Source organism: Heterocephalus glaber, unplaced genomic scaffold, assembly GCF_053883595.1.
Source record: "Heterocephalus glaber isolate CG9 unplaced genomic scaffold, H.glaber_assembly_v1.0 deba00001613, whole genome shotgun sequence".
NCBI classification, from domain to species: domain Eukaryota; kingdom Metazoa; phylum Chordata; class Mammalia; order Rodentia; family Bathyergidae; genus Heterocephalus; species Heterocephalus glaber.
The window spans coordinates 35,307,590-35,379,678 of NW_028258384.1; the positions used below are offsets into that span (position 1 = coordinate 35,307,590).

Sequence of the window (72,089 nt, forward strand, 5' to 3'; positions counted from 1 at the left end):
CACTAGCACAGGAAGTAATATAAAAGACTAAAAATGGAACTACATCAAATTCAAAAGCTTCTGCACGTCAAAGGAAACAACAAAGTGAAAAGACAACCTACAGAATGGGAAAAAATTGCCTGGTACTCTTCTTATAGAAGACTAATATCTAGAACTCAAAAAAAAAATTTCCCCCAATGGCTCAATCAAAAAATAGACAATTGAACTGAATAGACACGTCTCAAAAGAGAAAGCACAAATGGCCAATAAGTATATGAAAAAAGAGTTCACCATTTTGAGCCATTAGGAAAATGCAAGTCAAACAATTCTTTACCTCAGAATGTCTATCATCAAGAATACAGAAAACAAGAAATGCTGGTGAGGATGTGGGAGAAAAGGAACACTTCTATATTGTTGGTGGGAATGTAAACTAGTGTAACCACTATGGAAATCAGTATGAAGACGTCCCAAAACACTGAAAATAAACTGGACATGTTAGCACATACCTGTAATCTCAGCACTACAGTAGACTGAGGCCAGAGGATGACAAATTCAAGCCCACCCTGGGCAACTTAGAGACTTAAGGTGACCCTGTCTCAAAATTATAAAAAAGTTTAGAAATGTCTGGGGATAAAGCTCAGTATGTAGGCCCTGGTATCAATCCCTAGTACCAAGAGGGAATAAAACTAAAAATAGAAATTCCATTTGATCCAGATATACCTCTTCTGGGTATATTCTTGAAAGAAAGATATCATACTATAGTTACACATGCATGCTTATATTTATTGCAGCCTAATTGACAATAGCTAAGTTCTGGAAATAGCTTAGATGCTCATCAACAGATTATGGGTAAAGAAAATGTGATATATATATATATATAATATATATATATATTAGCCATTCAGAAGGAAATTATATCATTTACAGGAAAATGGATAGAACTTGAGACATAATGTTAAATGGAATCAACAGAACATTAAATATCACATGGTTTCTCTTACATGAGAAACCTAAAACATAAATATGTAAATGAGTAAAAGAAAGGAGAGATGGTAAGAAACAAAAACACAGACTTTTTGGAGATGGGGGAGGAGATTGGGGGGGAAAGAAGTAAGGGAGAAGAGGGTAAAGGGATTGCAAATGATCCAAATATCTTTGCACGGAAAATAATTCATAATTTATTTGCCTATAGATAATGAAAGTATGGGAAAATAAAAGGGAAATGATAAAAACAATTGAGTTACAAGCTGTTTTCTTAACATTTAAGAAAAAATGAGGCCTATAAAATGTAAATGTTATTCAAAAAGGCAAGATATGGAAAATAGAAAAAAATAAGACAAAAGAGATGGGTGAGATTTCACATTTTATGTGATAGAAATTTTGAAAAAAAAAGGCATAAGAAGTAAAAATGTGATATACCTTCATGTTATTTTCAATATATGTTTGTATTGTGATTTTTAAATAAAATGCATTTTTAAAAAACAACCATACATGTATGGATTTATTTCTAGATGCTCAATTATATTCTATTGATCTACATTTCTGTCTTTATTTCAATGCCTCATAGTCTTTTTGTTTTTCAGTAATGGGGATTGAACCCAGGACTTTCTCGCTGATCTCCATCTTCAGCCCTTTCTTTTTTTTTTCTTTTGGTACCGGGGATCGAACTCAGGTCCTTGTGCTTGCGAAGCAGGCGGCGGAGCCACTGAACTATATCCCTGGCCCCAGCCCTTTCTTTCTTCCTTCCCTTCTCTTCCCTTTCCTTCCTTCCCTTCCTTTCCTTTTCTTCTCTTTCCTCTTAGCAGGGTCTTGCTAAGTTGCTCAGGCTGGGCTAAACCCTCCCAATCTTTCTGCCTCCTCCCCCTAGAGTGCTGGGATTACAAATGTGTGCCACCACACTCAGCCCACACAATCTTGGTTACTACAACTTGTTAATAAGTTTTGAAATAATCAAGTGTAAGTTTTACAAATTTGGTCTTATTTTTCAAGATTGTATTGACTGTTCAGCCTCACAATTCCATATTGTCAATTAGTGGAGGAAAAAAAGGAAACAAACTGGGATTCTCATTTATTGTATTGAATGTGTACATCACCTTGGAGAACATTGTATTCCAAGAGTATTAAATCTTGTGATCCATGAACACGTTTTTCCACATATATAGGTCTTCTTTAATTTCTGTTAATGATGTCTTAGTCTTGTACTATTACTCAATTTGTTCCTAAGAATATCATTCTTTTTGATGTTACTGTAAATGGAATGGTTCTTATATTTTCAGGTTGTCCATTCCCAGTACACAGGAATACAATTGTTTTGATTCTGGTTTTGAGGGTTTTTTTGTTTTATTTTGTTTTTCAGTGCTGAGGATCAAAACCAGAGCCTTGGGCATACTAGGAAAATGCTGTACCACCGAGCTATATCTTCAGTCTAATTTGTTTCTCTTTCTTTTTCTTCCTTCCTTTTTGTTCTTTCTTTCCTTCCTTCCTTCCTCTCTTTCTTTCCTTCTTTCAATTCTCTTGTATCTTGCAATTTTTCTGAATTCATTTCTTACCTCTAATAGCATTTTACTGGATTCCTTGGGATTTTTCTCAATATAAGGTTATATCATTTGCAAATAAATATCCTGTATCTTTATTTCTTGTTTTCCAATCTTTTTTTTTTTTTTTGTACCTGGGATTGAACTGAGGACCTTGCACTTGTGGGGCAGGCGGCAGAACCACTGAGCTAAATCCCTGGCCCTTGTTTTCCAATCTTTGTGTAGTTTATTTTATCAAGTTAGAAACTTGAAACTCTAGTATACTATTAAATGGAAATAATAATGAAACTCTAGTATACTATGGATCTTCGTATCTTAAATACATCTCTGCCATGCAGCATATGCTGGGATCATACTTTTTACACATGATCTGCTAATCTGTGTCTTTTGGATGGTTCAAGCCATTCACACTTAATGCAATTACTGAAAGTCTAAATGTAAAGTTTGTGATTATCATTCTGCTTTCTAAATTCAAGAATTCTGCTTGTGATCTCCTACGGTGCCCATGACCTGAAATATCTCTCAGTGCAGTCAGTACACCAAGACAATTGCAAGGCTCATCAACTTTCTCATTTCTCAGGGATCCTACTCCTTTATTGCCTGATGCTAGTACTCTAGGAGCCCTTGTTTCACATTTTGAAAAATTTTTTGGGTTGTTCAGGTGGGAGGACAAATCTAGTCCATCTTAGCCAGAAAGGGGAGACTATCTAAAGCTTTTTCTTATTAAAAAGATTCACTACAATATTAGCTCAAAATCATTCTAGAAGATATTATGGCACATTTGGTTTTCAATATAAGATCGTTTGGTATGTCCCTTGAATATTTGTATTTGGATGGCCTAGTCTTTTGTCTCAGATAAGACTTTGTAATTGGAGTTTCAGTTCTTTTTCTCATTATCACTAGCAAGATAGTTTTATATTCTTTTTATTAAATGGGAAAAGTGGGAAAATTAGTTTTAAAATCTCTGAATTCAAAAAGAAAAATATTGTGAGCAGGTATAACAAAGATATTGCGGGGGGCACCGGGAAGGGAACTCAGGACCTTGCACTTGCCAAGCAGGTGCGGCGCTATTGAGCTAAATCCCCAGCCCATGAAGACATTTCTTGATGAGGGTAGTGAATGTCAAAACAAGGAGGGAGAAGAGAAAAACCTCATATATGCCAAGCTCTCATTTTCTATGGACAACCTGAACTTTTTTTTCAGTGGCGCTGGAAGTTGAACTCATGGCTTCATGCATGCTAGGAAAGCACACTACCATTGAGCTACATTCCCAGCCCTCTTCTATGGACTTTTATGAATCATAAAACTCTAGACTAAGAAGAAATCTTTCCAATCATTTCACCCTATTTTTTTGTTAAACCTTTTATCATGATTTGAATAGCTAAAAAAGATGATTAAAACAACTTTTCCAAAGAAGAGAAGTAGATGAAGAAAGAAGTAGTTGAAAGGCTGGTAGGGTTTATTTTATACCTTATCTAAGATTCCTTGAAGTTCTAAATCTAATTCTAGAATATTCTCTTCACAGAGTCAACTATCATTTTCTAAAGTGTTAAAGAAGCAAGCTAGACCCTTTGAAGATGGAATATTGGCCTAATATTATTGTCATGCTCCCACAAAAAGATGTGGCTGTCTTACAAAACAAGACTTTTTTCATGTGTTTATCTCACGTGGGTTATATCTACAGTAACTAATATATTTAGCTATAATTCTAAGAATTAAGCAATGTGACCATTACCTCTGGCCCTTCTGGAATGAGAATTATGTTAACATAATGTGGAAAAATAATTAAAAAGTCATGTCAGACAGATGGTTTCTAAGCTACTTCTGAAAAAGTTAAAACAATAACAAAAGTCTGAGCAGGAATACATTTTAAATGGCCTACATACATTAATTTCTTCAAAATGGTGCAGAAAAAGGCATGAATATTGAAAATCTTCTTGAGGGTTACAAATGTAGAAATAGAGTGAACCATACGTTTCATATTTTCCTGTAGACACTAAAGAATCTGCTTTCCACTTCAATATTTCCTTGCTACTTTTGCTATTGAAATGCTAATTCAGATTACTACCAGTGAAATAGAAGACTCTCTAATAGATATTCTAAGGTTGAAAATTCAAGGAGGGGATTGCTTCTGGTTCAGTTCTATGGATACAAATATTTAATATTAAGTATAATCAGTGGTCTCATCCTAAATTCTCAGGACTTTATCCTTAATGTTTCTCCCATTGACACAGCACAGCACCGATGTTGCTACAAATTCCAAAGTATCATGCAACAGTAGTTTCTAATTGCTTTAGCATTTATCATGCACAAGAGACAGGAGGGAAGTTGTCTCATTTTGTACAGCGTGGTTGCATTTCTTATCTCTGAAATATACTTAATCAGCAAACCAGGACTTTAGGTAGCTGTCTGAAAACCATCATACATTAACATGTCTATCTCAGAAGAAAAATGAATTAGATTTTTGAATGCAGAATACAGTTTGACCCTATTCTGTGCATTAATTTTTAGTTTCTCTTTTGCACATTTTATAAAGTAGGCGCTTCAGACATTTATAGCTAAATAGATAGACCTTGAGACCATACTCTTAAGTGAAATAAATCGGACAAACATGTTTAAAAATCCTATTGTTTCTCTGGTGTGAGAAACTGAATGTGGAAATAAGGACTGAGATGTACAATGGATGTTGGGAAATGGGAAGAAAGTGTTCAAATGGGAAGGGGAGCAAGGGAGGAGGGAGGGAGAAAGGAAGGAAAGGACAAGAAAAAAGTGAAAATAGAAGAAAAAATGGAAACAAAGTTTTTGTACTTGAAGGAAGGGGGCTTGAGGGGGAGAATGGGATAAAATAAAATAGAATTTATTAAAAAAATAAATTAGGAGCCATGATCTGTCTTACCCATACATATTCTCATGCTCACATTTTCCAAGTTATGCTTTTTGTCAGTTTTGTTTTTCAAAACGTTTCTTAAAAAAGCATTTTGGTACATTTCCAAGATGCTCTCTGGGGCTATTTAGCGTCTAGTAGCGTCTTTCTGAGCAGTCATTGGAGGTACTTAACACAATGTATACTTAGGTCTTTTAAACCTGACAACTCTCTTGAACCAGTTTTCAAAGAAATAGTACCCTTCAAATTCTACAGAGAACATTTGGTTACCATGTATGGGATTAAGAGAGTGAGGAAGATGAATTGTTTATGTACTCTTGAATATAGATCCTTCCTACTAGTGAGTTCTGCTGATTGTTGAAGCAGCCAGTCTGTGCCTGCTGTTCCAGGAATTCAAATCTTGTTAAGATATGGTGAACTCTCAAGGGCCAGGGATTTAGCTCAGTGGTTCTGCTGCCTGCCTCACAAGCTCAAGGTCCCGAGTTCGATCCCCAGTACCAAAAAAAAGGAAAATATGAACCCTCAAATGGCATAGAAAGAACAGATATGTTTGTCTTTGAGAGGCTGTGGGGGAATGAATAAAATAAATTTTGGGCTTTTGTTTCTGACAAAGCTGACATGGTTTCTAACAAATTCTTCATATTCAATCCATCCTTCCTTCCATATTCTATCAATGCAAAAATGCTCTGTACACTGATACAACTTCCATGTATTCATATTTCCTAGTGGTTAAACATAATGAAATGAACAGTGAGTCATTTAAAGGGCAAGACTAAGTAGCAAGGGACAGAGATGAAAGAAAATTATAAATAATCACCTCAACCTCCTTAAGTAGGCACTTAAATAGAGGGTTCACACATCATCATAGTCCATGCAGAAACTTAAGTGAGTCATTTTATAAACTGTTTTACACTAGTATCACCTCCACATTTGGGGAATCGATAGTTAATTTTATTAACTATTGAAAACTTCATCTTTTTAGGCAAAGTAACTTTAACACAAACCTTAAATTACCCCAATTTCTTCCTTTTGAAAACTGTGATCAATTCTACCAGAGAAGGAATATGTATATAACAGGGTAGAGATACAGGTATTATGAAAAAAATGAATCTTCACATAAATAATTTATGAACACATTTATTGCAAGTAGCTCTATGGAAAATCAAGTCAGATATATATAATATAAACACTATACAGAGTTGCAAGTTTGTGTCATCTGCAAACAAGACGGTTACGAGGAATACAAGAGTATTTACAAAGGAAGACAAAGCCAAAGCAACTCAAAGCAGAACTGTGAAGTAGAAATAGCAAATGTAATGAGCTGTTGCAACTGTAAAGTTTTAGTTTATACCAACCTAGTGACTATGTATGACACCAAATTAATGTAGAGGTCACAAAAAAATCATTCCATCATAAGTTTTTCTTAACAGCAACATAAACTGATAACTGGAAGGTAAGTGATATGTTAGTACATATCCTTCCAGCACAATACTGAATAAATTCTATCTGTAAACTAAGGAGTAATGTCAAAGAGATTATATATTTGCAATGCTGTACCTGCAACTTTTGTACCTGTTACTATTTGTATGTGTATAAGGTTTCCATTTGTTTATTCAGCAAGTGTTACCTCTGTGATATACCCTCTGTACCCTGTCTGCTGGCAGTCCCTAAACCTAATCTGTAAATAGTGTTTTCCTCCAAATAGTCTTATCTTCCCAACATTCTGAATAATTATGACTTAACTTACTTGAATATAAAATGGTGACAAAAGGTTTGAAAGAGGCTGCCTAAAGAGCACACTGTTATCATATTGAACAAAAGCCACATTGCATTATTTGATTAGGATGGGGAAAGAGAGGAGTCTGAAGGAACTGAAGAAGTTGATGCCTTAGCAATGACCAATAACTGTAGCAGTGACTAGTCCTGTAGCCACATCCCCTCTTCAGTTTCACTCACAAGAGGAAGTAAAGATACCTCCATCCCTTTGGTTGGTAGGCAAGGAAAAATAGAAATCCACTCAGTTCTTCAGAAAACTTAGCTTAGCAACATGTATTAGAAGCCTGCCCAAAGATAGAAGTACATGTTCAAAGACAACAAGTGGTGAAAAACTTTAGATAAATATTACATTACTTCAAAGTTGCACATTAAATGCGAAGCAATTTTTTGACAGTTACACACAACAGTTACACCTACAATCACATGTTCACAGGTACACAAAGTATGCATACACACCACTATATGCATACACACACTAACACTCACACATTTACACATTCAAACACATCCATCTATGATGTGATGAGGTTTGCCAGTGATGGTACAACAAGCAGAGATGTGTGTGCCACCACGTAACAAAGCTCTAAGCAAGCTTCAAGACCTTTGTACCTATCCTCTGTGGTCACCACCTGTTGGTGTCATGTATTCAAAGGTCCAGGTTCCTAAAATCTTAATTCAGTTTCCATCAGAGACAAGCAAAAATGGGAAGGGAGGGAGCTTGCTCTGATTATTTTTTAATTTGGTACATCTTGTATCAGTTTATTGTCCAGAAGGAAACAAAGCCTTATAAGAGATTCCTTTTGGTTTAAGTTGTAATCTGAATGTCGACTGATAAGTATATACTAAATTTTTTTTATATAGGAAACTGATTTCTTTATAGGAGTCCTGGGCATAAGAGGGAGTGTGTGTGTCCAGGAGAGGGCCAAAAAGAGAGGAAGGATGTCGTGTGAGAGAGGGAAGGCTCAGAGAAACAGAGAAGGATCTTATGAGGAGGCTTTTGAAAAATGTTGTTTCTTTTAGGAGGAAAATGTAGGTTTCAAAATAAAATAATTGGTTTGGAAATGCTAAATTGATTTGTAGGCAGAGGACTAGTGTGTTATATATGAAAAAGTAGATAACCTGCTCCTCAGGTGTGCCTTTAAAATATTGGAAATGCTCAATCAAGATATCAGTTTAGTTGACATTCAATGTGAAATGATGTAGTTTTGTTAATGAGCAAAAACTGAGATTATCTGGTCTCTAGTCCTGCCTTTAAAATATTGAAAATTCCCCATCAAGATATCAGTTCAGTTGATATTTCATTTCTTGATGAAGAAATGTTTTGCATATGTTCTAATCAAAAGATTCCAGATCATACCTATCTTCTCATTTGTATAAGTTTTTTATCTCCTGTTATTTAAAGGTTTTGTAACTTCAAAATGAAACCAAATATTATACATCAGTAAGACTGGTATGCTCTACATTTACTTAGATTGGAAGAAAAGGAAAGAGTTTTAGGAGGAAAAGGAAAGAGTTATAGATGCTAACTTTTATAGTATTTGTTTTCTTTCAAAGACACAGATGGGGGGGCACTAGAAAATAAAGCACAGTGCAAGCATTCTTAATCAGAAAATCACTGGATCCATAGGACAGCAGAAAGAGTGATCTTATTGAGTTGCGATCCTTCAACTGCCAGAATCCACTTGTAGGTTTTTAGAAGTTAGGTTGCTTTCTATTCAGAAGCTTCTGAATTTTCTTTCTTTTAGGCAGATCTGGAGTAGATGAAGATGAAATCTTTTAAGTGTCACTTTTCTTCTAAAATGTGTTTTTGTGGCAATTTAATCACTCTGCAAAGAAAGATGATAAAACCAAAATTAGAACTAGTATGAAGAGCTTTCATCCCCAGCTTGCTCTAAAACAAAACAAAATCTAGGGCCGGGGATTTAGCTCAGTGGTTTCACCGCCTGCTGCGCAAGCGCAAGGACCCGACTTCGATCCCCGGTACCAAAAAAAACGAAAAACAAAAAACAAAACCAAAATCTACCTAGAAGTTTTGGAGATAAATATGGAGGAAACTGCCTGCACATGCAGGTGGTTAATAAACTCTGCAGGCTGCCTATGAAGAACAAGTGCAAGCTGGGCAAAGACTCAAGGGCAGTTACTCCTTTTGCCCCCACGCTGCCACTGACATTTCTGAGGGACAGTAGCTTTGCACATGCTTGCGCTTTGCGCTATTCTACTTCCTTCCAGAGGAGCCAGACATTAGGCTCCTTCAAGTGAGCCAAGTTTCTGGCAGACAAAGATTGTTTTTCCTTGTCCCACATGCTTGATTATGCCTTTAACCTGTTATATGGCACCATTCAAAAGATTTAAGCATGAACTTAGTCTCAGTCTTCTGACCTAATCACTAAATTTCTTCTGAAAGAACAAAATCAGGACTGCAAAGGAAAGCTGATTGAAATTCTCACCTAATAAAAAGAGGTGGCAGTTATTACTCTCTTGGCTTTCTACTTGAGATAGTGCATAATGGGGTGTTGGGGGTGGTCAGATATACAGAAAGTACTGGACTCCAGAAGGATAGGGATAAATGCTAAGAAAACTAACTATATATGCCAGTGTTATTTTAAGATGGGGTCACATGAAAGTACCAAGTATTCTTTTTTCATTTGGCACAACCTAAAAAACCCATGGAAAGCATTCTCCAGAGGAGGCTTCAAGTATAAGATCTTGAGTTAAACTGAAGTATAGATTTTAATTGTTCATTTTTTTCACCAGATGTTTGGGCATATAACAAACTTTTAGCTGGACGAAGTATTGAATGTTTCCATCCCATGTACTGTGGCTATTAGTCAGGATTCATTGAAGAGGTCCTTTCCTCATGTTGAAAAGTTAGAAAAATAAGTATCCTCGATTAAGAAAAAACATTAAATCTTCCTGTCAGTAGTAGGCATAGGAAATTTTAGATTCTATGTATCTTATTAACACAGGATGAAAAAGGTACCCCTGAGAGCCATAGATTAACTGAAAGTACATATTTGCAATTTGTTTATTTTCTATGAAGTTAGGTTAGATAATTATCATGGAATTTTTTCAGATATCAGCTACATGCTTTTAAATGAAATTTGAGGTTAGAAAGATTATCTCATATAATTTAGTTTACTGTTTTAAATATAAAAATATCATCCTATGTTCACACAACGGCATACTGTATATGCTTTAAAGGAGGTTTCTTATTACCTTAGATGATATACTACATTGTTAACATTTATTTTTCAAGAAATACACAAATTTATATCTAAAAACAACTTCATTGTCATTACACTAAGCCTGAAATTTGGAGCATTTGTTGCCATCGGAGTATGTTTTCTTTCTTCTTTCTTTTTACAAATGATAGTCTCCAGTAAAAATTTGATTCATATCTCCATTTCTTTCCTATAACACACCAGCATTGGGTGAATGTTTGATAATTACTAAGACCTGGCAAATAGTATAATTTCAAGTTTACAAAATATGTTTGTCAATTCCTGTTTAACTATGCTAAAAAATAATGCTTTCAAAATAAGATAATCCCAAAATAATTTAACTTGCTTTTGAAATGCATTGTGGGAACTTGAGCCACAGATTTGCCTTCATAATCCTGTTTCACTTAGGCCAATATTGAAATGAGTTTACATTCCCTGAGCACATTCCAAAGAATAGCAAAAGGAAGTGACTCAGAAGCTTGCTGGGTGGCAAAGGAAAGCAATTCAGGATTAAAATTCAATCTTAAACAGTCTACAAAATAAATATTAAAGGATAGACAATCATACCTTAGATTCATAGCCTGCTTATTTTTATATCATTTTCACCACCAGAAAAGTAAATAGCGATGCTTTTAATAATGTGGTCTGCTTTTGATGTATTATTCCCATTTGATACTGACAGGTTACAATTACCTTATTGTGTATTCTTACTTTCCAATTAATCAAAGATCTTTTTAATGACAAGTTAATCCCACCTCTTTTAATTGGTGGTATTCTTTTCAAGTAATTTTTCTCTGCAAGAGAGAAAAACCTTAATGGACTCTCATGGATGAAAACATTTCCCTTCTACTTTCTCCAAAGCCTGGCAGGAAGCATTTTCTTATCAAAAACAAATGAAGTAAACTTTTCTGTTTTAATTTGTATAATTATATAAACTGAACATTAATCTTTAATATAGTAATAAAGCACACATGACTTCAATATCCCTGGAAATCTGTAGAGTGAGCCAAGAAGGGAGTTCCTCCAGGGTATTCCAGACCTCTTTATATCAGTCATAAACATGCCTCTATTACAATTTAAAATCCAAAACAATCCAAATTCTCTGCCCAGAAAAGGTGAAGCTATAGCAATATATCCAGTTATTCTCTTACTCTCTTCTTATACTCCCCAATCTTATTGTCAATTATCCTTTTAACTCCATTTTTTCCTAGATCACAATTTTTTTTTTTCAAATTCTATTGAAAATCCTCAATTTGTTCATTAGTCAACATGCTATTCCCACAATCAACTAGTGGTTACATAAGCAGAAGCAACCAAATAAAACATCCATGGCAAGAAAAAAAAAAAGCAAATGGAAACATACACCCTAAAGTTTAATAGATAATAATGAAATTAAATTTTTTGGTTTAGCTTAGCATGATTTTTGGATTATATGTAGTTTTTTTTTTAATTCAATAAGAGAAGTCACCACATATTTCTGTGCCCTATGAATGTATACAAAGATAATTCTCTAGGACTTGATAAAAATGAAGTGCTATTCTTAGGGGTAAAAACTGGCAATAATTGCTACTGGTCTTTACAATACCAATTGCATTGTCTTCTTCACACATCAGATGATAAAATAGGCTTATCCCCATAGTAGCAAAAGTTTGTGATAGAATAATCAAAAGAATTTGTGAGGGAAATGGATAACACTTGTAAACCTCTATATCCTCAAAGGTCAGATCAGTTGTTTCACACTTGTCTTTCCCTAGAAGGGCCTGGAGCGCTTATGCCTGTTTACTCCAATCTGGATTATGTGGATACAATTGTCTGGGGGATCAGATAAGAGATTTTCATTCTAAGTCAGTTTCTCCACTACCTCCCAACAACACACTGTTGAGCCACTTCACTCTTCTGCCTAGTTACTGTTGACTTAAAGAATGCAAGTTACTAGAATTCTAATATAAACAGTCTCCAATTTACAAGAGACATATTCCAAGCTTCATCGTTCAGTTGAAACTCAGAATAAATTATCTCATAGAAACACTATCATAAGGGCTGGGGATTTAGCTCAGTGGCACTGCTCCTGCCTCGCAAACACAAGGTCCTGAGTTCAATTCCCAGTACCAAAAAAAAGAAACACTGTCATAAATAAATGGTGGATAGGTTGATAGTATCATCTACACATCCCTATATTTAACCTATGAAGGTCCTGAACTAGCAGGGACTATTTTAACTACATCCAACTATAATTTCTGTGAGATGTATTTGAAATTTCAATTTAGGACTCCAGGGAAATACACCCTCTAGCCATGGCAATAGAAATAGTGTCCACTCAAACTCCAAAGGCTGGAAGAGTTAGGGACAGGTAGAAGGAGAAGGAAGAGTATGGTATGAGCTAGAGTGATAATAAGGACTCCTTCAAAGGGGAAACTCGGTGGGTGAGGACATCATTCATATGCCTTGAAGAGGCATAACATTTTGAAGCAGAAGTTAAAACTCACATTTGCTGGTCAGACATTCAAGGGCACTATTGGGTACACATGTGAAGATGTAAGATGTAAGATGAATTTAGAGATAGAAGCTTGATTGATATTCTATGTTTCAAGGCTACATATATGTAGGAATTTATTAATCATAGAGAGTTAAATTATATTACTGTGAAAACTAGTTAAGGACACTACAATTTATGGGAAACTTTCATAGTCCCTGCTCGATTTGCAATGTCCCTTACCTTTTTAGTCAGAGAGAGACCAGGAAAGGACATGTTTTTCTGAAGTTAAGGACACAAGTCTGGCAAGGGGCACATGAGGGTAAAACTCATAGAATACAACCCAATGAAACCAATAAGGAAAGGGTTATCTGGAAGGTAGGAACAAAGATAGCAATAATTTTCTCCTTTCACTAAATATTTAAGTACATATTTTCTCTTCTGAAAGGAATAACTCCTCAGCCAGAAGTTGAAAGATACTCTGAAAAAGAAAGCAAAACCTAAACAGTATACATGTCCACATTAAGAAAAAAATCCTTAAAAATTCTTTTTTCTTCGATCATTGAGCCTACCTTTGCAAAAGATAAAAATGTGAGATTTGTAACTTTACAATGCAGAACTAACTGATAGAGAACATACTTTCACTTCACATGGCAAGCACATTATCTTTACAATTTTATCAATACCTTTAAAATTAGCAGCCAAATGCTTGTGCTAAAAAGTGTGTTGTAATGTATTCATTTTATCATTCTAAAAATTAGTTTTAAAGATCTCTCATTTTTCACTCGGGACCAAGCAATGTTTGCCAGCAAGTGATCCTCCTCACCATCTAAGAGCCCAGCAGCACTTCTTACACAAAACATACTACAGACTTTTAAGTATTTTACAAACGCTATTTTCCAATAGTGCCAATAAAATGTCTGGGTATTTTTATATCACCTTAAAGACTTTAGAAAGGTAATAAACAAAATGAATTAAATTTTAAACAAGGATTTTTATGTTCCAAGGAGAGGATTTGATTTTCAAGGTTCTTAAATCTACTGGTCTGACTGCTAAAATCAAGTTTACTTTTTAAACAAATGAAGAACATCTATTTCTATAGTACTTTTTTTTCCACCTGTCTTACTGTAGCCTGTTCTACCCACTGTGACAATTTAGACTAGAATATCAGATTTTACACAGAAAGAAATTAAAAGACTTTTTGCTGTAAACTGGCAAGTGTCATTGGTTTATTAGGAAAACTATAGAAATCTAACTTTAGTTGAGGAAGTGACCATTAATGGAAGGTTACCAGATGCACACTCAACTCAATTTCATTCTTTTCAACATTTCTGTGAGATCCAAATGGATATATGCACTATCTGTATTTAGGAAGTAAAGATTAGCTAACTCCTCCCTAGATTAGATTTAAAACATTTGATTCCAGCACATGTCAGATTCTTTTAAGAGCCACAGCAAACAGTTCAATGTGATGAAAATTACCCAAGTCCTGTCAGATAGATGACAGTTTTAACATTCTGAATGTATTACAAACAAATTTGCTACTGTCAAATTCATATGAACCTATAATTTTTCCCAATCCTTCCCTTTATAATAATCTTTCATCAATATAAAAAATAATGGATTAAACACCTGATTAAAGGGAAGTGTGATATACTAGGTGGAGTCATGGATTTTAAATGAGATGTATAACTTATATTTGCAGCTTTGCCACTTACCTTTTTGACCACAGAAAAATTCTTAACACAGGCTTCATTTCCAGTACTTACCATCTATCAGTAAAATAAAGAATGTGAAGGTGCTTTGAAAACTATAAAGCAATCTGCAACTAGAAAGCATTGCCTCAACCAATAAATTGATAATTTGACAACAGTACATTTTTTTGTTTGTTTCTGAGACAGGGTTTTACTGTGTAGTTTAGGCTGGCCTTGAACTCACTATGTAGCCCAGGCTGGCCTAGAACTGGCAGTGATTCTCTTGCCTCAGCCTTCTCAGTACTGGGATTGCAGACTTGTGCCACCACACCCAGATCTACAATAGTACATTTTATTTTATTTTGTTTTTGTTTGTATCGGGGATCGAACTCTGGTCCTTGTGCTTGCGGGGCAGGCCGCAGAACCACTGAACTAAATCCCTGGCCCACAACAGTACATTTTAAATCATGCACAGTATTTCTTACTTTTAACTTGCACTAGCCAGCCACATGTGTTCCAACATGAAATGTTTTAGAAGCTGGAGTTTGTTCCCAAAACAGTTCTCTGCCAATGACTCGGAAGTATTTTGGTTCATTTGCCAATTAGGGACAGGAAAAGAAAACTAGAGATCCTGTTTGAGTTTTTACGCATGTGTCATATTCTCGTGTGCCCATAGTCTTGGCCCTTGTTTAAAGTAGATATTATGCTAGTGGCCAAAATTTTTATGCTGCAAGCATCACTCAAACACAGAATAAATGCAATGAATTATTGCCAACAACTTTAACTAACTTTAATTGAGTAAGGTCCTCTTTAATTTTTATAGGTCAAACACCTCATTACTCCAAAGGATTACTCAAATCTGGAGGATTGAATGTTGCCTAAAATAAGTGACCCATCAAAGATGGCTAGAAGATCTCTCCTACGTGAAGATTTTTCTAGTAATTTATAATAAATAAGTTAAAACTATAAAAAATGTGCTCATAGCACCTATAATTTATAGCAACATAATTTGGCAGCAGTACACCTGAAACAAACATAGGTTTCCTATATGGAGATTTCAGTGCCAAATATTTCAAAAGTTGATTTTTTTTCTTTTCAATACCAAGTGCTTTCATAACATAACTGATTTGGCTATCTCATACTTTTTAGAACTGCCTTTTTCATCCTCTTATCTCTTGAAAAAAAGTCAGGTAATTTTTCTCCTCACATCATTTCAAACTATCAATTTTACATCAGGTAAAGAAGTGAAAGAAGAGAAAAGTCCCACATGGGCTAAGAGTCAGACTAAACCACTTAAGGAATTATGTTCTCCTCCTAAATGTTAGTGTCTAAAACTCACATGTTTAAAATGTGAAGATTCCATCTTCGGGGAAGGCTTTAAAAAGTATTTCTTTTATTAAAAAAAAAAAAGTCATGTCCAAGTTATATTTCTGTTGACTTGAACAAATGCCCTTATATACAGATAAATGAGATTATATACTAATTTTCTGTTACATGAAAATGCTGTCTCAGTAACATAATCTTACTTAAAGTAACTATAAAGATTCTGACTGAACAAACATGTGGAGTATTTTAATACAGTAACTGAAACATGGGATTTGAGGATAGAGAATTTTAATTTAGCTTTGTGCTTCTAAATGTAATAACAACAAAACAACAATGACAGTAACTACATAATAATTCATGTATAACACTTACTTATGTGCTAAGCAGTTCTAAGAACTTTCCATGAATTAAAATTCCTTTTTGAAATACATAACTCTTAATATTTTGCCTCTGTTCTTGTCAAGCATTTTTTGTTTCTTTAATATGATCTTTTTATATTATAAATGTTAAATAGGAAAATGAGGAAAGACTGAAATAGGTAAAAGCTATTAACTTCACACTTCATAGACAACATTCTACTCTATTAATTCACATTAAAATGCTAACCAAAGTCATTTCCTGCAGTGGGTTATTTCACCACATCCCTCCCCTGCCATTCCTTCCATACATCTCAGAAACTATATGCAAGAATCACTCTCAGCACCAAAAATTTTGTAAGAAACTAAATCATTAGTTTAAATGGTTGAAATTTCATTTCAGTATTAATACAATGACACAATAAAAATATGTAACAGGTGAAAAGTGCTTTCACATTCCAAAGTGCATTCATTCTCTTATTTCAATTTAAGCATATACCTTCCTCTGAGATATAGCCTTCTTACTGTAATCAATCAAACAGCTAGGAATTTCCTCAATAAACGATGCACTTAAAGAATGTCAAATCTCCAAAATACCCAGAAAGTCACAAATCAGTAATATATGTGAACATGGTTACTGGATCTTAATCCTTGGGAAGTCGGGGTTTATGAAGAACAGCCAGATTTCACTATTTTAAATCTTTGCTTAAACAATGATTAGAGTATTGGAAAGTATAGGCAAAACTATAAAAAGGCATGCTTTACAAAGTACTGCAGGAACCAAGCAGATAGTTTAATGCAGCATCTATCTCAATGTGTAATTTTAAATCAAAGTTGTAAAGCTTGTCTATTAGCAGTTAAGATTCCAATAGCTTGATACTAATTTTCAGGTGTACTTTACAGAATAAAACAAACCTGTTCCTGAAAAACTAGTTATGAATTAAGTTTTGGAAAATGGAATTACAAATTTTAAATGCAGGATTAAGGGAGTAATGGAGATTGTGTGCAAGTAGGGGTAGGTGGGGGGGGTGTTGGGGAGGAGGCTCACAATTTAATGGACATCTGAATTGAATCCTTTGGCAAGCCAAAGCATCCTTTTGTCCTTTTAATGATCACTCTTTGAGTGTGTCTGTGCTGCAAATGTGAGTTTTTGTATGGCAAGTTTTCTACAGCAGGGGGAGAAAGAGGAGGTGGGGGGGAGCTACACCTGCACTAAATAGGGAACTTGTTAGGTGACTGTTGTGATCAGTCTCCGAATTGTTCTGCCTGATCCAGCACAGTGGGCGGAGATCCAATCACAAAAGCATTCCACAAAGCAAGCAAAGCAAAAATCTTCACTGAACAGACTACTGGAATGAAAACTGCTGGGGTCCATCCCTTTCCTTATTTAAAGAGGGAAAGCAGTTGAGACTATGGAGACATCATCTCCTGCAGTCATCTTTTGAGAATGATTCAAGACAACATTCTGTCATGTTGTACACAGACAGCTCCTACACTTCTTTAGGAAAATTAGCCTTTTAAAACCTCCCACTGTTCCAGGTTAGGTTGCCCCTGGGGTCAGGTTTTCCTCCAGTCTTGCTATTGGACATTCATTGATTTTTCCGAAGGCACACTAAGTAGATGTTCTAAATGCTTTTTAAACTTTTGAAACAATATTCATATCCATTATCAAGTTGTCACTAAATCCTCTTTGGCAAGGGTGGCAGGTTAAAAGAAGAAAATGAGGCAGAGCAAATGCGACTAGTCTGTTCCTACCAGTGACAGAGAAAAGGGACACTCACAATTTCAGTTTCTCACAATTTATCCTGTGTAAAAACAAAATAAAAATGATCAACATAAAAACACAATCCAGAGCCAAATAACATCTTTTAAAAATCATCTTCTGTTTTGAATTATTTATGTTTTGTCCTCTCCCACAGCTCTCTGTTCATTCAGGATAACAATTGAAATTTAACCTTTTTGGTAAATCACAGCAAACTAGCATAACAATGACTGCTTTTTAAAAAGTAACACTAAGAGTTAATTGTTACTGCTTAATATTCTATGCTCTTATTCAACTCCAGCACTTAAATACAGTATAGGCATCTGTAGAAAAGCAGTTTTTACTTATGGATTTGGAAATGGTTGATGGAACTTAATTTTGGACCTCTTGCTTTGCATTATCACTTAGTGATGGGAAAGATGTTTGAAAGAATCTTCATGTTTAATGTCCTTTAGTTTTAATTATTCCCCCAAAGTAGAGCAAATGTCTAAATGATAATCGGTTTTGTCAGGGTAAATTTATGGTTGAATAAAAGCTTAGGTTTTTGCAAAGATCAAAAAGGTAATGTGTGAATAATTAAAATTGATTTCCAGCACTAAGTAAGTAAATACTCCTTCTTTTATCCCTAACAATGTACACTCCGCAACGACCCTTATGAAACAATGACTTTAGGGAAATTAATTCTAAAACTACTAACCTCTTTTCGGAGAGTGGAACTTCTTGTTGTCAGGTCTGGCAAAGTCCATTCTCACGTAAGTTTCGTCTTCGTCTTCAGACTCTTCTCTCTCCGGGGGTCTCGGCACCCAGCGGTGGCGCGGGGGTGGTGGGGGACCCTCAGCTGCGGCGGCAGCCCCGCCAGCTGCGTTCTCACCTCTGGCAAGGTCTGCAGGTGGGTTCGGGGTTCTAGGATTCGCGCCACCCGCATTGTCCAGGGCCTCCCTAACTGCCTCTGTACCAGCAGCATCAGCAACAGGTTGAAACCCGCGGGGAGAGGCGGAGTCAAACCCAGCCGCAGCCTCTAAGCCCGCGGCGGCTGCGCCTAAGCCCGGGGCTACAGCGAGCGCTGATGCCGCAGCTAACCCCCGGCCCACCGCTAAGGTTGGCGCCTCTGCTGGTGCTGCAGCTGAGGAGGGGGCAGCAGAAATCGCTCTCTGGTGGCCATCAGTCAGGAAAGCCGAAACAGCTGCTCTGACAGCTGCAAAGAAACTTTGTGAACGGCTTTGAGAGCATCTGGTATCTTGCTCTTCCTGCAGCAGCCTAGCTACAGGTGGTGGTTCAGAGCGTCTGCTAGGGGAGAGAGAAATGTCCATACAGAGCTCAGAAAATGGGTTGACCACATAGATTCGACCTGTTTCAGCATCATAGCGAATGGCACTGTCAGCAAAAGGCACGGCCGGTGTCATTGCTGGGTTGAAAATTACTTCAATGTAGTCACCCTCTTCGACATTAGAATTGCTACCTGCAGCCCTGGGAGGAAGAGGAAGAAGTGGCCACCCAGCACCCTCCAGAAATAAGGGATTGGAACCTGGGATAGCTCTTAAAAGATCTGAGAGGTGACTTGCTGGATTTGGAAATTGCACTCTGAATTCAACATTCATGTAATTAGAAAAGGCTGACTGTCTAGGGTCAGCAATTATGCCCAATGAATGTGACAGTCCTCGAGCAGAGGGGGCTGGCATACTGCTATCTCTTTTAGTGAAGTCAATGTTGACATAACCACTAAAGCTGTCAGCTTCTCTCTGCTTTTGTGTGGGCTTTTGTGGTTTGGGCTTGATTTTATTTCCTTTTGTAATAAAAGACAGCTGGTTAGGTCTTTTAGCCTTATTCTTTGGGGGTTCATCATCTGAAGGCTTTGAAGGTGATCCACCATCTCCAGCCTTTGAGAATGACCCCTCAAGTGAAGGCTTTGAAGCTCCATCTTTGAGGCCCCAGTTTGAGGAACCTTCTTTATCCAGGGCCCTCCCCAGGAATTTTCCAGGTAACATTGGTACATACTCACTGTGGTCACTCTGTCCCAAGGGTGAGCTCTGAAAAGAGTTAGGCAGCAAGAAGTAGGAACTCCAACTTTTGGAGGAAGAGCCACCTTGAGGATTTCTCGGGCTTTTTGGAATTGCACCAGCTCCTGGAGCCATAAACATGTAGTCACCATCACTATCGTTATCCTTTGAGTCATCCTCTTTATTAGGATCAGGTCCTTTTGGAGTACTTTGGGCAGATGATGGGCTCACTCGGGGAAACATCATCATATATCCTCGTGAATCTTCAAATGGTGATCGAGAGTGGCGCTGTTTTGAAGCAGAAACATTTTGAGGAGCCATTGGCATATAATCACTGGAGCTTGCAAGAGGGGCAGCCACCCCTGGCCTCATTGGCACATATGGGTCATCCTCATCTTCATCAAAAGCTCTGGCTCTGTGGGAACCCCGAGCTACACCTTCTGGGGTCTCCGTATCTCTCATCTCTTTGGTGTCTTTGCGTTCTTTTGTGGGTCCTCTGTCAGCACAAAAATAAAGTCGGAATCGCCCTCCAGACTTCCCTTTTCCATTAGTTGCTCCAGCTGGTGGGGGTGGTGGTGGTGGAGGAGGTGCCATTTGCGGTTGTTTGCCTGGAGTAAATTTACCAAAATAAGATCTTTTCTTCAGAGATTTTGCATGGTCACCATCACCATCAGTACTTTTCTCACTTCCTGAACCCTTGCTCCCTCCTGAGTTCTTGCCACCACCTGAGCCATGGCCATCTCTGGGTCTCTGGCTACCACCTGAGCCATGGCCACTTCCAGGTCCCTGGCCATTGCCTGAGCCATGGCTACCTGTGGTGTTATGGCCATCTCCTGGGGACTGGTTTCCTCTAGCGCCCTGACCTCCTGAGCGCTGACCTCCTGATCCTTGGCCACCATTTGAGCCCTGGCCACTTCCAGATCCTTGCCTCCCGCTGGAGCACTGGTTTCGTCCTGAGCTCTGGCTACTGGAACCTTGGCCACTGGAGCCCTGGCCACCTCCCGAGTCCCGGCCATTTCCTGAGCCCCAGTTGTTCATGGGCATGTAGTCACCTCCGTTTCCTTCCTGACCCTCTTTGCCTTTCCCCCTAGAATTTCCACGGCCTGAGGCCAAGGCTTCACAAGCTCTGTCCTTGGAGGCTTCTTCAGGGTTCGGGGAATGTACCGGGCTAGGCGCTAAGCGTCGAAAAAAGCTGGCTGGCACTGAAATCGCTCTCCTGGACCTGCGTGGTCTGGGCACCTGCAGCCTTCCACGTCTGGAGGGAGGCACGGGTTCGCTGGGTGCTATGAAGCGCCTGGCGAAGAGCATCTCGTCGTCCCTGTCACCAATGGCCCTGAAGTGGCAAAACTGCTCGAAGCGGGACCTTCGGAGCCAGCCGCCGGGCTCTAGCGGCAGCAAGCCTAGGTGCCTCCTAGCGGACAGCAGGGTTAACAGGTGGGCGCCAATGTTGACGCTGTAGCTGCGGCAGCGGGCTCTGTATTCGTCTGCACACAAGGCTCTCATCTTCTCCAGAAACAACTCGTGCATGTTTTGGGCAACTACACAATCATCGACCTGCATCCACAGCTCCCCTGGACCGATAACAGTAGACCTGCCGACTTCCAAGAAGAAATATTGCTCTGAGTGCCCGCAGCGACGGATGCTCAGGAGCTGGACGACTACGCTGGCCACTTCGGTGTTCAGCCTCACAAACACGACCTCTTCGTCGGTAAGACACAGCCGGAACACACCGCTCAGCTCTTTTCTGTGCCCCAGCCCCCTCGGTTTGATTACTACCTGCCACACATCTTTATAGAAGGGTGGCTCCGCCGCCGCTGCCGCCGCCAGCGCAGCCGGCTCTCCGTCCGGCTGCGCGCCCAGCATGCCGCAGCGGCGGCGCTTGCTCTCGAGGATGAGGCGGCTGAGCAGCAAGTACCAGCTTTCTTGCTCTGTCTCGTTCTCGGCCACCATCGCGAAGTACTCGTTCTGGGTGAAAAGGGCAATGAGGTGTCGGTACCTTGCATCAGCTCGCTGGCTCACGGAGAAACATTGATACAGGGTGATCACCCGCCGCGGCGGGATGAGCGCGGGCACGGGGGTACCAGAGGTGGCCGCCGCTGCAGCGGCCGCCGCAGCGCGGACACTGTGCCGGAACTTTCTAGCATTTTCGTAGTATTCCAGACGAGCTGGAGCGTCAGCGGTCTCGAGTTTGAGCACGAAGTAACGCCTGTGCCCATGCTTCTGTTTCCGCAGGTAGCCGCGTTTGCAGACTTCGTCCCCGACGGGGAGGTCCTCTTCCTCGGACTCTGAATCTGACCGGGAGCCAGTGGCGGTGGAGAGCCACATGGCTCCCGGACAAGACAACCTGGTCCCAATGAGTGCGGTCGAGGTTCCTGAGGAAAGAAGAGGGTTGGTTGCCACCGCTGCTAGAGCTGCTGCCGCCGCCGCTACTGCAGCTCTCAGTGTCCTTGTCGCTTGGTCGCGAGCGAAGGAACAACTCGCCATGGTGATGCACGGTGGTTTTAAGGTGAGCGAAGGGGAGGGGTCACTCAGGGAAGGGAGGGTTGGGGAAGAGGCAGACTACTCCCGTCTGCCCGCCCCAATCTCCTCCCGCCTCAGCCCGCGCCCCCGCCCAATTTACTCTGCGCCCAGGCAGCGGTCAAAACAACACGTGACCGCCTCCTCACGCGGTGGCAGCTGCGGATCCAGCTATCAGAACATAGGAGGGGTGCAAGCGGCCAACAGAAGAGGTGGAGGAGCGCCCGGGAAGGGGGAGGGGCACCTCCAGTTCGGTAGAGACCCTCAAGACCTGTAAGCCAAGGGAGAATGGATGGGAGGAGGCGGGGCTCTCTGGCCAGGAGGATCCTAACCGGGAGCCCAGGAAGGCAGGAGGGGGCGGAGGAGAGAGTGGCCAGAGTTCAGGGCTTGGCTCGGGGGCCACTGTCAGAGCTCCATTGGCTAGAGGGGACAAGAGCTGAGGGGGTGGGGACCCCGTAGCCCCGGGGAGCAGAGCTGGCCCCTTAGCGGGACGTTTTGTTTGTTTATTTGGGAAGCGGGAGCCAGGTGAAACTGTTACAAGGCTCCGATTGGTTCGGATAGGGGCCAATGGGAGGGTCCGGCAGGAAGGCGGCCCCAAATTCATTAGTGGGGGGGGGGTGAAACTGAAGGGGGCGTGGCTGGAGTCTGGGAGTGGGGTTCGCTGTCTGCCTGATTGTTGGGAGCTCAGGCTGTAAACAACCTAGCTGTTAATGGTGGTGATAAACTAGTGCAAATCCCGGAGCCACTGTGACCTGGGGACCCAGTTCAGCACCCTGTCTTTCTCCTTGTTGTTCACATACTTTATTCCTGTCACAGTCTGGTCCATTCCCTTCTGCCGCGCGGGGGGACGAGCTTCTGGGGAGAATGTGTCCGAAACCCCTGAAAAAGTGTTAACGATCAGGGGACCCAGACCTGCCGCCCTCGGTACCTGCACTCCAGAAGCCGCTCCACCCTTGACAAAAGCCAGCGACTCTTAAGACACGTGAATAACAGCGATGCCTGCAAAATGAACGCAGATTTTAAACACAGCACATTTCCAGCCCACAAAATATAGGTTGGCTAAAGATGATGTTTCTGGCTATTTGATTAATGATGACTATGAAAGCACAAATTGGGGGCCTGAAAAGTATACAGCCATGATGAAAAATCGGAGTGGATTCTTATTGAATTACACGAGTGTTGAGCTGTGGTGATACTTTCTCGTGGGAGATGATTTGAAAAAGGTGCCTTTATAAAATCTCGAAATATTCAATTTCTCAGCTCTTGAACGAAACTGAAAAACTTTTTTAAAAAAGAAAAGAAAAACTCGTACCTAGAACAAAGGACCATACCGAATATATATCCACGAATATATTTAACATCTTTTGTGTCAAGAAGTTCTTTGCTGCATTTCAGTCTACAAGTTGACATCACAAAAATATAAACTACTGCCTTCCTTGTTTCAGGAAAAACTGCTGGAGCGTAAGTGCAACCTCCTGAGTAGTCTCAGTCTGTCTCTGTCTCAGTCTCTGTCTTCTCCCCCAACTCCCTCCTTCCTTTCCTCTCTTCCTCCCTCCCACCATCTCACCTCCCTCCGCTCCTGGCTTGGCCTGCTGAGCTTTGCTCTCCTCTCTCTTCCATTCCCCTCCCTTCTCCCCTCCCCTCCCTTTTTCTCTCCTCCCCTCACCTCCGCTCCCCTCCCCTGGCTCTCCCTGTCTTTGCCTAGGATTTCATATTCTTAACAGTGGAGATGGGTCGAAATTACATTGAAGTCTCCAAGGAATGATCACATTTGCAAAAAGGGATGGAGGGGCATATGGCATTTCTCTCAAAAAATAGAATGTCAGTTCACCCTTATCCTCGGATAAATTCTACAAAGGATATTATTTATAAAGTCTAACCGTAAATGAGGTAATGTATACACCATAAAAATAGACTCATGTCTGTCCTTTTAAGAATTTACTCTCTGTTAGAAACAAAACAAAGATATTTGAATAGATGGCACCCTTTTGATACTCTGAGTTAGAGGAAAAAAGAAATTTGTTTTGGTTGCCCCCTCAGTATTAGGCAACAATTGTTACCATTTCCTTTGCTGATAGTAGTTTATAAGTACAGAGTATTCACAGGTAGGAGAAGCAAATGTGGTTTCTGAAGGCAGAATGAGTGTGGGTAGACTGGAACTGCTACCTATATGTTTCAACTTCCTAGTCACACATGTACAAGACTTGATATAATTATAACCAAAATTTTATATTGTTTTCATTTGAGCTTTTTATAGTAGGCATTATAATATTTTATCTTTCCAAGCATAAGATTTTCTTTAGATAAAAATGCAAAAACAAAGCAATTAATTTGAAAGTCCTTTGAGTAATAACATGAAATTTCAAAAATATATTCAAAAGAATGAATAAAATTGGAGAGTACTGGAGAGATTTAAAAATCCTCATTTCTTTCCCCCTATATAGAGTTTTTGAAGAAAGCAGTAGGTTTATATTGTAGTGTATATGATTTTGCTTCAGGTTTTTTTCACTTACCATTACATGAGAACATGTCTTCGTATTATTATGGGTCAGTCTAAGCATCATTTAAAATGCAGGATAATATCCCACACAGCTGAAATTTCAGAATATCTTTTCAATTCTAATTTCAGAATATCTTTTCAATTCTAATGTATATTAATTTACTTAATCATTGGTTTGCTTTGGAATTATTTAGGGGTCTTTACAATTGTTTTCAGTATTATAAATAAGGTTGAAATGAATACTTTATACTTATGGCTTTTTAAAATGTTTGAATTATTCCTTTAGGGTGGAAACCAAGGTCTAGAATTACTGAGTTAAAAAGCTTGAATACTTGATGCATTATTTTTCAAAAATATTGTAACAGTTTACCCTTTACACCAATTGCCAGCATTGGATGTTTAAAAAAATTACTGATAAGATGAGTAAAATATTATTCTTCCATTTTAATTTGCATTTTTTGTTTACTAGTAAGGTAAAACATTTTATATCTATTTACTGACATTGTATTGTCTTCTATAAAATGTCTTTTTATGTTCTTTGCCTTATTTATTAGATTTTTAGTGTTTTCTCATCTGATTTGTTTAAATAATAAAGATATTGAAACTTTGTGATATTTGTTGTAATTTTCCCCATGTATTGATTTTTCAAAATTACATTGAAACCTGATATTTTTCTATTTTGAAAGATGAATAAAGGTGGCTCAATGTGGTTTGTAGCACAGTTTAAAAGGGAGCTATTGATACACACAAATGTCATCATGATCACTTCTAATTTTCTTTTTAAAAAATCTCATATATCTAAACATATGCTTAAAGGGAGAATATTTGGTTTTTTTTGTTGTTTGTTTGTTTTTGGTCAACAAACTAAGAGAACATCTGAACTAGTTAAATTTTATGTGTCACACTTAATGCTTTATGATATTATTCTCTACTTTGGGAGAGAGAAAGCCTAGGACTAATCAACGTGTTTTTAAAAAGTGTGGCAATTATTTTTGAATAATCATAGGGCTGATCACTTTGTCCCCAAGGTATATTATTTGCTTACACCAAAGTGGAATTAGAGATTGAGTGAGATCTTTCATAGAGGAATTTTACTTTGTGTGTTTCTGACAATGAGAGAGGATCTGGCAAATGTGAGTTCTGGTAAATAGGGAGAATGTCTGACTAGAAGAATGGTATTTTTCTCCCCATAGGTTAACCTAACCTTTTTGGTTAGAAAGTTGTCCCAACACTGACACTCTTAGAGCAGATTATCATTACTGAATTGCACCAGATGCTGCAGCTTGTCAGACATATATTTAAACTTTCATCTTCCTGGACAACTTAATAATGTAGAATAGTTGTTTAGTTTAGTTCAGGTTTCCATAGGCAAAATAAAGCAGAAGGGTGGTAGAGTTCTCAATAGTTCAAGCAAAAAGTGACTTTGTTTTGTCTCATCTCACCAGATGGTAGTGTTATTGTTCTTCTCTCCCTTAGTTAAGTTTTTATTTTTATTTTTATTTTATGATTTATTTTAAATTTACCCCAGACAGCTAAAGTTTCTTTGCATATCCTGTTATAATGCCTGTAAAATTTGGACTCTGAACCAAGAGTCTCAAACAAGTATTAAGAAAAATCAGATAAGAAGTAATAAAACCTACACTTTAAAAAAAATTTGATTTGCTGTTTTAACTGAGGCGAAAAACCCCCAAGCATTGTGGCTGGTAATTTATATCTACAAACTAAGATAAATAGATAGATAAACAGTCATGGTACCTCTAAAATATATTTCATCTAATGAAGAAATATACCTCTAACGGGGTTTGCTTTTAAAAGGAATTTCCTTTGAATCCTATTTTAAGAAAATATTTGTTTGACTGAACTGAATAGTCAGTGATCATAAAAACTGATGTTTCTTTATTTATATGATAATTATTCTAAACTCAAATTGGATAAGTAAAACGTGGATTTACCTAGCTTAAAAATTAAACTGTTACAGTAAATATGAATTTTATTTAAAAAATAAAACCCAAAAGGAAAACTAATCAATATAAAAGAACTGCTATTATCCTTGCCCAATGTATAAATTAGTCTCCATAGTCTTTATGAGGTAACGTCCAATTATGTGGATCAAAATGTGCATGGTTCTACTTTTGATATTCAAAAATTATGCTAGCAATGGTGATTGCTATCCGTGTTCTATGAATGATGCTTTCTACACTGTGCAGAAATACGGGCTGCTGAGTGATTTGTAGCTGCAGCCACCATTTGCAGATGATGGCTGTGCTTCTCAGCTTTTTACTTTTGTGCTACTCAAAACCTCTGCTGGAGAAGACAACGGTCAAATGCCTGACTGCTACACAGAGAACAGGTCTGCTGGCTGCTTTTGTTTCCTAGCTGTCTGCAACTAAAGTAATTAGAGCAAATGCATGGTTTAATTAGGCTCCTAAAGCTTCCCTGTTATCTTCAGAGTCAACTGAAAATTAACTCTGTTAAAAATTAAGCATTCTTTCCCACTCCAAATGATTAAAGTTTCATTTGCAAATGATTTTAAGTAAGTTAAACCCCAGAACAATGAAATCTGCTAGATTTCATATAAATTGCAATGATTTCACATCATACACATTGTATACACTGATACAAATGAACAATAGAAAATGTAGCTTGATGCTATTCATTCTAAGTATCATGTAGCGGCAGTGTTCTGAGTGTCCGAAGATGATCGATTCATGCCACCTGGTCTTTACAAGTTAAAAATCTTTATTTTTTAAGTAAGTAGGATCATTATATGGTTAAATTTACTGTTTAGTTTTATTTTATTTTTTGAGACAGAGTCTCACTGTGTTGCTGAGGCTGGAGCTAAACTCCTGCCTCAGCCTTCTGACTAGCTGAGACCACAAGTATGTATCACCACACCTAGCTCAAATGTACTATTTTAAAGGAGTTAGTGTATTATAGACTTGTATTTTCCTTTGAATGTTCAGCAAACCAGGTATCATATTAATATACATTACGCTTACTGTTGATTCCTCTCATGGCACTGCAATACCTGTCAGGGTGAACCTTTCTTTTTACTTCCCTAGTCCCCATTTTGATGCATGCCACAGTCAGGTTTACATGAACTGCTGAGGTAGCATGTTACACTGACTTTTTCCTCCTTCAGTGTCTTCATATAGCCAGAAGAATATTTTCCTGCCTGTGACACTTTCATCATATTATTCCCTGCTCAAGGATATACCGAAGCTTTTCCCCTTTCTGCCCACTGTCAGACCTACACTTGTAATCCTAATATGTTTCTCTTTTTCCACTGGCAGCACAGCCAATCCTTTTTTTCACCCTTTTGCTGCATATAACTTATTCCAAATTTGTCCCTCATTTTATTGTAATACATTTTTACTGACCACACTTTCAATTAGGTTGATTTGTGGCATTCTGTATGTCATCTATCAATTTCCCCCTTTACTTGAGCTTTTTCCCATGTCTAAAATGTCAACCCTTTCTCATTATCAACTGATGCAATCATCTTTGTCAGGACTCAGATCCAGACTCAGAAGAGCTTCCCTCACACACATAATCTTAAGCATTAGATGTAAGGAGAGCTAAGGATTTAATTGGTATTCATTGATATAGGTATATCATTGTTAAATGATGAATATTTTTCTACCACTTGTTAAATAGTTAAAACTGCCTCATCCTCAAGTCCTCTTGATTACCTAGTTGTCCTGGCTACTCTAGCTCCTCTCTCAGGACCTCCTGCCTTGCCATTACCCAACAACTACAAGGTAAACTTCTGCCATTATATAGGGCTTCCATGCAGGTCCTGATTGGTTGGTTTGTGCTACACAGGTTGTTCAACAGCTAAAATGACCACACCTGGATATAAACAAATCCCTGAGTTGAGAACGTTGTTCGAGATAATAAACTTAAGAAGATTATGTTGTATTTATCTAATACTTAGTATAATGCTTGACAATTATCAATTGATAGTTTGCCTCAAAGAAGGAAGAAAAGAAAGGGAGAAAGGAAAGTGGGGAGCAAAGGGAAGAGGGGAAAATAAAGATGGCTCCTTTCTCTTTCCTACATTGACCATTTAGACCTTTCTTGAACGTTTCTTTTTTTTTTCTCTTTCCTTTTCCTTCCCTTTCTTCCTCCTTTATCTTCTTCCTTTTTTCCCCTTCCTTTTGCTCTCCCTTGAGCTCTCCATGACTGATAGCAAAGCTTCTTGATTTCAGCTTAATTCGTTTCTTCCTCCTCAGGGAAATCCTTGTTTTTTCCTCTCACTTATCATAGATCAGTGGACCCTTTTCTTACACATATTCCTTTCCCACACTGCAATTGTCAGAAACCTCAGGGAATGTCCGCATCCATCTATATTCTATTCCCTTCCTAAATTCCATTGGAAAACAAAGAGAAATTCCAACCTCGATCATTTTTTGGGTGATAAATAAATAAATACTGGTCATAGAGTAAAAGTGATGATAAACACTTAGGAAAAACACTTAATTCTTGCTTTTTGTTCTCATTCCCACACTACAATATAAACTTCTTGTATTCTCATATATTTTCTGTGTATGTTCACTGTGGATTTCCAGTGCCTGATACATAGTAGATACCCTCAATAAATACTGGTTGAGTGAGTCAATGAAGAAGAAAAATATATGTTTTCAAGTTAAAAGAGATACTTCAAGGACCACAAATTCTTTGGAAGGGATCCCTTTCAGAAATTAAACAGAAATATTCAACTATATGCTTTAATTAAATACAGTATGATCTTTCTCAAGCATCAGCACGAAAAATATGTCCAGTTATATTTTCTAAGCCTATTTCACAATCATGTTTACTTTTCCAATTTTTGCCTAATTGTTTACTTTCTACATTCTCATAGCAAACAGAGTTTTCATATATTGTCAGTTACATGAATTTCTTTGACAAACCTATTTCTCCTACTAGTATTTACTTATAATGTTTCTGATGGTAAACTGTATTCTAATTTAGAGGCAATAATCTCACAAGCTGCTTTTGAAATACAATAATTTGAAATATCTGGAGCTTCATTGAGGCTGTCCTTTATATCAGAGGATTGGTTATAGAGTGTAAGTACTTTCAGTGTCTTCCGGAGTGTATGTTTTTCTTCCCAAGGGTTTTGTAAGCCTTGAGGACAGGCATTCTATTTCTCTATTCTTGTTATCTCCTTTATGGTGTTTAGTATTTCATTGAATTCAGTGGCTATTGGTGAATGAAATATTTTATCCAAGTGCAGAAAAATACTACCTAAGGCGATGAGCCCAGAAGACAATGTATTTTTTTTTTCAAAAGATGAAATATCAGTCAATTAATATACTGTTCAGTATTTAGGGCCACTGTAGTGGAGAGTCATTGTTAGAGATCACATTTTGTTTAAACTACTTAATCACTCTTCCTTGTCAAAAATTTTCACATGAGGTTTGTTTAAAAGAGCAATTACACAGGTCAATAAATCATGATTTAAAAAATATCAACAGCATGCCGGGGATTTAGCTCAGTGGTTTCAATGCCTGCTATGCAAGGTTAAGGACCCGAGTTCGATCCCCGGTACCAAAAAAAAAAATATATCAACAGCATAGGTTTAAATATTTTATTCTTCATTAATTGTATTTTCCCTCTTCCCCTTAAATACATCATCAGGGAGTATCATGAATGTTATATAAAGAATGTAATTTGAGTTAAGGAATTAGGAAGTGAAACGTTTACACTTATTTATTGCAGAGACTTTTTCCAAATTTGAGACTAAGGAGTGAAAAGAGAAATAAAAAAGAAAAATTTTCATTTTTTATCTGGGAACAAGGAAATTTACATTCTTATAATAAACTGCTTCCTTCCTTCTGTGATGATGTTTTAAAAATACCAACGATCATATTTTAACCTGAATGATAGTCACGTGGGCATTCAGTTTGTAATTATATAAACTGTACATATGTATTTCATAGTTTTCTGTATATATGATATATTTTACAACAAAAACAGCAACAGGAGATATCTTAGGAAAAAATCTTACCTAAAAAGAGAAGCATATCAATATTTCACACCGGATTAAAATTAAGAAATAAGTATAAAATTAAGTATGTTGGCACATGTCCACTATCCCAGCTACTCAGGAGACTGAGGCAAGAGGCTTGCAAGTTTGAGGCCATTTGACAGTTTAGCAAGATAGTGTTTCAAATTTAGGAAAGGGCTAGATGTGTAGTTCAGTGCAAGGCCTAGGGTTCAATACCCAATACTATCCAAAATAAGAAAGCCAAGAATATAAACTATACATTCATTTGGCTAATTAACATTCATAAAGGAATAAGTTAACATTTGCACGCAGTATTTAAAAATGAGTTAAAGTTTGCACCAACAATGAAGTGTCTCTTGGAAAATTAAATTGCCACTTTCAGTATCAAAAAATAAAAAACAAAACAAAATGATTCGCCTACGCCAAAAGATATTTTGAAGATTGCTTCAAGGTCCACCTAAACCCTTTTGTCACATGGTTCAACACTTCCCTGGAATCTTTGAGGTATTACATTGTCAAAACTGAGAGCACTCCCAAAAGTGAGATGAGTAGGTTGAGAAACCCTACTCACAGTATGTAATTACAGGAGCTGATAGCTATCAAGGAAGACATATTTTACTCTTAAAATGTATTTTCTACATTTTACTCTTGGGTACATGTATGTGCAATATAATTGTGGTTTCAGTGTAAATCTTTTCTCATCAACAAGATTGTATATCTCTTACAGATAGGGTCAATTTATTAGTGATTTTTCATGTCTTCTACATGGCCTAGCTCTGCATTAGTGACTTGATACTTATACTTCATTTGCTAATGCATACATGTCACACTCTGATACCTTGTGACTCCTTTGTTTCATCCATTTTATACCCATAATAATGTGCTAGAAGATAGAAGAATGTACTGTCTTGCAATATATATGTCCCAGATACAATTTTAACCATTTATGGTAAGTTTTAGGGTTGTTGTACAATTAAAATGATTGAAATATAAATCTGAAAGGATGATGTAATTTGGAAATTCTTTAAAATAGTTTTCACTACACAAATAAGTACTGTATTGAAAAAGTTCAGGGCCGGGGATTTAGCTCAGTGGTTCTGCCGCTTACCTAGCAAGCTCAAGGTCCCGAGTTCGATCCCAGGTACCAAAAAAAAAAAAAGTGTTCAGACAGGTTAGGTTGACTATTTGGTGTTGATTCTAATGGTTTGTGGGGAAGCTCATTCAATTTACTAGCACTATTGGCTTATGACTAAAATAAAGGCCTGCCTCAAAAGGCCCAATGTTTGACAAATATTTCTTTAAATTTCTATTACTTACAATAGGAAAGGATTTACTATTGAAAATCTAATATGTTAACATCTAATCTTTATATTGTGACATTTTTGCAACATTATAGATTATTTTTAGCAACTGTATTATAATGCAGCTGTAACTAATAGATGTCATGGTACAGCCTTGGCCAAGTGTTACTATTTCATAAAGATTGGACATGTGTGATTTACCTTTGGTTTATAATTTCAAATGTTTGCTCAGAGCACACCATATCCTCAGAAGTAAAACTTCTTCTGTATGTCTACTGTCTTTTTCTTCATATCTTTTACTATGTGACCTGCCTTTTGAGCTTTGTTATGCTGTAATAGAGCCAATATTTGATAATAGCCACAGTATTGATTATAGTAACAAGAATGCTGTGGAAAGGTCACTGTGCTGAAATGGAAGAGATAGGTTCTGGCCCCACTTCTGCCACATACTAGCCAATGTATGATTTTAGATAGTCCATTTAATCTTAGTTTACTTTATTGAAAAATGAGAAGTTGGGGCAAAGTAGTTTCTGATGTTTCTTAAACAGGGAGAAAAAGAACAGAGACATATCCTCCAATTTCTATGTATTCAGATTGTTCCTTATTTTGAATCATTCTCACAGACAAAGATTTATTGTTCACACAGAGAGAAAAGCTTAACAATTTAACATCTTAAATTATTAAACGATAAATGTACATTCACCCTTTTTCTTTTATTTCTTTATTCAGAAATATTTATACCAAATCAGAAATACTCCAGTTACTGTTTTAGGTGTTGCAAGTATGACAGTGAATAAGATGGAAAAGGTCTTTACTCTGTTATATTCAGTAGGGGTAGCCAAATAAATGAGTAAACATATAAGAAAGTATTGGGTAGTGACAAGTGTTGTTGTGAAAAATGGAACAGGGCTGTTTGATAGAAAATTGAACTATATTTGGTGGCCAGGGAAGATTTGTCTACAAGAAGAGGATTTTGTTCTGAGATACAAACACAAAGAATGAACTAGCCACATATGATCAAAGGAAGAATTTCAGACAGAGGAGCAAAAAATACAAGAGTACAAAACCATTATGTCCATCAACAGATGAATGGATAAACAAAATGTGCTATTTAAACATAATGGAGTACACTCGGCTATAAAAAAGAATAACTTTGAGTCATTTATAAGAAAACGAATGCACCTTGATGTCATAATGTTATGTGAAATAAATTAGACACACAAGCTTAAATAGCACCTGGTTTTTCTGAGAAACACAAAGTATAAATATGGAGCAAAATAAAAGATAATAAGTAGAGAGGTCTTTTTCAAATGGGAAAGGGATCAAGAAATGGAGGGAAGGGAGGTTTATTTTGGTTTACATTTTAGAAGTTTCTTTTCATGTTGGGTTAGGCTAAAACAAAGAAACCACATAGTGGCAGGGCCTGGGTGGAGGAAAGCTGTTCAAGTCATGGTGGTTGGGCTCTTTCAGGCTAGCCTCCAGTGTCTGCCTATTCCTACAAGGCCCCACCTCCTAACCTGTCATTTAGATATAGCCACCATAATCAATTCACCTTTCAAACGCTCTACCTATGAATGCATGAGGCTCTTAGGGGACATCTAGATATAAGCCATAACAGAGGCCAACTAAAATATTTTATTAATTCAGCTAAAGTGACTTAAACAATATCAATAGCAGTAGCGATAGAGATAAGTGGGCACAGCTGAGATATATTTGGAACATAAAGTCTGTAGAACTTGCAGAAGGATTGGATTTAGATGTGAAGCAGAGGATGAATCAAAGATAACACTAGGTGTTTGGCATGAACAGATCTACTGGAGTTCTTATGAAATTAAACATTTTTACAGAAAATAGAACCCACTGAATGTTAAACTTCATAGGATTTCATTTCTTTTTCCTTTTAGTTTGGAGACATATGCTTTTGTGTACCTATAACCAGTGAAGCAGACTGTTTGAACAGTTTGATGTTATTTTAAATATAACTGCATACAAATAAGTCTATATCGACATAATCCCCAACCCTTGTTCTTTTCAGCCTGACTATACAATTATCATATATTCTCATATAATTATTTCTATTATCATCCCAATCTTAAAATGTGTAATGCAAAAAGCACTGCCAAATTAGTCAACCTAATTTTCAGGCAAATTCCACACTGCTTTCTCAGGTCTGTTTTTTGTTTTTATGAAGTATTTGTTAAGTATCTTCATCTATGTAAGTAATTATCTTTCATGTGTGGTTGTATGGTGCTGAGAATGGAACTCAGGGCATAATGCATGCTAGGTAAGCACTCTACCACTGAACTACACCCCTAGCCCTATCATTTTATTTAATTTTTAAAATCTTGTTCAATTTAGTAGTTAAGACTGGAGATGAGTAGGCAATTGGAGTACTGGAAAACAATTGAGGAAATTCTGGCTTACTTAGTTTACAATAAAATATTAAACCTATTTATGATGAATGCTGTCATATATAATATAACTCGTGATTGTATCTATCTTCATGTTTAATTAGGATATAGGACTCTGTTGCAAAAAATCAGTATAGATGAAGATTATTCATGGCTTTATGGTAATCCTTTTTTTTCTAGATTATTGTGACATTATCCTGAAAATTTTGTTTGGAAAAACTCATTCAGTCTCTGATAGCTACACAAATCAAACTGATGTGCCTTGTTCACTTGTATTTATCAGCTGAACATAGCATGATGAATTGTTTGAAGTGTTTTGTTTTGTTTATTTTGCCATACTGGAGATGGAACCCAGGGCCTCACACATGCTAATCAAGAACTCCACCACTGAGCTACATCCTTCAGCATAAAAACTGAAGTTTTTATGTTTACAATGCCCTTGAAATGCTTCTTCTGTTCTCCTTGGTTATTTTTTCCTCTATGAAGACAACTATACCTGCTTTCATTCACCTTGTTATGGCTTGTGTCTAGATGTCTGTCCAAAGTCTCATGCACTCATAGGTGGGACTTCCGGGAGGTGGCTGGATATAGGGTGTGTGATGCTAGGATTAAATTGTGTGATTTTAGGATTAAGTGTGGATGATTACTAAATCAGTCCACTAATTGGTTTAGCATAGTTCTGGGTGTGGATTAGGGGAAGGTCTACCTCAGTGTGGGTAGCAACACCCAAAAGGCAGGTAACCTGGAAGGAATAAAAGGGAGAAGCAGGCTGCCACTGCTTTACTACTTTGCTATTTTGCTGCCTTCTGGATGTTCTGCTTTGCCGTGGACTGTTTCTCCTCTGTCAGGACCCTCTGCCATGCTACCCTGCCTTGGATCCAGCTGACTATTGACTGAAATTGCTACAAACTATAAACCAAAATCTTCCTTCAACTTTGGATGGTGGGTATTTTGTCTCAACAACAAGAAAAGTAACCATGGCATACTCTTCATTTAATTTATCAAAATTCTATATTGTCATTTAAAGATAGGACAGACTCACAGTAAGACACTAAGAAAAAACTTCAAAAGAACATTGCACTCTCCATAGTTGCCTAGGATTGATTGCCATCAAAAAGGTGGAGTGACAAGTTTTAGTGCTTCTGTTTACTCTGGAACTATGTTTATGTGTACATACTGGCTGGATCACATTTATATTGTTGTTATTTTTGCATTTGGGTACATAGTTTAAAAAATTAAGTTGCTTGACAAAGGTTGTTATAAAAAGTACAGTGTTCTTCCCATGTTACTTTCCCCACACAGGCAACTAGATTCAATCTTTATTTCTTTTTCTTTGATACCTGCCTTATTTCTGAACTAAATGCTTATATGGTATGCTTCATCAGTTTTAGGCGTCAAGCTGATTTCTTACTATGGAAGATGAGGCTTTGACTATTTTTCACATAGACAGTCACACGCATTCCACAAACATGCATCCCACACACATGCATCCTTCCCATTCTTTTATTTTCTCATTGTATGTATACCATATTTGCAGTGTTTCAACTATGAAAATGTAATTAACAGTCGAGCCACATAGTTCAATACTGTGATATTTTATATTTCCTTGACAACTTTGTGTTTTCCTTGGAACAATTAATTTTGTTCCTATTGAATTCTCTATGATATTTGCATACATTCAATCATATATTTCTACTTATTTCTAAATGTGTTTTCAATTCATTCAAATATAGAAAGCCCTTGAATTTTATTTGCTGTCCTATCTTCCATATTTGTCCTCTTTGTTCCTATAAAGCATTCCATCCATACTTTTATTTTATTTCCAAAGAATACTTTTTTCTATTTTCTAAAGCTTTCTTTTTAAGTGGTGTTATAGCTTGTATCTAGATGCGCCCCCCAAAGCTTCATGTAGTCATAGATGGAGCTTTTTGGAGGTGGTTGGATCTAGGATGTGTGGTGCTGGCATTAAGGGTGTGTGGTTATAGAATTAGTCCATTGATTAGATTAGCATAGCTCTGGGTGTGGATAATGAGAAGACCCACCCAGGTGTGGGTGGTGTCATCCAAAAGGCAGACAGCCTAAAAGGAATAAAAGGGAGAGTTAAACTGCTGCTGCTTGCTGCCTGCTATTACTGCTTTTGCTTTCTCTTGTCTTCCATGACATAAATTTTTGTTTCTCTTCTATGATGCCCCTTGGTTATGCCACCCTGTCTTGGAGCCAGCTGACTATGAACCTCTACGAACTGTGAGCTGAAATAAACCTTTCCTCCTTCAAATTGTGTGTGTATTAGGTATTGTGTCTCAACAATAAGGAAAGTAACTAAGACAGGTAGCATCCTTTTATTATTCTATAGGTCTAATATATTTTCTAAATATTACTGGGGATATTGATTATAGTTATAGTCATTTTCTCTGAATGTGACAGAGAAAATTAATTTCCCCTTAATATGTTCAAAAAGTGTAGATGGTTAGGCCACAGGTGACAAGTACAGATATTTCATACCAGAAAACTGGTGGATTTTTGTTAAAGGTTAAAAAAGTTACCTAGGAAAGTGCTGGTAAACTTTTAAAGACCAATTGCCCAGACTGCAACCCCAAACCCACTTATTTAACACAAAGTGCCAATACTATAATTAAAACTGAATACTGAGGTTTTAGTTTAGCAAAGACAACTGTTATCTGATGCTCAGCTGCTGGGGAGACTTGGCTTATGCGCTAGCAAAGAGGGCTCTGAGTGTCTGTTGGAGCACACGTGCCATAGGTTCGCTACCCCTGACCTAGGATATCTTGGAGGTCAGACCACATACTATGGCTGAACCTGCAGTGTTAGTAGAAGTGGTTTTAAAAATTCATAATTTTGGCGTGTCTTTTTGGTGCTTTTAGATAGTGAGTTGTTTTTCAAGAAAAATAGTGTAGTCCAGAGATATTGAAAGGAAGATTTATAATCAAATTTTCATGACATTCTTGTAATTTAAAGAACATGCAGGGTTTAAAAAACAATTACTTTTCACATTTCAGAAGAAAACAGTATTAATCAATAAGAAAGTACTAGTCAGACATTGTGGCACACACCTGTGATAATTCCATCCACTAGGGAGGCAGAGGCAGGAGGATCTCAAGTTCAAGGCCAAACTGAGCAACTTAATGACTTATTGAGACTCTGTCTTAAAATAAAAAGGTCTGGGGATATAGTTCAATGTGAAGGCCCTGAGTTACATACCACAAAAAGAAAAGAAGAGAGAAAGAGGGGCCGGGGATTTACCTCAGTGGTTTCGCCGCCTGCTGCGCAAGCGCAAGGACCCGAGTTCTATCGCTGGTACCGAGAGAGAGACAGAGAGAGAGAGAGAGAGAGAGAGAGAGAGAGAGAGAGAGAGAGAGAGAGAGAGAGAGAGAGAGAGAGAGAGAGAAATTAGCAGGATAGAAAATTCTGGTCCCAAGTATTTTTCAGGTGATTCCATTTGAGTTTGAGAGTTTTACTCCTGGTAATAGGATTCAGCAAAAATCAAAGTAAGATAAGTTCCTTGTCACTCAAACTTTATTTTTAGATGACATTCAGGTACCTACCATTTCATTGAGCTAGATAAGGCCAGGCAAAATACAAAGACTGATAAATACAAGACCAGAGATAGGATTAAAAGCTAAGACTAGAAAAGATCTTTGTATGTGGTTACTCCCTTGTTGGACTGACCAGAAGTAGTGAGACTAGAAACTTGTAAATTTTGATAATATTGATTTGTCAAAGAAGCCACAATCCAAGGCCTCAAGTGGCTGTGAAAAAATGGCACCATAACCCCTGTGAAACACTAGTTATAAATCTAATACAACATGTGCAGAAATTGTTGAAAACTACAAAAGATTGATGAAATAATGACCTAAGGAAATGTAGAAATGTGCAGTGTTCACAGATTAGAAAACCTATTAACTGTAAAATGTTGATATTCTTTAAACTGATCTATTGATTCGATGCAATCTCAATCAAAATGCCAGAAGGATCTTTTGTAGATCTCAACAAGCCAAATTCTAGAATTTATGTGGAAAGCAAAAGATTTAGACTAGCCAATATATTTTTGAAATAGAATACGGAAGGAATCACACGCCCCAAATTTTAAATTCATTATAATGTTACAGGAATCATGACAATATGAATTTTGTGAAAAGACATACAGGTCAATGGTGCAAAAGACAGAGTCCAGGAAAAAAAAGGTGCAAGGTTAATTCAATGGAGAAAAAGAAAGGCTTTTCAACAAATAGTGCTGGAAAAAATTTGTCATCCACGGTGGGGGGAAAAAAGCAAACAACAATAAACAAAACAAAAACATTTGATCTTTGATCTTTACCTTGCATCTCAAAAAATTAACTCAAAATGGATCATAGACCTAAATGTAAAACCTAAAACTTTGAATCTTACAAAACAAAACATAGAAAAAAATGAGTTAGACAGTTAGACAAAGATTTCAGTGATATGGCACTAAGCACATGATGATCTATAAAGAAGAAAGCAGATTGATTTCAGTAAAGTTTAACTTTTTCTGTGAAAGACATTATTAAGAGAATTAAAAAGACGGGACAGATTGGGACAAAATATTTGCAAAAAACATGTCTGATCAAGCACTTCTATCCAGAATATATAAGGAATTCTCAAAATAAAAAATTCAAATGTAAGAAATGTATGGTTTGGACAGATATTTTACAAAATGAGATAAACAGCAAATGAGCATATGAAAATCGCCCAACATCTTAGTCATTAGTAAAATGTTATTTTAAAGCAGAGCAAGATATTATTGCACACCTTTAAGGATGGCAAAAATTAAAGAAAATCTGGCCCACAAAATTCTGGTAGAGATGAGAAGAGATAGGAAATCTCACACTTTGCTGGTGAAATGCACAACAGCATAGCTACTTTGGAAACAGCTTGGCAGTTTCTTACACATATATTCCAGCAATTTCACTGCTAAGGTATTTAGTTGCAAGAATAGAAACAGGTTCACACAAAAATTTGTATGTTGCCACCTGCCTCACAAGTGCAAGGTCCCGAGTTCCAAAAAAAAAAAAAGAAAAAAAATTTGTATGTTAATATTTTTGTCAGTTTGTTTTATATGATCCCAGTGAACTGGCAACAACTCAGATTTCTCTCTCTCTTTCTTTCTCTCTCTCTCTCTCTCTCTTTCTCTCTCTTTCTCTTCCTTCCTTCCTTTCTTTTTTTTTAAGAGGCAGGCTTTAGGGTCTCACTGTTTGGCCCAGGAACTCCTCTCAAGTGTTCTTCCTGCTTCAGCCTCCACAGTAGCTAGGACTACAGGTGCACACCGCTGCTCCTGGCTCCCCAAATTTCTTTAATTGGTGAATAAAGAAATAAACTTAGGGGCCAGAGATTTAGCTCAGTGGTTCTGCCGCCTGCCTTACAAGCGCAAGGACCCGAGTTTGATCCCCGGTACCAAAAAAAAAAAAAAAAAAAGGAATAAACTTTGCTTCATATGCATACTACACTATTTATCAGAAATAAAAAAGAATGAATTATGGATACAAGCAACAGCATAGATGCATCATGTTAAGTGAAAGAGGCCAGACTTAAAGTCTACACATTCTACTCATAAGATTCCTGGAAAAGGTGAAACAATAGGGATAGAGAACAAATCAGTTATTACCAGGAGCTGGGGATTGAAAGCAAAAGGACTACAAAAGGGCACCATAAGTCTAGATTTTAAAAACCACATGTAACTGTACCATTAAAAGAGTGAATTTGATCGGCCAGCATGGTGGTACACACCTACGATCCCAGCTATTTGGAAAGCTGGGGCAGGAGCATCTCAAGTTTGATGCTGACTTGGGCAACTTAGTGAGACCATCTCAAAATGCATAAATAGAAACAAAATGTTCTGGCAATGTGTCTCCATAAGGCAAAAATAAATAAGCACATAAATAAACAAAGGCATTTTATTGCATGTAAACTATACCTGAATTTAAAAATATGGAAGAAATGGAGCTAAAATCAGCCTGTGAGTATTTAACCCTTAAGCTTCTCTCTTGGACTCCCAAGTTTTCTCCCGTAGGAAATGGACTATAAAAGTTCTCTAGGTCTCAAAGAAGGGCATATTATCCACCCAAGACCTACTTCCTATATTCTCGTGGAAGAAAATGAGCAAAGAAGAACTGGCAAAAGATGAACCTGAGGCCAGGTGTGGTGGTGCACATCTGTAATTCCAGCACTCGAGAGACTGAACCAAGAAGATTGCTGCAAGCTTGAGACCAGCCTGTGCTACATAGTAAATTCAAGGCCAGCCTGAACTGCTTAACAAAACCCTGTCTCAAAAAAAGATAAATCTGAGGAATATGGAGGAAATAGATAAGAGAATCATTATAGAGCAAAACTAGAGGCTTGCAAAGGAATTTATTTCACTGCGGAGATAAGGAACTCATCACAATTATGCCTTACAGGATTTGAGGACTGACAGAGGGCTGTTATTATCACATGTGCTCATTCTTACTTTGATTGATCCCTCCACCCCCAGTATTGGGGATTGAACCCAGGGCCTCACATATGATAAGCAAGCACTCTACCATTGAGCTACATACCCACCTTATTCTTGCCTTGCTTGAATTAGTTTTTTATTGCATCTCATTTTGTTCTTATTCCACCATTTGATATTTGTTAGTTTGAGGGTGAAGTAAAGCAATGAAGGTAATCTACCATTTACATGAAATTGAATCTGTAGGTAATATACCTTATAGTATATTTACTCCAAGTTGATGTGTTTTGTTTTGGTTGTCGCATTTCATAAGAGAATGTTGCCACCTATCTTTGGTTATGTGCTTGTGTAAGACTGTGGAATGGAAATGTTGACTGGGGACTTCAGTTTCTGCTAATTTGCAGATTTGGTAAATTGGACTAAATCTCCTACTGAGGACAGCCACAAAACGATGCAATACCTCTTAAAATCTTTAGAATATCAGGGAATTAACAAGGTAGTTGAAAAACATTGGGGGTGGGAATTTAGCTCAGTGGCACCGCACCTGCCTCGCAAGCGCAAGGTCCTGAGTTTGATCCCCAGTACCTCAAAACAAAACAAAACAAAACCCCTAAAAACAAAAACAAACAAACAAAAAACATTGGACTTGGATCCAAGGAGAAAATAGAAATCCAGAAATATGAGCTGCTTTATTGGGCTGCTCTTCCCTTGGAATATTGCCAATTTTATGAGACACAACTGGGGTACAAATCTGAAATGTTGAAAGACTTGAGTCTAGGGAAGTGAAATTTAAAGTCCAAGAGATGAGGGCCAGGGATTTAGCTCAGCAGCACTGTTCCTACCTTGCAACTAGAAGGGCCTAAGTTCTATCCCTGGTACAAAAAAAAAAAAAAGTTAAAGTCCGAGAAATGATAAGAAGTGGGAAACATGAATAATCACTTATGTTTTGAGTTGGGATAATGATGGTGCTGCCACAGAAGAGAAAACCTACAGTAAATTAAAAAAATTTTTTTTCCAGTGATGGTGATTTAGCAGGGCTGTCCAGGGCAACATACATGCTAGGCAAGTGCTCTACTACTGATCTATACCTTCAGAGCTACAGTAAAATTTTTAATGAAGGTAGTTAAAATCCTCCAACATTGTTATTCATCTGCAAAAGTGTTTTGGCTATTCCGGGAGCATTGCATTTTCATCCAGGTTTAACATGAACTTGTCTGCTTCAATTTTTATAGAGATTTTTATCAAACCTATAGATCAATATGGTAGAATGAGCTTGAAACCTATGAACATAGATTTTCTACTTATGTCTTTAAATTTATCTTATCAATAGTTGGTTGTTTTCAGTGCAACCCACTTGCACACTTCTTTTTAAGCAGATGATTTTTTGTAGTGTTAAAAATATAAATAACCTAGAATTTACCATTGTAACTATTTAAAATGTACCATTAAGTGGCATTAATAACACATATAGTTGTGAAACCATCACCACCACTATCCATCTCTAGAACTTTTCCATGTTCTCCAAATGAAATTCTATATCAATCAGTTATTCCCTGTTCCACATCAATCCCCACCTCTGGTGACTACCATTCTACTTTCTGTCTCCGAGACTTTGATGACTTTAGGTGCCTAATATAAATGGAATCTTAAAATATTTGCTCTTTTGGTGACTGATTTATGTCGTTTAGCATAGTTTCTTTAGTTTCTTTTTTTTTTTTTTTTGGTAGCGGGGATTGAACTCAGGACCTTGAGCTTGTGAGGCAGGCAGCAGAAACACTGAGCTAAATCCCCGGCCCCTGTTTCAGTTTTAATCCATGTTGTAGCATGTGTCAAAATTTCCTTCCCTTTTAGGATCAATAATATTCTATTGTATGCTTATACTACACTTTATTTAATCATTCATCTGTCAAGGGACCTGACTGCATTCATCTTTTGGCTACTGTGAATAATGTTGCTATGAACATGAGTGTGTAAATATTGTGTACTTCTTTTTATTAACTTTATTCCTGATTATTTATCAATACTCCATTCATTTTTACAGCTGAATATCATCCTGTTGTATGCATATACCATATTTCCTTTCTCCATCCATTCATTTATAAACATTTGGAATGTTTTTATACTTCTTCTCCTTTTTTTTTTTGGTACCAGGGATCGAACTCCCTTGCACTTGCCAGGCAGGCAGGCACTCTGCCGCTGAGCTACATCCCCGGTTCTATACGGCTTTTTTTTTTTTTTTTTTTTTGTACCGGGAATGGAACTCAGGACCTTGGGTTTTCGAGGCAGGTGGCAGCACCACTGAACTAAATCCCTGGCACAATATACTTCTTGACTATCAGAAAAATGGTGCTTTGAACATTTGGGTGCATATATGTCCTCAATTTTGGGGAATGGAGTTGCTGTCATATAGTAACAGTTGCTGTCTGACCTTTTGAGGAATACTGATTCTTTTTTCATAGCAACTGAACCATTTTACATACCAATTACCAATATATGAGAGTTTCAACTCCTCTACATTCTTTCTACCCACTTTTCCTTATGTATTTTTTTTTTGTTCATAGCTGTCTTATACGCTGGCCTTGAACTTGCAATCTTTCTACCTCAGAATCCTAAATAACTGGGATTACAGGCTTGTGCCACCTTACCTGGCACCCAAGAGCTCAATGTAGCTCAGTGGTAGATCGCTGGCCTAGCATGAATGAAGTCTTGGGTTCAATCTCCAAGTTCTTCAGTATCTCTCAATATTGTCTACAATTTATCTACAATAGCATCTACAATTTTATGCATAGACGTCTTGCATATTTTGATAGATAGCTGTTAGATTTATTCCTAGGCATTTAATGTTTTTGTTGCCTTTATGAATCACATCTTTTTATCTTTATTTCTTTCTATTGCTGGTATATAAAAATAAAATTAAATTTTACTTATTAGCTTTATATCTAGTAAAAATCTGTGAACTCACTTATTAATTTCTATATTTGTAGGTAATAATCATTTTATATATTCCTAGTTATAGGAACTATTTATTTCTTTTTTTCTAATTTTTTCTTTAATGGACTAGTTAGGATATTCGGTAAAATACTGAATAGAAATAGTGATAGTGAATGCACTTGCTTATCTCCAACCTAGTAGAGAATGCCTTCAACAATTCACTATTAAATATACAAATTGGCATGAGTATTATTCATTCATATATTTTATCATATGTAGAAAATTCTCTTCTATTCCTGGTTAGGTTGCAGTTTTTATGAAGAGTAGATATTTCACTTTAAATGCTTTTTTCAGCTTCTACTTAAATTGTCAAATTATTTTTTAGTCCTTATTCTGAAAGGAGCAAATGGAATTTCTTTTTTAAAAAAATTTTGTTATTTGCTGGGAGTGGTGGCATACACCTGTAATCCCAGCATTCTGCAGGCTGAGGAAGGAAGATTGCCATGATATTGAGACCAATCTGGGCTATGGTGAGTTAAAGGCCATCTTGAACTGTATAGTGAGACCTTGTCTCTAAAAAATTTTTTAAATTAATTTGTGTTTTTAGTACACAATGATTACATTAACTGTGAAAAGTTGGTACATGTCTAGAACACATCTTAATTCCTTTTGCTTCTTCCCCTTTTCTCTCTCCTTCCTCTATCACTTTATCCCCTGCCATTTCTAATGTATGCAAAACTAGTATTACTGGAATAAGTCCAATTTGGTCACAAAACATTATTTTATTGTATATATTATTGGATTCATGTGGTTACTATTTTATTCAGAATAATTGCAAATTTGCTCATAAGGGAAATTAACCAATATGTACGCTTACTCAAAAGTCCTTTATAAGTTTGAGAAAGAAGGTTATATTAGCTTTTTAAGAATGAGGGAGGATTTCTTCTTTTTAAATTTCTAGAAAAGCATGTGTAATATTTGTCCTTTTTGTTCCTTATTTCTAGAAGACTTCACGGGTGAAGCAACCTGACCCTGAAGTTTTTTTTGTGGGAAGTTTTTAAATTGCAGTTATACTTTCTATTTTTTCTCCTTTTCCAGTTGTAGTAAAATTTATTGTCTAAGAATTTGGTCAGTTTCTTTTAATTTTGAAAACTTACTGAAAAATTTTGTTTGTAATATCATACTGGGGTCTTTTGTAGCTGTACAGAATCTGTAACAACATCCCTTTGTTATTTCTTTTCTTTTTTTTTTTTTGAGAATTCATTTATTGAATAACTGATGTGTTATAACCTAGAATTTCTGAATTCCAAATAAATAAATTAAATGTTTTGTACATGTGATCTGTTACTTTTTAGCACCAACAGACTTGGCAACAGACTGATGCTGACCTGGCAATGGGTTGACAAGTCTTCCCCCAGTGGCACTTCAATCTGCTTAACAACAAGTCCTTTGCTGCTTCTGTTACTCTCCCAGGGCTTGGTCTACTGCCCTCCTTTGTTTTTTTTAAAATTAATTTTATTGGTAGATTTAAGGTATTCTGCTGCCTGCTTTGCCCTCCTTTCTGTACAAGCTGAGCAAACAGACTGGTGATGGTAAAAGTAGTGTCAATGAAGCGGTCCACAGAACTACAGAGACAATTTTCAGTGCAAGAGTCTAGGTGATTCCCTGGCTTCACACATTTATCCCACCATAGCTCCATGAAGTGATGCACCTGTGCAGTGAACTGCGCCTTTTACTGTTGGGCCACCAGGCACTGCAACTCTGCTTCATCGGCCTCACGCAGCTCCGCCATTGTCAAAATAAGGTTTTATCCCTTTGTTATTTCTGATGTTTATCATGTTTTCCTCCACCTCCTCTTTCTTTTCCTCCTTCGTCTAGTTTTTGATTAATCTTAACAAAGGACTGTCATTTTCATTCATATTTTCCAAGAATCAAATTTTGGCTATTATAATCTGCTATACTGTATTTGTTTTCTATGGCATTAATCGCCATTCTTATTATTATAAACTACTTCCTCATTAAAATTGAATTTATTATTTGTTTAAAATTTCTCATACTATATACTTAGTCCAATGATTCTCAGCCTTTCTTCTTATCTTGTATTTCATCATGTAACTCTAAAAATGTCCCTCTAAAAAAGGCTTTAGTGGAACAATGCAAGTTTTAAAATGCAATATACTGGACCAACCAGCAGACGGTAAGGACCTTGGCCGCGTGGAGCCCCTCTCCGTCCCGCTCACGCCCCCCAGCGACCAGCAGAATATATAAAGAACTTAAAAAAATCAGACCCCCAAATTTAAAGACCCAATTCAAAAATGGGCATCTGAAATGAACAGACATTTCTCAGGCAAAGAAGTAAAAGCAGCAAATAAACATATGAAAAAATGTTCAACATCACTGGTCATTTGAGAGATGCAGATGAAAACAATACTGAGATTCCACCTCACCCCAGAAAGAATGGCTGCTATCAAGAAATCAACAAATAACAAATGCTGGTGAAGTTGCGGGGAGAAAGGAACTCTTCTCCATTGTTGGTGGGAGTGCAGACTGGTGCAACCACTGTGGAAATCCGTATGGAGATACCTCAAAGAACTAGGGCTAGAGGTCCCATTTGACCCAGCTATTCCCCTACTGGGTATCTTCCCCAAAGAATTAAAAGAATCATACCACAGTGATACATGTGCACAGCACATGTTTATAACAGCACAATTTGTAATAGCTAAAACTTGGAAGCAGCCCAAGTGCCTATCAACTGGAAACTGGATAAAGAAGATGTGGTTTTTAAAAAATAAAATGGAGTATTACTCAACCATAAAGAATGAGAAACTAGAGACATTTATAGCTAAATGGATGCATACTGAGGCCATACTCTGAAGTGAAATAAATAGGACACACATGTGTAAATACTGAATAGTTTCTCTGGTATGAGAAACTGAAAGTGTAAATAAGGATTGAAATGATTAAAATGAATAACTGATAATTTGAAATAGGAAGAAAAGATCCAAAGGGATAGGGGAAGTGGAAGGGGAAGCAGAAAGGAAAGAAGGAAAAGGAAATACTATGAGAAAAGGAAAAAATGAAAACAAAGAGTTTGTAAATAGGAAAGGGAGGAGGGGGTGAAGGGAGGACAGGGAATGCGGAAAAAAATGAGAACCAAGATACATTGTGTACAGGTACAAGTACCCAATGATAAATGCAAACATACTGTATGCCTAAAATGTACCAATAAAAGAATTTAAGCAAAATAAATAAAGTGAAATGCAATATACTTATTCAATTATTATTAAATTACTTATTCAATTAAAATATTTGTAATTTCTATTATGATTTCTTATTAACCAATTGTTTACCATATTTTTAATTCTTAAATACATCTATATTTCTTGTTGAATATTTATAATTTTTCTCGTTTAATTTCACTTTTATCAGATAACATATTTTTATTTAAAAGCCCTTGAAATTTGCTGAAACTTGTTTCATGGTTCATTGTATAATGAATTTTTGTAAATGTTATACATACACTTCAAAAAATGTGTATTTTGCAATTATTGAATACAGTATTCTATATAAAGGAATTCATTTTAGTTTCTTAATTATATGCTTAAAGTTTTCATTTTCTTACAATTCTTTTTCTGCTTATTTGACTGATTACCAAGAGAGATGTATTTAAAACTCCAATCATGATTGTATGTAATTCTGTTGGGTTTTGCTATCTATATTTTGAAGTGATGATATTAGGTACATGTATAGTTAATATTTTTATATTTTCTTAGTACATTCACCTTTTAAAAATATGACATCTCCCTTTATTTCTATGAATATTTTTGGCTTTAAATGATTTTGACTGATTTTAATATAGTCAAATCAGCATTCTTTTTGGCTATCGTTTATATGTCATATCTTTTCTATTCTTTTACTCTCAAAATTTCTGTATCCTTTTATTTAGATTATTGAGTAAACTGTGTATAGGTGGGTTTTTACACTGTCTGAAAATTTTAAGTCTTTTATTAGGCATATTTATGTCCTTACCATATAATATGATTAGTTTTTATTTTGAGTTTTGAAAAGCACATTAATGATGTATAATTGACATACAGTAAAACATAGAAATATTAAGTGTGAAACAAACTATGAATTTTTCATATATACCTAGCCAAATGACCACTACCAAGAGCAGGATTTTATTTGCTCAAACCTGCTATTTTAATACAAACTTTCATTGTATCATATCCCTTATTTTTATTTTATTTTCCTTCCAGAATTATATCTTTATTACTTCATTTTCCCCTTTATTATTTCATCACTCCCTGTCTTAGTTACATTCCTGTTGCTGAGACACATTACCCAACACCTATGACTTAAAAGAGGAAAGGTTAATTTTGGCATACAGTTTGTACAAGCTTTTGGCATACAGTCTATAGTCCACTATCTCCACAGCAGGACAATATAGCAGAGGGGCATGGCAGAAGAAAAATTCTTTTGTGAAATGCAGCAGGAAGCAGAGACATGATGAGATGAGTGCCATCATAGCTCAAATACCTGGATAATTAGTATATATTTCCAAGTCTCAACTTTGAGAATCACTATTCTACAGCAGTGAAAATGAATGAACTACAGCAATATGTAATAACAAATATAAATCACAGAAATACAATATTGAGTTTAAGAAGCTACATATAATATAGACAATAGTTAATTTCTATGATACATAGGGGTTTCAAGTTGTTTTTTTGACAATTTATTTATCTGTATTTTACTCTTCTGTATGATCTTTTTTTTAATATAACATAGGTTACATTTGCTGAATGCTTATTTTATTTTATTTTTTTTGGTACCGGGGATTGAACTCTGGACCTTGTGCTTATGAGGCAGGTTGTGACACCACTGAGCTTAATCCACAGCAGCCATTATATTTTAATATGTATATTATATGTAACTATGTAGCGTTATCTGTCTATGTATCTATCTCCCTGGTGTCTTACAATAAATAATTTTTGAATTATTTCTTCTACTTCATTTTGGGAGGGAATCTCAACTTTTTTCCTCTAGAATTTTTCTTTTAGAGACTAGTAAAATCATTGAGAAGAATTTTTAAATCGCATACTGGTGAGGCCTAGGCTTGACTTCCAATGTTCTAAGAACTGAGTAGGAAAAGAGAATTTTTTCATGGTTGGCAGTGCCACTTGTAAATCTGCTCACTTGATATGTTGCAGATTCTACAGATAGCTTGCTAAGTCACTAAATTGCCCAGGCTGAGCTAGAACTTGGAATCCTCCTGCTTCAGCCTCCCAGAATGCTGGAATTACAGGTGTATTCCATCATGCCTGGCATGTTGCTGCTTTTATCTCTTCTTCCATGTTTTTTTTTTCCTGATTATTTCTATGGGTTTATGCTTTATGCAATTCCTTCAATGTTTCTTTAGTGGGATTTCAGATGGAAACAAAAGTAAATGTTCACATTTAGCTTGCCTTACTTGGAAGCCCTCTATTCATAAGACTTTGTTTTGTATGTTGTGTGTCTTTCTCAGGAAACACTCTTTTTCTATGTTCACAATTTAAATGTATTGTATGGGTAATAAATTAACATTCCAAAAGAAAATCATAAGAAAAATCATGAATTTACATAACCAACATACTATTACTGTAATTCCTCCATTTTTCTTTATTATGTGTTCCAGACCATTCCCTTAGGATATATTTTTAAAAATATATATCAAGAAGCACAAGCTTTTTGTTTTCCTTTCAGGAAGTGAAATTTTTTATTATTTTCCAATTATAGCAGTAATATGTGCTTATTGTAAACATTTTCAGAAAACAGAAAAGTAGGAAGAAGAAAGCAAAAATCACCCACAATCCTATTAGCTAGCCCTAGAGATAACCACTGTCAACATTTTGGTATATCTTTACACAAATATGTACAAACTGAGTCTATTTTATAATTTACACTATGTGCTTAATAACCTCCTATAGGTATCTATACATGTTTCCAGTGGAATTTTTTTGAATGATGGAAATTTTCTGTTTTGGACTGTAAAATACAGTAGCCACTAACCATATATGTCCTTTAAATTTGAATTAATTTAAATGTACATAGCAATATACTGCTAGTTGCTACTGTATTATATAGCACAAGCATATAGTATATATATTCATTTTATAGTTTGTGGAATACTTCATTGTGTGTATTGGGTTCATGTAATTTATTTAGCTAATACCAAACTGGTAAGCATAAATTGTTTGCAATTTTTGCTATTATAATCAACATTTTGATGAATACTGCAAAGAAAGGAATATATTGGAAGAATATTTGGCTAGCTTCATTTTCTTATGTATTAAAATTCATACCCTTTTGAGGACTTCCAGGAAGATGGTGGAGTAGTGAACAGCAGAGAAAGAGCCTCTCCAAGATTTGTTGTCCTGCAACTGAAATATAGCAGTGTGAGGAGGAGAGGAAAGAAGGAAGTGGATCCCAGGTCCCAGGAAAGATCTGAAGTGAGAATTGAAGCCCACAATGAGAGCAAAGAGAGAGACTTCAAAGAAGAGAAGGGAGGTGGCAGGCTGTGCTTTCTCCCTGAGCTTGGACTTACAGTGTGGGAAGGGTGGGTCCAACCTGCACAGGCATGATGACTACTGGTGACCACATAGGCCTCCACAGAGAAATGCACCAGTGGCATGGAGGAGTAGATGCAGCAGATTGTAGTGGCTGGTGAGTTATTCAGGTTCAGATGTCCCTCAGGAGAGGGCAATTGGCTGGTAACCATTGTGGAGAGGGGCCAACTGAGCTCAAAACTCAGAATAACTATGGGCCGGCTCCATCTATTGGCCCTCAGTGTCATGGTGAGGCTGCTGAGTTCAGGTTGGTGGGAGGTCAGGGAGCCAAGTTCAAGTTGGTAGGAAGCCAAGTTCAAGCCAGCAGCAGGCACATGGACTGTTACAGGCTCAACAAATCTGATTCCAGACTGACAGCCAGAAACAAACCTGAACTTCAGTGGAACTAAAGGCGCAGGCTTGCTGGCTTTATCCATCACCTCACTATAAATCTATTTCTGGCTTGCTGGGATTAATCAACATGGATCTGAACTCTGTCCACCCATGTTGTCTACCAGCGACATGTCTTGAATTGGAGTTTTAATTTCTTTCTTTTTTTCTTTTCTTTTTTTTCTCTTTTCTGGGTTTGTTCTTGTTCTGTTTTTTCTTGTTTTTGTATAGGTGTGAGCTATTTCTTTTTGTTGTTGTTGTTGTTGTTGTTGTTGTCTCTCTGTTCTGTTCTTGTTCTCTCTTTCCCTCCTGTCTTCTTCACCAGTTTCCAAGGGTTTATGTGATCTTCCTTTGTCCTCTGACCATGCTTCTGGTCTCTTCCTCTTCTTCTACTTCTCTATTTCCCCCCTAACTGCTTCTATATATTCTCCCCTAAGGGTAAAACCACAATACTGAGGACTTATTTATTGTATACAATTTTCTGGTTCATTTTAGATTTTGTTATATAACCACAAATCTAGTTTATATAGGTAAAGGTGGCAAATTAATAGTTACCCCAGTTTGTCATTTTCTTGGCTGTGTTTGATGCAATTTTTATTGCTGATTGTACTACTTTAGCCAAGGTGACATAATTGTGCTAAAAAATTGTTCTTTCTAGTATACAAAGACTGAGATTGCCTAAAGATCTTAAAAAATACTATAGCCCAGTGCCAAAGAACCAGGGGCTGGGCCAAGTAGGCAGAAAATTCTCACCTCCAATAAATTTCAATACATTGAAAATCTTGCAACAGAATCAAAACCCAAAAGCCAACTACACGTGGAAGACACCTCTGAGAAGTAGTCATTTCCTAAGGGTGCTGAATATGGGGAATAAAATTACTTGCCATAAGCAATTTACAAACTTTAACCAGGTATTAAACTTAAAAAATAGAAAATGAGAAGACACTTAAACAAGATGCAACTGCCTCCAGACTTTCAGCTCACCAAAAGCAAACCGAGGGATCAATGAGGTGGAACAATCCAAAAGCCACCCACCTGGACTCTCTGAAATGGTAACAGTGGAAGTAATAAAGCAGATGAATGAGGCCCATATCTTTCATCATGCACTAAACTAAAATCAAAATGGATCAAAGATCTAAATATTAAAAGAGAAATACTAAATCTTCTCGAAGATAGAATAGATTGAACTCTATATGACACTGATGTAAGAAAAGACTTTATGAACAAAACCCTGATTGCACAGGAACTATCATGAAGAATCAACAACTGGGATCTCATCTTATTTAAAAGCTTTTGCAGAGCAAGAGAAATCACCAATAGAGTGAAGAGACAACACACCGTGAGAAAATTATTTTGCCATCTGTTCCTCAGACAAAAGACTACTATCTAGAATTAATAAAAAACTAAAAAAAATCAGACCCCCTAAATTTAAAGACCCAATTCAAAAATGAGCATCTGAAATGAATAGACACTTCTCAGATGAAGCAGTAGTAACAATGAATAAATATATGAAAAAATGGTCAACATCACTGGTCATTCAAAGGATGCAAATTAAAACAATGCTGAGATTCCATCTCATTCCATAAAGAATAGCTGTTATCAAGAAATCAACCAATAACAAATGCTGGAGGGGGTGAGGAGAAAAATGAACACTTCTCCAGTGTTGCAGGGAATGTCGACTGGTGCATCCACTGTAGAAATCAGTGTGGAGATTCCTCAAATATCTAAAACTAGAGGTTCCATTCAATCTAGTTATACCCTTTCTTGGTGTCTTCCCTAAAGAATTAAAAGCATCATACCACAGTAATATATGCATACCCATGTTTATAACAGCACAGTTTGTAATAACTAAATCTTAGAAGCAACCCAAATGCCCATCAACTGATGAATGAATAAAGATGTCTTGTTTTTTATACTTTGGGTATTACTCTACCATAAATGAGGATGAGCTTGAGACATTTCTAGCTAGATGCATGCACCTTGACATCATGTTCTTAAGTGAAATAAAATCACACATACATGTTTAAATACCACATTGTTTCTCTGGTGGGAGAAACCAAAAGTGGAAATGAGGACTAAAATGTATACTAGACAATGGGAAATAGGGAAGAAAATGTTCAAATGTGAAAGGGAACAAGGGAGGGGTCAGAGGGAAATATAAGAAGGTACAAGAAAAAAAGAGAATAGAAGAAAAAATGGAAACAAAGCTTTTGCGTTTAAGGAGGGGAAGAGGGGTCAAAGAGGGGATGGTAGAACAGAAGCAAGAAACATCATGTACAGGTACAAATTCCCTATGATGAATGTTATCACTATGTATGTCTAAAATGTACCGATAAATATTTTGCTTCAAAAAATAAAATAAAATTCATACTCTTTTGTCAGTGCTATACATAACTGTTTTTATTACTCTCATGATTCCATTATGGAAATATTTTTCTGTATTTGGATAAGCATTTCTATAACTTTAACATTCTGAAAACATTTTTCTTTGTGTTCAGAAATTTCCTGACCCTGCTTTCCTAGCATTACTGCATATAATATTTTTATTCCATAACAACTATAAAATAGTTGCAAGCTTTTTTTGGCAATGCTTGGAATCAAACCCAGGGCCATGTGTATGCTAAGCAAATGTTCTATCACTGAGCTCCATCTCCATCATATTAATTCTGTTAATGGAAGGAATGGAATATTTAAGAAAATATCCAGCCTTTGGATATTAGTAAAGTTCTCAGAAACCAAACATTATGTGGAATACTTTAATGTATTTTTTCCTTTATAGAATATTGTTTTAATTTTGTTTTACATTTTCTTAATTTTAAAAATTAGCATAGATACAAAAGATTGTATGAAAAAATGTACATACTGTTGAAGGAACATCCATGTTCCTACCACCGACTCTAGGAGAGAGAATATTACTCTATCCCAGAAGCCCTACACATGACCTCTGTCACCATCTTTCTCTCTCATTCTGTAAAAGATACACTTTGAATTTGTGCTAGTCATTTCTTGTTATTTTTTAAAGTTTTAAACACTGAAATATGTACTCTTAAAGAATATTTGCTTACTTTTGCCTAGTTTTGAATTTTATATACATGGACTCATTCTTATGTATTCTTTTCTGTCCAGCTGTTTTTCAGTCAAATTATATTTCTTTATGCATGATGTTATTATTCTATGTCAGAGGATAGTATACACACAAGAAAAGGCATAACATACACTACTTTTATTGGATATTGCAATGATTTAAAAAATTTATACACCCATCTAATATTACCCCACCATGATAAAGATTTGCAACATCTAATAAGATGTGAGACTTTCCTATTACACCCTCAAAGGAAGCATCTACTCTGATTTCTATCATTAATAATTTTGATTAATGATAGAAGTTTAGTTTTGAAAGTCTACATGGATGCATGGATCCAGTTTATGGTCATAAAGTGTCTGGATTTGGAGTTTGGTTTTTGAATTTGGAGTGTGGATTTGGTTGCATGGATGTAGTCACATAGTGTGTGGATTTGAAGTCTGGGGTTTCTTTTCCCTTTTTTTGGTGCTGAGGATTGAATCTAGGACCTCATTATGATATGCACATATTCTACCACTGAGCTGTACCCCCAGCTTTGGAGTCTGGCTTTGTTTTCTTATCATTGTGTCTGTAAGATTCATTCACTTTGTGATATCATTAGTGTTTCCTTTATTATTATTGACATTTTATTAAGTAATAATATTGTGTATGTAAACATACTATGATTTATTTGTCATGTTTTTAATGGTGAATACTTGCAGTAGTTTTAGTTTACGGATATTATAAAAACTGTTCTAAGCAGTCTTGTATGCATCATATATATGTATATAATCATTCATTTGGGATATACATACACAGGAGTGAAGTAGCTAGATCATAAATTATACAGTAGGCATGTTTAGTTTGGCAAATATTTCCAGTTTTTCAAAGTGGTGGCACAATTTTACATTTTCAGAAGGTGCATGTGGGAGTCCTGGTTCTTTCACACTTTTTTTCCAACAGTTAGTACAGGCAATATTTTATGTTAGAGCTAGTTTAGTGGATAGTATTTCCTTATGCCATTAATTTGTATTTTCACTGAGACTACTCATTGACCAAAATCACCTTTTCATATGCTAATGATCATCTATATATCCTCATGTGTAATCATCTTTTCAAGTTTGTTGCTTTTTCTTATGTTTGTAGGTATTCTTTATATGTATTTAATAGTTATTTATCGGATATATACATTGCAGATATTTTCAATTCTATAGCTTTCTTTATCATTATATTGTGATTTGTCATAAACTAGTTTTAACTAAAACATAATTCACACTTCACATAATTTATTCATTTAAGGAGAACAGTTCAATAGCTTTTATTTTATTTATTTACTTATTTATTTGGTACTGTGGATCGAACTCAGTATCTCGCACTTGCCATGCAGGTGCTGTGGCGCTGAGCTACACCCCTGGCCTATATAGCATTTAGAGTTGTACAATCACCAATCCAATAAATTTTGGGACATTTTCCTTACCCACAAAGGAAACCCCTCACTTTTTAGCAGCCACTGTCCATTGTCTCTCAATATGTATTAATCTGATTTTTGTCTCTCTAGATTTGCGTGTTTCAGAAATTTCATGTAAATGGAATCTTACAAAATGTAGTCTTTAGTGACTAGCTTCTTTAACTTAGAATAAACAAGATTCATTCATTTTGTAGCATGTGTTAGTATTTCATTGCGTATTATGACTGTATAATACTTCGTTTTATGATTATAACGCCATTTGGACACCTATTAATCCACTGAAGGCTGTTTCGGGTGTTTTTACACTTTTTTTCAATAAAGTTTATTGGTACATTTTAGGTATACAATACAGTTACATTCATCAATAGGATCTTGTACCTTTACATGCTGTATCTTGGTCCTTATTTCTTCCCCATTCCCCTGCCCTCCCTTCAACCCTTCCACCCTTCCCTATTTGCAAACACTTTGTTTCCATTTTTTTTCCTTTTCTCTTATTTTCTTTTCCCTTCTTTCTTTTCCCCTACCCCTCCTACTTCCCCTACTCCTTTAGACCTTTTCTTTCTATTTCACAATATCAATTATACATTTTGATCCTTATTTACACTTTTAGTTTTTCACACCAGAGAAACTATTCAGTATTTACATATGTGTGTCTGATTTATTTCACTTAAGAGTATGGCTTCAATGTGCATCCACTTAGCTATAAATGTCTCTAGTTTCTCATTCTTTATGGCTGAGTAGTACTCCATTTTATAAAAAACCACGTTTTTACCTTTTAATTACTTGGACTAATGCTGTTATGAGCCCTCTTGTAAATTTGTGAAAAAATGCTTTCATATCTTTTGAGATTATATCTAGGAATTCCTGGATCATATTTTCCTTCTACACTTGACTGAGGAACTTCCCAAACATTTTCCAAGGTGGCCACACCATTTTATATACCCACTATCAGTAAAATAAGGGGTCCAATTTCTCCATGTCCTTAATAAATTACTATATATGTTTTTTGACACAGGGTATTACTTTTTAGCTCAGACTAGCTTCAAACTTGCTATGTAGGCCAGGCTGGCCTGAAACTCATGATCTTGCCTCAGCTTCCTGAGTGCTTGGATTATAAGCATGTGCCACCATACACAGCTTTTTCCTAAAACTTTTTATCTTGTCTTTTTCTCTTTGTTTTTTTTTGTTTGGAATAATCCTAGGGAGTGTGATTTCATTTGGTTTGCATATATCTGAGGACTAAACATGTAGATCATATTATTGGGCATTTATTGGTCATTGTATATCTTTTTTTTTGAGAAATGTATATTCAAATCCTTTGCCCATTTTTAATTGAGTTGTTTCCCTTTTTATTGTTGAGTTACAAGAATTATTCATATATACTGCATACAAGTCCTTGTCAAATATATGATACGCCAGGATTTTATCACATTCTATGAATTGTCTTTTGCTTTCTTCATACATGAAAAGTTTAAATGTTTATAGTTTTAATGTTGACATTTTGAACAGGAGTCTTTAATGTCAATAAAGTTCAGTTTGTTATTTTAAAATCATTAGGGTCTTATGTTCTCTTTTAGAAATCTTTGTCTCCTTTAATCTGGAGCAGTTTCTCATTATTTCCTAATTTTTAATGATCTTGGTACTTTTAAAATTAATTTTACTGGTACATTTTAGGTATGCAATATAATTACATTCATCATTGGAAATTTGTACCTTTACATAATTTTTCTTGGTTCTTATTTTCTCCCCGTTCCCCTGTCCTCCCTTCAACCCCTCCACCACTCCCTATTTACAAAGACTTTGTTTCCATTTTTTTCAAAAGAGTTTGGGCCATTGATTTCTGAGGAATACCTTCTAATTGTGTTTACTTGATGTCTTACCATAATGAGATTCAGGCTACACACTTTGGGAGGAATATCACAAAAATGAAATTGTGTCCTCCTCAGAACATTTTATGAATAATTAATGCTGATTTGTACTTGCTATTGGCACTCATTTTTATTTATTTAAAAAAATTTTTTTTTGCTCATTTTTAATACTTAAGATAGACTCTGCAAAGTTTCTTCACCATGAAGTTACAATCTTTCCATTTGTAACTAGTAAATATATTTTTTTAAAAAATCATTATTCCTATTTCAAATTATCAATTATTCATTTTAATCATTTTAACCCTTGTTTACACTATCAGTTTCTCACACTAGTGAAACTGCTTGGAATTTGAAATAGGAAAAAAGGTCCAAAGATGAAGGAGTGAAGGGAGGGCAAGGAGAAAGGAAAAGAGGGAAAGGAAAAACTATGAGAAAAGAAAAATAAATGGAAATAAAATCTATGTAAATAGGTAAAGGCAGAGCGGGTGAAGGGCGCACAGGTAATGGGGAAAAAATAAGAACCAAGATATATCATGTACAGGTACAACCACCCAATGATAAATGTAAATGAATTGTATACCTAAATGTACCAATAAAGTATACCAATAAAATTAATTTAAAAAATAAAAAAATCATCATTCTTTTTCTTTAAAATATATTTTAGGGTGTAAAATTCTAGATTGATAGTTTATTTTTTGCTTTCTTAGCGTATTTTGTATTTTATTTCACTCTCTTCTGGCTTCCATTGTGTCTCTCGAAAAGTCAGCTTCAGTCTGTTATGTCTTTGAAATTAAGTTGATTTTTCTGACTATTTTAAGGTTTTCTCTTTATCTTTGGTGTTTAAAATTTTAACTATGCTCTATCAAGGAGTGAATTTCTTTTTATTCATCTTGTTTGAGAATTAATAGATTTCTTAAATCTGTAGATTGTTAACTTTGATCAGTTCTAAAATATTTTCTCATGTAGTATTTCTGATCTAGACTTTCTCTCCTCTCCTATTGAATTCCATTAATCACCTGTTAGATATTCTCACTCTACCAGTTCTCTAGCTCTGTTTTATTCTTTTCTGTCTTTTTTCTGTGAATAGCACTTTAGAACATTTCATTTCTTTAGTTTTCTGTTTGAGTTATCTGAGTTTAACTTCAGTATTGTCCAATCTGCTGTAACATTTGTCCACTGGGTTTATAGTTTATTATTGTTATATCATTCAATGTTTGAAGTTCTTTTTCTATGCTGGAGATTATTAAACCCAGGACCATTGTGCTGACATATATCTTCAAACCCTTTAATTTTTTTAAAATTTTGAGATGAGGTCTCACATAGTCATTAAGTTGCCCAGACTGAACTTGAACTAGTGATTCTTCTGCCTCAGCTTCTCAGAGTGCTGAGATTACAGGCATGTGCCATTATATGGCTAATTTTGGGGGCATTATATAAGATTATTTTTCAGAATGCCATGTTCAGTACTCATTTTTAAACATTTACCATTTCTTCTAATATATTAAGTATATTTTTTATTCTCATCTTATAATGCTGACATTTGAACTTCAGTTTAATTTTGGTTTTTAAAATTTTTTATTTTTTATTAGTGCATATTTGTAGTACATAATGATCACATTCATCATGGGAAATTTGTACGTGTACATATAACATCTTAATTTTTTTTATTCACTTCCCCTCCCCTCCCTCCAACCTTTCCCTCTCCATTTCCAAAAAATCTGTTTCTATTTTTTTCTTCAATATTGTTTTTCTTTAAATGTGTTTTCTCTTTCTTCCCTTCCCACTGCCCCCACTTCTTTCTTTCTTTCTTTCTTTCTTTCTTTCTTTCTTTCTTTCTTTCTTTGGTAATGGGGATCGAACCTTGGCCCTTGGGCTTGCGCAGCAGGAGGCGAAACCACTGAGCTAAATCCCCCACCCTGGCCCCATTTCTTGTTCCCCTTCCCATTTGAAAAAATTCTTCCTACTTTCTAATATTTACCTTCTACTTTGCTCATTTGTACTTTGGGTTTCTCACATAGAGAAATAATATGACAATTAAACTTGTGTCTCTTAATTATTTTATTTACGATTATGGTCTTGATATTCATCTATTTACATAAAATGTCTACAATTTATCCTTCTTTATGGCAGAATACTACACAGTTGTGAACAAATATCACATTTTCTTTATTCTCTCCTCTGTGGATAGACAGATAAGCTGCTTCCAAAATTTAGCTGTTATAAATTGTACTGCCATAAACATGAGTAGGCATGTATCACTGTGGTATGATGACTTTAAATCTTTTAGGAAGATACCTAGAAAAGGACTAGCTGGGTCAAATAGAATCTCTAGTTTTAGGTTTTTGAGGAATTTCCACACTGATTTCCATAGTGTTTATACCAAGTTACACTCACACCAACAATGGATAAGGGTTCCTTTTTCCCTGCAGCCTTACCAGCGTGTGCTAATAGTTGATTTCTTGATGCTAACCATTCTTTTTGGAGTGACATGAAATCTCATTGTTGTTTTAATTTGCATTTCTTGAATGACCAGTGATGTTGAACATTTTTTCCTCTATTCATTGGTCATTTGCTTTTCTTTGTTTGAGAAGTGTCTACTTCAGATGCTGAGTTTTGGGTTGGTATTTAAATTTGGGAAGCCTAATTTTTTTTGAGTTCTTTATGTATACTAAATATTAGTCCTCTGTTTGAGGAGTAGCTAACCAATTTTTTCCCATCCTGTAGGTGTCCCTTTACTCTGTTGGTGGTTTTTTTTGATATGCAGAAGCCTTTTAATTTGATGTGATCCCATTTGTTGATTCATTGTAAGATTTCTTCTGCAGTTGGGATTTTGTTCATAAAGTCTTTGCCTACACCCATGTCTTCAAGTGTTTTACCTATTCAATCTTCCAACAAATTAAATGTTTCTGTTTTTATATTTAGATCTTTGATCAATATTAATTTTAATTTGTGCATAATGAGAGATATGGGTCCAGGTTCAGTCTTTTGTGTGTGGATAGCCAATCTTCCCAGCATTATTTGTTAAAGTGGCTATCTTTCCTCCAGCAAAGGTATTTGGCTTGCTTGTCAAAGATAAGGTAGCTGAGTGTGCCTAGAGTTGTTTCTGTATCTTCTATTCTGTTCCATTGATCCACATGTTATTTTTTCTGATACCATGCTGTTTTTAATCATTGTAGTTTTGTGGTATAACTTGAAATCTGGGATTGTGATGCCCCCCTGCCTTGCCATTGTTGCCCAGAATTGCTTTTGCTATTCTAAGTCTCTTTTGGTTTGATGTGAACATTAGCATTTTTTTCTAGTTTTGTGAGGAATGCTTTTGTATTTTGATTGGGATTGCATTAAATCCCAATCCCTGCATAATAATTTTGGATGTATGGCAATTTTCATTATATTGGTTCCAGGAACAGGGGATATCTTTCCATTTCATATTAGCCTCTTTGATCTTTTTTTCAGAGTACTATAGTTTTTATTGTAGAGATCTTTCACTTCCTTGATTAGGTTAACCATTAATTATTTCATTTTTATTGATGCTATGGTGAAAGGTGTTGTTTCGTTAATTTCTCTCTCAGTAAGTTTGTCATTGGTGTACAGGAATGTTACTGATTTTTGGGTACTGACTTTGTATCCTGTTACACTTCCAAACCTAGTTATTAATTCTAGGAGTAGTTTGGGGAACTTTTTAGCATCTTCTAGGTAGAGGATCAAGTAATCAGTAAATAATGATAATTTAACTTTTTCCTTTCCTATCCATATACATTTTGTTTCTTTTTCTTGTCTAATTGTTCTTGCTAATGTTTCAAGAACTATATTGATTAAGGATACACACAGATGAAATAGCCTAATAACATATTTCTTGGATTGTGTTTCCATTGGATATCATATGACTGTATCGAAATTTAAATTAGGGAGAAATTTGGCTTATGTGGAGTCTACTAACTAACTGGAGTTTTTTTTCCAGATCATTTTTTGTTCAATGTTGATTTTGGGGACCTTTCTGAAACAAATCACATCCTCTGGTGTCTTATTGGTGCTTGAGATGCTTCTGTAAGTTATATGGAAAAATGTTTAAGTGCTTTTCAGTTTTGTTTTGGCTGGGTTCTACTGCATTTAAATATTATTGTAGATTTTCCCCCTTGAATTGTTCTTCTTTGAGTGTGTGTGTGCTTGATAATAAAGTTATTTAATAAAAAAGAACTATATTGAACAGGATTGGTGACACTAGCATCCTCATCTTGTTACTGATTTTAGAGGGAAATATTTTATATTTTCTCCCAAATGATGTTGGCCAATGATTTATCATGGGTTTTATCAGATTGAGATAAAGACTTTCTATTGTTATTTTCTTCAGATTTTTCATAATGAATCGATTTTGGATTTTGTCAAATGCTTTTTCTGCATCTCTTGAGATTACCATGTGATTTTTGTTTCTGGTTCTGTTAATATGGTGCATTATATTTATTGAGCTGCATATGTTGAACTATCCTTGAATCCCTGCAATGAATCTTCTGTGGTCATGATGTATAATCTTTTTGAAAATTTCCTACATTTTGTTTGCCAGTATGTTTTTGAAGATTTTTTCATCTATGTTCCTTAAAGAGTTTGGCCTGTAGTTCTCTCTCTCTCTTCTGGTTTTGGAATCAGGGTAATGCTTGCTTCCAGGAATGAGTTTGGAGGTACTGTTTCCCTTTCAATTTCATTAAAGTGTTTGAGATGTATTTGCATTAGATCTTCTCTAAGGTTCTTGCAGAATTTGGCAGCGACTCCATCAGGACCTAGCTTTTCTTAATTAGTATATTTTTTACTTGCTCAATTTCATTGGCAGATAATGGATTATTTGGGATTTTTATATCTTCTTGATTTAGCTTTGGTAGTTTATATGTATCTAGGAATCCATTGCTTCTGAATTTTTCATTTTACTAGAGTACAGCTTCTCAAACTGTTACTTAGTTTAGTTTAATTTTGTTTGATTCTGTTTTCTCTTATTTTTACAGGCTCATTTTTCCGATGCTTCTTTACTCTATGCATGGAGATTCTTTTTTTTTTGATTTTTAAATTATTTTTATTTTTGAGGATGGGAAACTAAATTACGTAGTTGCCAATGTTTCTCCCAAGATTTCCTGGCCCCTCTGGAACTTGAACTCAGGAGGAGTGGAGCCATGGCTACTTCAACAGAGTTTGAAGGGTCCAGTATGGTTCTTGGAACATAGGAGATAAAGGATTTTGTTGAGTGAACAAATACACCTATATAATGGTGGGAAGTTCCCAGTCGGGCTCTGTGTCCTTATAATGAACAGGTGTCTTCGTCACTCTCCTTGTCACTAAGACAGAATACCCAGTAACCACAGCTGAAAGGAGGAGAGGTTTATTTTGGCTCATACTTTAGTCCATAGTTGGCTGGCTCCATGGAAGGATGCCTGGCACAGGGGCATGGAAGAGGAATGCTGCTTACCACATGGCAGACAGGAAGCAGAGAGAATCACGGGAGGAGCCAGGAAGGGAGATACACTCTTGCAGGTCATGCCCATGGTGACCACGTGTTTGGACCAGAACCCAACTTCAAACAGCAAGTCAGCTATGCCACCCCCTAGTCCAGTCATCTTTCTAAAGCTCCACCTTTGAGTGCATGAGGCTGTGGGGGGACATTTACATATAAACAATAATAGATGGTACCCCTACATCATTATTTGGGCCTGCATGGAAAGACTGAGCCCTGATCCTTTCTACATCTAATCCACAGGCCAAAGGGAGAAGAAATGCAAGCAGGAAGGACTCTCAGTAACATAACAGAACACATCAGATGGGCCTGAGTTTGAATCTTAGCTCTCCTACTTCCTAAGGGATGGTGTTAGGCCAGCCACGGGGCCATCTCAACTGAAGGAAGACTTTCCATAATGGGGGAAGATGTGAAGACTATTCTAAAAGAAACAAAAACCAAAATAAATAAATAAATAAAATAAGCAGAACCCTAACATGTAATGTTTATAGGTGCTGGAAACTGTTTCATGCTTAATATTGAGGATTGTTAGCTCTTTAATTATCACAGCTCTGTGATGCAATTAGTACCCTTGTGCTCAGTTAACAGGAGAGCACAGTGAGATACAGAGGGAATGCCTATTTATCCAAGGTCATGGAGCTGGTAAGTGGCAAAGTCAAGATTTGAACCCAGGCATTGTGGTTCCAGGGTCTGTATTCTTTTTTTTTTTTTTTTTTTTTTTTAAGTTCTTTTATTGGTACATTTTAGGTATACAGTGTTTACATTTATCACTGAGTGTTTGTACCTGTACATGACATATCTTGGTTCTTACTTTTTTCCCCATTACCTGTGCACCCTTCACCCCCTCCCTCCTTCCCTATTTACATAGATTTCATTTCCTTTTTTTTTTTTTTTCTTTTCTCATAGTTTTTCCTTTCCCCTACCCCTCCCTTCACTCCTTCGTCTTTGGACCTTTTTTCCTATTTCAAATTATCAATTATTCTTTTTTTTTGGTACTGGGGATCGAATTTGGGACCTTGTGCTTGGGAGGCAGGTGCCCAAAACACTGAGCTAAATCCCCGGCTCAATTATTCATTTTAATCATTTTAACCCTTGTTTACACTATCAGTTTCTCACATTAGAAAAACTATTTGGTATTTACACATGTGTGTCCTATTTATTTCACTTAAGAGTATGGCCTCAATATGCATCCATTTAGCTATAAATAACTCTAGTTTTTCGTTCTTTATGGCTGAGTAGTACTCCATTTTATTAAAAAAAACACATTTTCTTTATCCAGTTTCCAGTTGGTGGGCACTTGGGCTGCTTCCAAGCTTTAGCTATTACAAACTGTGCCGCTATGAACATGGGTCCACATATATCACTGTGGTATGATTCTTTAAATTGTTTTGGGAAGATACCCAGCAGGGGAATAGCTGGTTCAAATGGGACCTCTAGCCCTACTTCTTTGAGGTATCTCTATACTGACTTCCACAGTGGTTGCACCAGTCTGCACTTCCACCAGCAATGGAGAAGGGTTCCTTTCTCCCCACAACCCCGCCACCATTTGTTATTTGTTGATTTCTTGATAGCAGCCATTCTTTCTGGGGTGAGGTGGAATCTCAGTGTTGTTTTCATCTGCATCTCTCGAATGACCAGTTACGTTGAACGTTTTTTCATATATTTGTTTGCTGCTTTTACTTCTTTGTCTGAGAAATGTCTGTTCATTTCAGATGCCCAATTTGAATTGGGTCTTTGAATTTGGAGGTCTGATTTTTTCAATTCTTTATGTATTCTAGATAGTAGTCCTTTGTCTGAGGTATAGCTGCTAAAAATTTTTTCCCATATTGTAGGTTGTCTGTTAGCTCTGTTGGTGGTTTCTTTTTCAGTGCAGAAGCATTTTAATAAGATGAGATCCCAGTTGTTGATTCTTTCTGCTAGTTCCCGTGCTGCTGAGGTTTTGTTCATGAAGTCTTTTCCTATGCCAATGTCTTCAAGAGTTCTACCTAACTTATCTTCCATCAAGTTTATTGTTTCTGTCTTAATATTTATATCTTTAATCCACTTCGATCTTAGTTTAGTGCATGGTGATAGGTATGGGTCTAGTTTTAATCTTTGGCAGGTTGAAATTCAGTTTTTCCAACACTATTTATTAAATAGGCTATCTTTCCTCCAATGATGGTGATTGGCTTGCATGGAGATTCTTGGCTGTTAATTGCTTACATGTTTTGGAATGTCACAGTGGAATTTTATTGAGTCTTGGTTGGGCTTCTACAGAAAATATTTTCATCGCATATTTGAGATATCTGGAGGTATTGATAGTCTGAAAGCATCTTTTTACAGGTTCTGTTTCAGGTTTTGAATCTCCTTGGTAAAAGTTATCTAGTATGAACACCTACTAGAAGCTTCTTAATTGAAGATAATTCTGCTTGTGAATTTCAGTGATGATTTTTCATCAGACTCAGCACTTAGGCTGAAGACAATTTCTTTTAGCATATGGATAGGCATATTTATATGTGGATTTTTCTTAAATTTCCCTGAAACATTTAATGCTTTAGATTTATAAAAGGGTCTTTTAATTAATTCCATACCTTGAGGGGCCCCAGAGCTTTGTCTTTCTTTCTCTGTCCATTAAATCTATAAGGAGTAATATGTCATTTCATTTAGTTTGACAAGTGTAATCAACATGAAAGCTTCAGTGTTCCATATACCTACTTTCAATTTTTTAGGGAACATTCTTTTTCTTTTTATTACTGTCCTAATAATTCCTCAATTTTGTCAGATCATAAAAGACACCAAATTTTTTTTAAATATTTGACTCATTATTATTTTTTTCAGATGAAGAATTGGTCAGAGCATGCATTCTAAAATCTTAAAATACAGTTGAGCATACTTTCAAGAGGAAAAGAAATCTATATATTTTTTAATCTTTATATTTTCAGTACATGATTGAGGTACATAATGATTACACTTATTGATCTATTTTTTTCCTTAAATTCTTTTATTGGTACATTTTAGGTATACAATATGTTTACATTTATCTTTGGGTACTTGTACCTGTACATGATGTATCTTGGTTCTTATGTTTTCCCCGTTCCCTATCCTCCCTTCACCCCTTCCATGCTTCCCTATTTACAAACACTTTATTTCCATTTTTTTCCTTTTCCCATAATTTTTCCTTTTTCTTCTTACCTTTCCCCTTGCCCCCCCACTTCCTCTACCCCTTTGGACCATTTCTTCCTATTTCAAATTATCAATTATTTGTTTTAATCATTTTAATCCTTATTTACACTTTCAGTTTCTCACACCAGAGAAACTATTCAGTATTTACACATGTGTGTCCTATTTATATTACTTCAGAGTATGGCCTCAACATGTATCCATTTAGCTATAAATTTCTCTAGTTTCTCCTTCTTTATGGCTGAGTAGTACTCCATTTTACTAAAAAAACCCATGTCTTCTTCATCCAGTTTCCAGTTGATGGGCATTTGGGCTGTTTCCAGGCTTTAGCTATTACAAACTGTGCCACTATAAACTTGGATGCACATGTATCACTGTGGTATGATTCTTTTAATTCTTTGGGGAAGATACCCAGCAGGGGAATAGCTGGGTCAAATGGGACCTCTAGTCCTAGTTCTTTGAGGTATCTCCATACTGATTTCCACAGTGGTTGCAGCAGCCTGCACTCCCACCAACAATGGAGAAGGGTTCCTTTCTCCCCACAACCCCACCAGCAATTGTTATTGGTTGATTTCTTGATAGGAGCCATTCTTTGTGGGGTGAGGTGGAATCTCAGTGTTGTTTTCATCTGCATCTCTCGAATGACCAGTAATGTTGCACAATTTTTCATATGTTTATTTTCTGCTTTTACTTTTTGTTTGAGAAATGTCTATTCATTTCAGATCCCCACTTTTGAACTGGGCCTTTAAATTTGCGGGGGGGTCTCATTTTTTAAAGTTCTTTATATATTCTAGATAGTAGTCCTTTGTCTGAGGTATAGCTGTTAAAAGTTTTTTCCCAGATTGTAGGTTGTCTCTTAGCTCTGTTGGTGTTTTCCCTTGCAGTGCAGCTTTTTAATAAGATGAGATCCCAGTTGTTGATTCTTTGTGCTAGTTCCTGTGCTACTCAGGTTTTGTTCATAAAGTCTTTTTCTATGCCAATGTCTTCAAGGGTTCTACCTAACTTATCTTTCAGCAAGTTGAGTGTTTCTGTTTTAAAATTTAGATCTTTAATCCACTTCGATCTTAGTTTAATGCATGGTGATAGATATGCATCTAGTTTTAATTTCTGACAGGTTGAAATCCAGTTTATCCAAGACAGTTTATTAAATAGGCTATCTTTCCTCAAGTGAAGGTGTTTGGCTGCTTTGTCAGAGAAGAGGTGGCTGAGTATGTCTGGAGTTATTTCTACATCTTCCAATCTATTCCACTGATCCTCGGGTCTGTTTCTTTGCCAGTACCATGCTGTTCTTATCACAGTGGCTTTGTAGTATAGTTTCAAGTTGGGGATTGTGATATCCCCTGCTATATCTCTGTTGCCTAGAATTGTTTTTGGTATTCTAGGTCTCTTCTGGTTCCAAATGAATTTTTGGATTGTTTTCTCTAGTTCTGTGAAGTATATTGTTGGAATGTTAATCAGCATTGCATTAAATCTATATAGCAGTTTTGAAGTATGGCCATTTTCACTATATTGGTTCCTCCTACCCAGGAACAAGGGATGTCTTTCCATTTTCTTATATCCTCTTCTATCTCTTTTTTCAGAGTGCTGTAGTATTCTTTGTAGAGGTTTTTTTTGCTTCCTTTGTTAGATTGATTCCTAGATATTTCACTTTTTGGATGTTATTGTAAAAGGAATTGTTTCCCTAATTTCTGTCTCAGTGAGTCTGTTATTTGTGTACAGGAAGGCTATTGTTTTTTGAGTGTTGACCTTGTATCCTGCTACTCTACTGAATCTGTCAATTAAGTCTAGAAGTCTTTTGGCAGAGTGCTTAGAGTCTTCATTGTAAAGTATCATATCATCAGCAAATAATGACAGTTTAACTTCTTCTTTTCCTATCTTTACTCCTTTTAATTCTTTCTCTTTTCTAACTGCAGTGGCTAATGTTTCCAGAGCTATATTGAACAGGAGTGGTGATACTGGGCATCCTTGTCTTATTCCTGATTTAAGTATGAAAGTTTTCAGTTTTCGACCATTTAGTATGATGTTGGCTGTTGGTTTTTCATAGATAGCCTCAATCAGTTTGAGATAAACACCTTACATTTCAATTTTTTCTAGGGTTTTTATCACGAATGGGTGTTGAATTTTGTCAAATGCTTTTTCTGCATCTATTAAGATGATCATATGGTTTTTGTCCTTGGCTCTGTTAATATAGTATATTACATTTATTGATTTATGTATGTTGAAGGATCCTTGCATCCCTGGGAAAAATCCGACTTGGTCAGGGTGTGTTATCTTTTTGATGACCCTCTGTATTCTGTTTGCCAGTATTTTGTTGAAGATCTTTGCATCTATATTCATTTGGGAGATTTGACTGTAGTTCTCTTTTTTGATTGGGTCTTTCCCTGGTTTTGGAATCAAAGTAACACTTGCTTCCAGGAATGAGTTTGGATGTATTGCTTTCCTTTCAATTTCCTTGATGAGATTAAGGAGTAATGGTGATAGTTCCTCTTTAAATGTCTTGTAGAATTCAGCAGTGAAGCCATCAGGACCTGGGCTTTTCTTTGTTGGTAAATTTTAAACTATGTTTTCAATTTCACTCATTGTAATTGGGGTGTTTAGAATTTCTATATCCTTTTCATTTAACTTTGGCAATTCATATGTATCTTGGAATCTGCCCATTTCTTCTGTGTTTTCCATTTTATTAGACTACAGGTCCATGAAGTAGGTATTGATGATCCTCTGGATTTTTGCTGGATTTGGTGTGACTTTACCTTTTTCATTCTTAACTGCATGGATTTGAGCCTTTTCTTTCCTTTTTTTGATAAGGTTGGCTAAAATTTTATCAATTTTATTTATTCTTTTGAAAAATCAACTCTGATTCATTTATTTTTTTGTATCATTTTCTTAGTCTCCACTGTATTGATTTCTGCTCTGATCTTTATAATTTCATCTCTTGTATGATGTTTGGATTTGTCATGCTCTTCTTTTTCTAGGAGCTTGAGGTTCAGCATTAGGTTGTTTATTTGAGCTCTCTGTTTTCCTAATATGGTCATTCATTGGTATGAATTTCCCTCATAGAACTGCTTTCATTATTGATCTACAATGTTATTGCACTATGGTCTGATAATATACAAGGGGTAACTTCATTTCTTTTCCATTTACTGAAACATGTCCTATGAGCTAACATGTGGTCTATTTTGGAGAATGACCCGTGTGCAGCCAAAAAGAATGTTCATTCTGATTTTGTGGAGTGGAACACTCTGTAAACATCTATTAAGTCCATTTGTTCAATAGCTTGGTTCAGTTCTAGAATTTCATTGTTAATTTTTTGTCTAGATGATCTGTCTATTTGTGATAATGGGGTATGGTGGTCCCCAACTACAATTGTATTAGTGCTTATTTTTTTTCATGTGCATTATGATTTGTTTTGAATAGTTAGGGGCATTTGTATTTGGTGCATATATATTTATGATTGTCATCTCTTCCTCTTGGATTGTTCCCTTTGCAAGGATGTAGTGACCTTCTTTGTCTCTCTTAATTAGTTTTGTTTTGAAATCCACTTTCTCTGCCACTAGGGTTGCTACCCCTGCTTTCTTCCATGTTCCTGTAGTATGGAGAACTGTTTTCCACCCTTTTACTTTCAGTCTATAAATTTCTTTTGAGTTAGATGTGTTTCTTGTATACAGCATATTGTTGGATTTTGCTTCTTACTCCATTCTACCTGTCTATTTCTTTTGATTGGTGAATTGAGGCCATTAACATTGATGGTTATAATTGAGATATTGACTCATCCTTGTCATGATGTTTTATTGCTTTTTGCTCTATTATTTTTTATTTTTCCCCTTTTCCCTTTAGTTTCTTGCCTTTCCTTTTGCCTTTCCTCTGTTGGGCCTCATGGGGCTGTGACCTTCATTGTCTTTTCCTATGATATTATTTAGAATTGTTTGGAGTGCTGGGTTGGTGTTCATGAAATTTCTCAAGTGTTCCTTGTCATGGAAGTACCTAATTTTCCCACTGATTTTGCAAGGTAATTTTGCAGGATACAACAGTCTGGGTTGGAAGTTATTTTCTTTTAGGGCTTGAAATACTTCACTCCAGGATGTCCTTGACTTGAGTGTTTGCCTTGGGAAGTCTGTTGTGATTCTGATTTGCTTTCCTTTATAGGTGATTTGTTTCTTTTCTCTAACTGCCTGTAGGATTTTGTTCTTCTGTTGGTTTTCTGGGATCTTTACTATTATCTTTCTAGGTGTAGATTTTTTTTGATCGTGGCTAGTAGGAGGTCTATAACCCTCACTTATGTGTATGTCCAATTCTCGACCTTTGTCTGGGAAGTTTTCCACTATTACTTCTGTGAACTTTTTTTTATGTCAATTGTACTTTCTGCTGCTTTTTTGTGCACTCCTATCAGTCCTATGTTATTCTTCTTTGCATCACCTAGTAGCTACTGGATTGATTTCTTGCAGTCCCTTACTATTTTTAAGAAATCTGTGTTTTCATGGTCCTTCACCTCAATCCTGTCTTCTATATCTGATATTCTATCTTCACATTCCCTTAATCTGCTGTGAATACTTTCAACGGAGTTTTTAGTCTCCTGGATATCTGTTTGAATTTGTTTCATGGATTCCATTTCTTTCTTATGTTGGGTGATCATGGTTTTCATTTCTTTTTTATGCTGGGCTTTCATGACTTCCAGCATATTTCTGAGCTCATCTATTTTTTTTTATCTGTTTCTGTTCTACAGCCTCTAATCATGTCTTTCACTCTGCTCATCATCTCTGTAGTTATCTGTGATATTATTTCTCTTTTGAATTTTTCTAGGGCCTCATTCATCTGTTTTGTTACTTCCTGTGCTATCAGTTCAGGGTGTCAAGGTGGTTGATTATTGTACTTTCCACCTCGTTTCTCCCAGAATTTGCCTTTGGTGGGGTGGAAGTCTGAGTTTGTGCTTTGCTTAAATGTCTTCTCATTTTTGTTTTTGTTGCTGTCCTTGGTTTATTTCCTGAGTTGATACTTCAAAATTTCTTATTGTAAGTATCTTTGTTGCTTGTGTTTAGAACCCTTGTGGAATGACTGCTTTTCAGATGTGACTTCCATATGTAGCTGGTCTTTATTTTCGTTATACCAGGAAGGCAATCACAACACCTTAGCCCAAATGATACACTAACCAACACTATCATCATGCACAACTTAGAGAATGACAATTTGTGGTATTTATTAATCTATCACCTTTACTGTGTGAATTATATCAAAATTGAGGACCAGCCCAACATCTTTATAATGAACAAACTCTTCAATATTGCAACTTTACCCTTCAGGATGGGTAGTTAAAAGGAGTTGGGGAGGGATAGATAGGTAGAAGGATAGGGAAAGGTTATCAGTGAGTCAAGATGACACAGGAAGATCATCCACACTCTAAGAAACTGTTGAAGACAAGAGGAAAAGGCAGAATAAAAGAACAAAGATGAGAACAGAACAATATGGAGGCTAGATACTGTATTTACTTTCCTTTAAAACTGATGATAGTGAAATAGGAAGAAAAGGGGTAAAGGGGAAGGAGGTGGGAGGGGTAGGGCAAAGGAAAGAAGGGAATGGAATTAATATACAAAAATGGAAAAATAGGAACAAAATCTTTGTAAATATGGAGGAATGGAGGGGTTGAAGGGAGGGCTGGGCAAGGGTGAAAGATGGGAACCAAGAGAGATTATGTAAAGGTGCAAATTTCCAATGATGACTGTCATTATATTGTATACCTAAAATGTACAAATGATTAGAATGAATAATCGATAATGCAAAATAGAAAGAAAAGTTCCAAAGGGGTAGGGGTAGTGGGAGGGACAGGGGAAAGGAAAGAATGACAAGGAAAAATGATGAGAAATGGAAAAAATGGAAATAAAGTCTTTGTAAATAGGGAAGGGTGGAGGGGGTGAAGGGAGGGCTAGGAA

General features: G+C 36.2%; 1 protein-coding gene and 1 pseudogene across 3 annotated transcripts; both read right to left on the bottom strand.

The window, feature by feature from the left end:
- Nucleotides 1-6,518: 6,518 nt before the first annotated feature.
- Irs4 (insulin receptor substrate 4) lies at nt 6,519-22,577 on the bottom strand. Of its 3 annotated transcripts, none has more exons than XM_087196752.1 (3): nt 20,005-22,577; nt 18,703-18,888; nt 6,519-8,999 (listed from the first exon to the last, which is right to left on the bottom strand). In XM_087196752.1, exons 1-3 carry the CDS (start codon nt 22,484-22,486, stop codon nt 8,995-8,997), a joined length of 2,673 nt encoding a protein of 890 aa, XP_087052878.1. In that variant the 5' UTR covers nt 22,487-22,577; the 3' UTR covers nt 6,519-8,994. The 3 variants fall into 3 exon arrangements, with proteins under 3 accessions (XP_087052878.1, XP_021097266.1, XP_004861504.1); XM_021241607.2 differs by adding an exon at nt 18,025-18,048 and having other exon boundaries at nt 18,703-22,577; XM_004861447.3 differs by having other exon boundaries at nt 18,703-22,577.
- Nucleotides 22,578-23,409: 832 nt separating this feature from the next.
- On the bottom strand, nt 23,410-45,930 carry LOC101708963 (mitochondrial import inner membrane translocase subunit Tim8 B pseudogene; annotated as a pseudogene).
- Nucleotides 45,931-72,089: the final 26,159 nt, after the last annotated feature.

Excerpts from the sequence above, each read along its gene's own strand:
- Irs4 (XM_004861447.3), bottom strand. The coding sequence starts at position 22,486 with ATGGCGAGTTGTTCCTTCGCTCGCGACCAAGCGACAAGGACACTGAGA.